This window comes from Nymphaea colorata, chromosome 3, assembly GCF_008831285.2.
Source record: "Nymphaea colorata isolate Beijing-Zhang1983 chromosome 3, ASM883128v2, whole genome shotgun sequence".
NCBI classification, from domain to species: Eukaryota; Viridiplantae; Streptophyta; class Magnoliopsida; order Nymphaeales; family Nymphaeaceae; genus Nymphaea; species Nymphaea colorata.
Window position 1 is genome coordinate 7,160,258 of NC_045140.1, and position 72,089 is coordinate 7,232,346.

General features: G+C 36.2%; 3 protein-coding genes across 3 annotated transcripts in view; 2 read left to right on the forward strand and 1 right to left on the reverse strand.

The window, feature by feature from the left end:
• Positions 1 to 30,807: 30,807 nt before the first annotated feature.
• LOC116250295 (zinc finger CCCH domain-containing protein ZFN-like) lies at positions 30,808 to 38,308 on the forward strand. The gene is made up of 8 exons (XM_050076815.1): positions 30,808 to 31,405; positions 31,539 to 31,785; positions 31,875 to 32,032; positions 32,659 to 32,721; positions 33,610 to 33,729; positions 33,809 to 34,093; positions 35,532 to 35,861; positions 37,101 to 38,308. Exons 2-8 carry the CDS (start codon positions 31,665 to 31,667, stop codon positions 37,392 to 37,394), a joined length of 1,371 nt encoding a protein of 456 aa, XP_049932772.1. The 5' UTR covers positions 30,808 to 31,405; positions 31,539 to 31,664; the 3' UTR covers positions 37,395 to 38,308.
• A 9,851-nt stretch (positions 38,309 to 48,159) lies between these two features.
• Positions 48,160 to 49,092, reverse strand: LOC116251460 (spermidine synthase 1-like). Its single transcript, XM_031625749.2, has 3 exons — positions 48,675 to 49,092; positions 48,494 to 48,566; positions 48,160 to 48,281 (listed from the first exon to the last, which is right to left on the reverse strand). Exons 1-3 carry the CDS (start codon positions 48,783 to 48,785, stop codon positions 48,178 to 48,180), a joined length of 288 nt encoding a protein of 95 aa, XP_031481609.1. The 5' UTR covers positions 48,786 to 49,092; the 3' UTR covers positions 48,160 to 48,177.
• A 22,670-nt stretch (positions 49,093 to 71,762) lies between these two features.
• Positions 71,763 to 72,089, forward strand: part of LOC116250621 (GDT1-like protein 4) — a 6,548-nt gene continuing 6,221 nt past the window's right edge. The window contains exon 1 of the mRNA XM_031624389.2: positions 71,763 to 72,089. This exon is cut by the window's right edge and continues 23 nt beyond it. Coding sequence (XP_031480249.1) covers positions 72,005 to 72,089 — 85 coding nt within the window. The 5' untranslated portion in view covers positions 71,763 to 72,004.

Here is a 72,089-nt window from a genome sequence, read left to right on the forward strand (position 1 = left end):
TGGAGCCCAAAGAAGCTGGGAATCAAAAGCAAAATCTGTACTCCTTATTAATTGTGAAGGAACATCAAGGTTGTGCTCAAACGAAATTGAAAACTCGAGCAGTAAAATTTTATTCTTATCAAGATCTGGAGTAGATTCAATTTATTAAAATCTGGGATCAAAATTTTCGTTCATGGTCCAGGATTTTTAGTTGCAAACACCCAATTTCACGATTAGAAACACAAACAGAGTTGGCTTTCTCGACCTAAATGCCATATGAACACTCGAAAAATATTTCTGTGGCCGATTCAAGATCCATATCCAGGACTTGTCCATCATCATCTTAACCATTATTACTGACCCATTTTTCTCAAGATGATAACTGAAGCATAGGCATTCTGTTGGATCCGCATTCCAGATTCAACTCTAACATGCTGGGTCTGGATCTGCAGTGAAATTCGGTGAATGAACTCCACTTGAATAACTTATCTCCGTTTTGAGGGTGAAAACAATCCAGCTTAATTTCCTCACGGGTCTAAGCTTTTCAGGGAGGAAGTGTCACCAACTGGCTGGCTGGTGGCTGGTAGGCAAAAAATTTTATGTCGATGAAAACAATTCTTCTTTTCTACACTCCGAAGAATCCGTTGGGGGCTGTTTGGCAGTAGAGATACTCCGTGAGTGTCCCATGAATCTGTCTCAATTTATAACTTGCGTTTGTTTCAAACATGAGACATGTTATGGTAGCATGTCAATTCAATTGTACGCTTATATGGCTAGCGGACAACCTGGATCTTAGTGTGGACACACTTTCTTTTCCTATCCTTTTCTAGGCCACATATTTCAGCAAAAGGAGCCATTATTGGTGTAAGCTGCCCTCCAATTGTGGATCTGGTAAACTTTTTTTCACATTTTAATCAATTTATCAAGTGCAATGGGAAAGGCTCTATCCACTGCTTAATGGGCAGCAATCCTATTATTTTATGGATCTGCCCATATCTTTCGGGCCCCATAGGATCAAAGAGACAATTGGGTGCTGAGAAAAGAGGCCTCCGTCACCATATGTGGAGCCTATGTCCAATTTTGCCGCTATCCCACATGGTTGGCTGCTCGTAGACCTAACTGTTTCTTTCTTGGTCTCATTGCTAGTAATTAGGTTAATTCAATAAATGAAATAAATACTGTCATATGGGCAGGTAAATAGCTGTTTTGGATCGGAAAGTACAGAACTGGAGTGACTGATAGAGAACGAAGTAAGGCTGCCCGAACCGGAGCCTAATCGGATATATTTGTGTTCATCATTGTTGTTTAGGTTCTTTTTATAACTTCTACTTTATCTTAGTTATGGGGTGTTCCCGAGGGGACTAGCACAGCGATTAGGGTGGGGGCTGGTGGGCAGTCGGTTCCTGCTTCGAACTCTCACGACATCAGATTTTTGTGGTGCAAAAAGAGAACACTGACATGCAAGCTGAGGGTCACTATGCCAAGGCACTAAAGGCAGCCCTAAACCCTAAGCAATGGGAGGAAGGGGCAAGGGCTTCGGCCTTCACTAGGGCAGTGGGATCCCTCCCACTCACCTGAAAACCTAGTTATGCGGTGCCGTGTCTGGTTTTCCAATGCATATTAAATGTAGAGATACTTATTTGGTGCCAACAAGAAGTGTAGTTTCCGATTAGCTGAGGAGTTCAATTTGAAGTCCTTCTTGAGGCTAAGAAAGATCAAGAATGCGGTTCCCCAGGTGGAGCTTGACTCTGCCTTATAACCCCAGCTTGAAATTAAAAGAAAGAGAAAGAAAAACGAATTCTTATTTAGATCTGAGAAATCTAGCAACATTATATATGTATGGTGTTCTTAATTTAATATTTGCTTGTGAAAATTTCTTTTGAGATTTCTTTTGACAAATCTTAAGTAGATTATTGTATATACTGCACGATAACACATTGATTAACAATTAAATCTTCAACGTTCATTGTGGGATCTGGCCTGCAAGTCAGAAAGAGAGGGAGGACTTCTTCAAAAATTTTGCACGTGAAAGCTTACTCAGTTACTTGAGTGGAAGCAAGTTGGCTACTTCTTCAAATATGTATTGTGCAAAAGACAAAGTAAACTTTATAACATTCAAAGAATCCAAGCCAGTTGATCCATGTCATGACCCATGGGGACATGTCATTTTAGATCCAATGATGAGAAGGCAAAACGCGGCATTCGGCCTCCTGCAATCCAATAGACTTGATGAAGGTTAGGCACTGGATCCAACTCTCAACTTGTTATATTTGGTATCCGGATAACACACAGGTTTGGTTTAACTATGCAAGTTGATTCATGATCTCCATCAAATTCACTTTCACATTGGGGCAGAGTTAGGATTTTTTTGTTACAAAAGCTGAACTATAATTTCAAAATTTTAATGGAGGTCATATATAATTTTTTAAAATTTTTATGTCCATTAAACTAAAATTTTTAAATTTACAAGCAAAGTTTTATTTTTCTAAATTTCAGAAGGGGCCTGGCCTTGATATCCGATATTTTATCGCTGCTACCAGATCCGACGAATCGGTTATTACCTCACTGGACTTGATATCCGATACGGGTTTGTTGACTTGGAATATTTACATGTAACTGGAACAGGATGGCTGTTAAAACAACATTCTCTTGCGATTTGGTAAGGAAGGCCCTACTTCCGGCAATTAAAATCCAATTGCTGATCATGCTCAATAAATCTAGCATAATTCAGATTCAGATATGTCCCACCAACTTGGCTACATTGAAACCACTAAAAGTTTTGGGCACTCCAGTTGCATCTAACTATCATATTGGTCTGCACGTTCTCCCAAAATTTAGGATCAAGTATATCCAATGTGGACCTCCAATATATATATATATATTTGTGTGTGTGTAGTAGTAGTAGTAGTGAGTGAATGATGACTTTTCCTATCTAGAGTCACCCAATAATCTAAACAAAGTCGTTCATATGATAAAAAAAAATGGATGGTTGAAAGAAAAAATTGAGAAAAAAAATACTAGATGATGAACATACCCATCACATTTTTCTCTTTGTTTTTTTTGTTAACCATCCATCATTATGGATTATATGATTAGATGACTCAGTAACTCTAAAAAACTAGAGTCACCATTCAATATATATATATATATTGGAATAGTGTAAATGGTTCAGACCCCGCTTACGCCAACCTTTATTGGGTGAATTTGATTAAATTCAGCACAAATCTGATCTAGTTTCTGACCTGGCTTGTATCGGATCTTAGGAAACAAAACTTGGATCAAGTGAGCTTAAGACAGGACGTTCACATGTAACAAGGTCAATGTTGATCAAATTTTAGACATGGATTTGCACTTAGAATAAGAAAATTTTCAAATTAATACCTGAATCCACTTCTCAATACTGGATTTGTCTAGGGATATCAACATATTGGGTTGGAATTTGATATACCTTTAACCGTGATTTTTAGGCTATTCACATATTTGGGTTTGAATTGGATTCTAATATGAACAAAGAAAAGTCATATATGAATCTAAATCTGAAATCTGATTTCACAATTTGAATCCGATCTGAGTCAGATTTTTACATGTATATCCAAATTTGAGTTCGAGTGAATGTCATTTCTTAGTTGAATATTAAATTGCATAGGCATTTTATCCAATTCTTTTGGAATGGTTCAATCGGATATTCGATCCAAATTGGATATGAGATCCCTAGCTGAAAAATTAGTAAAGCTGAGCCCACGCTCCCTAAGACTAGAGAAGGTATAGTCACAAATTAATGATAAACAACTATCATATAGGGGCAAAAATATAAAAATAATTCTTTTTATTGGAAGAGTGGCAAAGATGTTTGCACGTGAATACTCGACTCCAATGTTAGATTAATGGAAGCAACATATAAAATAATAATATTTTATATGGATATGGTAACAAATGATAAAAGCGGAAGGTTTAGCTTGAATTATGCGTTTATCCGTTATTACCACGACCATATGAGTAAACCACGACAAGAATTGTCATTCAATTATATATATATATATATATAAAGCTACTTTTAAGGTGCAGCAACAGCTTATGGTGATTTTAACGATAGTTTTGTGATACTTTTAGCCATAAATTTTAACTTTTTTGCCGTCTATCAATGTATATATAATTGTCTTTCTTTTGGGTAATGAATAATGTTGAATATTAAATAGGAAGCGAGACAAAAAGTGTTACCTGCGTTGTAATAATTGTTGATTGTAAGATTTTTCGAACTGAACCTCAGATTCAGATTCGGACTCAAACGTACAAATTCTGAACCGAATTTGAAGTTTTATGTCATCAGAGAATTAGGATATCCCAAAAGCCACTGGACTTACTCAGAACATCCCATATCGTATTTGAATCCGATGACTAACTGGATTCGAATTCCTTTCCTTGTCGAATCGAGTTAAACGGATTTGGATTCGAGACGGATAGCTTCCTTGTTAACTGGCATCCCTAACCACATTATTGTGCCCTTTCTTAAAAAAGGTTCATGTCATTTGGAAAATATTTGGTATATTATTCAGAAAATACTTGCATGTCGGTGCCCAGTGTAACTCTCTTGTGACATTCGAAGAAAAAACTGTCTGAATATAGATCTAACATGAAGCCTTCACAATGCCTGTAAGGGATGAACAGACTATATACTTGAAGGATGATCTGGGGAGAAATCCAAATTAAAACGTGAAAAATTATTTTCATTCTTAAGTGGAACCCAAAACATAACTAAACTACGCCGGATGTGTTTCAAATCAGTTCAAGTCCAAATGGATCATGGTTCTTCTAAGGACACAAAGTGCCCCTTTCTAGGAATGAACTATGAACCTAAAAAAGTGAAGGTTTGCAGATCTTCTCATTGTGAACGCTAGACTCGTTAGGATGTGGCACATTCAATGGTAAGGTCTGAAAGCACATTCCCTTTTGCAATTTTTCAAAGCTTTTTGTGCAGTTTTTGTTATTTGTTCTTCGAGTTACTCAATTATGTGCCAGAAGATTAACATGTTTCTCATAAATTCGATATCCTTAAGGTTGCGTTTGATAGCCATGGATCTTAGATCCGAAGCTGCATAAAAAAGTGTGCCAGAAGATTAATACGTTAAAAACCTGGCATAGGTCAGATTTTTTTTCTTTCGGGGGGTGGGGAGTTGGGGTTGACCTTAAATTCATGGAAATCAGAATGGATCTCAGAGTTATGATCTGAGATCCACGGTGAAACAAACATAACCTAAAAGGGAGAGGGAGGGAGGGAGGGAGAGAGTCGAATGGGGAATGTGGATGATCTGCTCTCAAGTATGATGAATTTCAAATCGGGTTGGATCTGAAGTTATTACATGCCGTTGTAGTTGATCCAGACCTGCTTCTTAATTTTCCGATCTTGCTGCGGAGACACGGTGAAATGGGAAACGGGAATGGTCGGATCTCAAATATGATGAATTTTTGGACGGATCGGATCTGAAGTTTTTGTATGCCCTCCTACATGTATCAGATCTGCTTCTTTTCCAACCTTAGATTACGGTTATTGGATCTTCATCATTGATTGCATTGAAATTGTTTCATGGTATGTGCATTCACCCGCACCAAGTTTTTCCACAGAATTTTTCTAGCACATATTGCTTAATGGATAAATTTATCCCATGTTTATTCTAAAGAGGTGTTTGATTGCAGCAGATCTAAAGTCTGAGAATTTGTAATCTAAGGTTGGGTGTCAATATATAAGAGATTCAAAGACAACTTAAAGGACATAGGCCAATTAAGTGGTTTAGTTCTCATGCTGTGTGTTACAAAAATAAATAACCACGGTTTAACTAAATATTGTAAATATTGGTGTATGTTTGATACACCATATCATTCGATATAAGGTAGTTTAAAAATGAAGAATACAATAGTTATTATTACGATCATTGTTACTATTATTATATTCAAGTATCAGATGATGCTGATATGGTCCGAATAATCCTATCAAATCACTTGTATTTCTGCATATTAGATTTCCAATTTTCCATCTGAACTGGACTTTCTGTAAAGGTCAGGACTCATTATGGAAAAGTCAGGATCCAAATTTTGTTTAAACTTTAAACATCGAGACATGGAATAAAATAGTGCTTAGCTACTTGCTATATTTGACTTTGTTGTTGGGTTGGTCGTTGAGCTGATTTATGCCTGCACGATTTTGACTTGGTTATTATCTTGCTTCGTCTTATTGCTTTTGTAACTTGGTCGTGCATTTTAGTTTGCATTTATAAACTCACTTTTCATCTGTTGTGTTGCATCTTACGTAAGTCAAATCTCACGGTTGCTACATTGTGTCTGTGTCTGCATGTGTGGCTCAATGGTCTTTTTTTTTTTTTTTAATAGGAGTTGGAAGTTTTATAATCGGCATTTTCTTTTGTTTGTCATTTTATCTGTGGGTTCCTCCACTAATAATCTGAAATCTTGGTATCGCTTTCATCAGATTCTAATGATACTGGTACAGTGATACTTTTGCAAATCTTTTTGTTGGGTCGGTCCCAAGAACAGCCCGAGAGGAAGAAGTAAGTTCATACCACATAGTCCTCGTGTTGCACCCCTTTTTTTGTCTTGCTCCGCTTTGCCCTTTCCCTCAACCTGCCCATCTTTTGCCTCTTCTGTGCACTAAACAGCAACCGTCCGGCTGCCGTCTCATGGTACTCCTCGGTTTGGCAACCACGTTATATCTGAAAACATCATTCCTACCGTGTTGATCTCTGGTTTCCATTTGAAAATAATATACTATTTGGTTTGATTTGGTTGTGCAATATCATCTTGATTTCAATTTGAGGAATTGATTGGGTGACCTTTTCTAAAAGTAGATGATGAGGATAACAAAATGAATGTGTCACATGGTAAGGATCATTAAAAGAATTTTAGCAAATTTTTTTGCAGAAAGGATATATTTTGAAGTGTAATCTGGTGATTTCTATAGATGTTTAACATACTAAAATTTTCTCAAATCTCCATAATCTGTTAATAGATTGGGAGACTGCTGTTTGTGTTGTGGCTGATAGCTACTTTTTTACTGTTCTTTACTGGCTGGTAGCTATTGGTTCACGTTTTCTCAGCATACTTGTAAGTGCACTGCACCTTGTTTAGCTTGAAATGGAGAGCAATTGTGCAACTACTAGCTTTATTTGATTTTAATACATTCATTGATCTTGCTGGCGTGTGCTTTAGCCTTTTGTGGTTATTTCTCATATTCTTTTAGTGGGATGTCCTGATGTTTCTACTTTATGGCAGATTCATTTTGTTTGAAGAGCATAACATTGTGGTCAAGGTTGCTTTGATCAAAGACAAGAGAACGGTCCAACAAAAAGGAATGTAATATATTTTCTATCTAGCTGCAGACATGATTTTGTGCTTTTTCATCTTTCAAGTTTGAATGAATTGAAGAAAGCCATAACCTCATGGTCAACCCCAGTTAGGATTGGAAACCATTTCCAGTATTTGTTCGGTTTTATTGGCAAAATTCTTGTCTATGTTCTTCATGTCCATTTGAAAGGGAAGATCTGCAAGACATTAGCTAATATTTGCTTATGTGTTGTAGATGGAACACCACTAGTCTCATTTCATATTCTCTTCTAACTGTGGCATGTTGCCAATGATCAAGCATTTCTATTAGTTGGAGGATTCATGGCATAACTGTATTTTCATGTATATTCCAGTAACAAACTTTGTCTACATGTGGGTAAATTTTGTTTGTTCAATAATAATCCATATATTGAAGTCGTAAATTATGAGATCATCTCTGTTTTGACATCATTCCTTGTTTTGAGATCATCCTTTGTTGCATTTCTTTTCTTAAGGTTTTTTGGGAGCCTCACCATTCTTATTAAAGAAGCCATGGAATGGTTCTTTTGTAAGTATCTAATATTTAAAGCTGCTTAGCAGATAACATCAAATATTATATTTTTCTTATTACTCGTAATATTGACTTTAACCAGATCAATGAACTTTCTCGGCTATCTATTCCACCACTCGATTGTCATGTACCTTTCATTTGTCATCACTTATCATTGTCATATGCTAATTAAATAGATCAAACTTGGGGTGGGTTGTATTTTCAGTTTCTTGCTTAAGATATCATGTTTACTATTCATCTATGTATCTACTATGAAATTTTTAATTTCTCGAACAATGTAGATTAACATAACACACAATGTATAATAACATATCATATCTTTCTTTGAATATTAAAATTGATCATCTCAATTCTTAATGTTTTTTTGGAATTCAGGATGTTTTTAATTATATTGACATAGTCAGTTATGTCTTATAATTCTACTAATAAAGAATATTGTTCAACTCTTATTATAGAGGAAATTGAATCATATTCATCTATTGAAAAAGAAGTTGTCTTCAAGAAAAAAAAAAAAAACCTTCAAAGGTATGGACTAACTTTACATTGGTTACGTATAAGGGAATGGAGTATATCAAATGTAAACATTGTGGAGAATGACTGAAAGAATGTAGTACTAATGAGACTAGTTATTTAAATCAACATCTAAATTCATGTTTTAAAAGACAAATTAAAAAAAAAAAAAGCTTTGTCACTTGTAGTTGATGACTTTGTTGCAACTTCTCTATTACTATCGATAATTGTTTGAAGAATGATAGTGCAATAACTACACTAAAAAGAAACTTACGAATAAGAAACCTTATTCTATTGAGAGGGAAACACTTGTATATTTGATGTGGTGCACATATTCTAAATCTCATGGTTCAAGCTGGTATGCAGTATATGCATGATACAATTTTAAAAATTTGTGAAAATGTTAAATATGTAAATGATCACCAAAAGGATTACATACTTTTAAGGATTTTAGAAGAACAATGGGCTTGAATGGTACAAAAAATTAACTTGGTAATGTTGCTACTCAATGGAACTTTACATTTGTCATGTTAAGAGATATATTGTTTGACAAAGATGTCTTTCAACATTTGGCTTATGTTGATCCTAATTATATAAAATTTTCGTTTTGATAATGAGTAGTCTTATGCATTTTCTTTGTACCGGCTTTTGAAGTTATTCTATAATGCAACAAATATCTTCTTTTCTACTAGACATGTAACAACTAATGTAGTTTTTGAATAAATACAAAAGGTACACAAACATTTGCATAGGCATTGTATGACAACTAATGATTATATAAGGGCATTGACATGTAAAATATGAGAAAAATTTGACAAATATTGGAAATACTACAATGTCTTCTCAGCAATTGTATTTGTTTTAGATATAGGTCCAAATTGTGCTATTTGAAATATGTGCTTGAGAGTTTGAATGAACTTGGTGCAATGGTATAATAAAATAAGAGAATTAAAGAGCAACCTTCATAAATTGTATGCTGGGTACAAAAGTGTGCACGATACAAATGATAAAGAAAATGAAAATGTGAACAACGTCATAGTATAACCGAAGAAGATAGAGATTTGTCGAGAGATGTCTTCTTCAAATATTACTTGAGTTCTATATCTCCTTAAGTACATCACATAGATCTGAAAACATATTTAACTGATCCAATAAAATGAGTTCGACCTAATGAAGACCTCAATATATTGTCTTGGTGGAAGACAAATGAAAGTAAATATAGAGTCTCATCCTCAAGATATATTAATGATGCTAATATCTACAATTGCTTATGAGTCTACATTCACTACAACTAGAAAAATCATTAATGACCATCGATGTTCAACAACTATTGAAATGTTAAAATAGTAGTTTGCATACATAGCTGGATCTGTGATGAAGACAATTCATGCAAAATGTAAGATGTTCATTGTTCAATGCTATATTTTAATCATTTCATTTGTGTTTCAGGATATACTTACATTGTAGTATGCATGTGATGATATTGTTGTAGTTTTGAAAACATGGAATAATCTTCTAGTGATGAATGATGGTATGATGCATGATTCATGTTTCAGTGTGGTAAACCTTTTGCATTTTGTGTGTTTTAGTTTACTATTTCATATTCATTATTTGTATGTAATTTATAGGCTAGCCATTGCAAGTATTTTATAGGTCAAATGGAGAAATAGAGTTATATAAAAGCCTTGGTGAATTCAAAGTTTGAAGGTGTTTTGTTAAATTATGATCTAATTATATTGCTGGTTGACGAATAGTAGGTCATTGACACGCTATTGTTAGACTTAAATATACTTTCAATTTATGCATATAAAACCATATGTGTTAATTGATGTAAGACTCATGAAATGCATGTGGGCAACAATTTGGATGTTATTTTCACTTTGGAGATGTTGATTAAAAGTTTGTCTGTTTCTTCTTTCCTTTTCTTTTTTAATAGTTTTTACATATTTTTTATGCAACATAATTGAAAAAGAAGTGCATCTTTTTTAATTCATTTTATACCAAGGACAACTTATTACGCCACAATTTGGATGTTATGTACATTGCGAAGAATGCGTTGTGACAATCTTATTAGTACCTTATTGAATTTTGAAGGAAAATTAAAAGACCATCTAAATGCTCATTTAGATTTGCAAATGATGAACATAAGATATGCACTTCAGCCACTACCATGCAATGAAGTTGGAAGGATAATTCTACCGGCTGCTTGTTCTTCTTTGAGCAAGAAAAAGAAAAATGGTATTTAGCAAAGTTTTAAAAAGTTTAAAAGTTCCAAAAGGATATTAACAAACATATCGCGTTATGTGTAGGTGAAATAACGTAAGATATCAAGATTAAAAGGCATCATTGTCACATGTCAATGCACCAGTTTCTTCTCTTAGCTTTAAGAAAATCTTTACCCATAAAGCTAAATACAGTGTTGATTAAATTATGTGGTCTTTTTAAAACTTATGCTCCAAGGTTGTGAAGGAGGACAAACTCAATCAGCTGAAAGGACACATTGCACTTGTATTACGTCATTTGGAAAGAACTTTTCTACCTTCATTTTTTGATGTAATGATTCAACTAATTATTCACCTAGCATATGAAATTAAGTTAGGTGGATCAATGCAATACTGGTGGATATACCCTATCGAAAGGCATATTATAAACATCTTGTTTACATATACAATGTTTCACTTTAGTGATTTGAGTAATTAAAGAAATGTTTTATCCAGGTACTTGATGAGGCTTAAGGTAGATGTACGCAACAAAAGTCAACCAAAATGTTCTATAGATGAAGGAAATTTAGCTGAAGATTGTAGGACATTTTGTTTTAGATATTTGTGTCGCATTAAGACACATTTCAATAGATCCGTGAGAAATGTTGATGAGTTTGATGTGACACTATTTTTATCACTCTAAATTTTTCAAAAAAAGATTGTATTTCATTTTCACTCAAACAAAAATCTCAATTATTTATTTGGATTTAATTCTAGGGCCTTAAGCCTCACCCTAGACCGAAAACAAACTTTCATATCTTTGCCTAAGTTCAAGCCACGACTATTTGATCCAAAACAAATCTCTAGACCCATGTCCGAGTCCAAACACAAGATTCAAATCCAAAATCCAACTGGAGAATCCGAATTAGATCCAAAATCCAACTATTGGATCTGAATTAGATACAAAATCCAAGTTGACATTCAAATCAAGAATTTGAAACTCAAATTCCAAAGCAGAGATCAAAAACGACAAAATTTGATGCTCTTAAGTGTCGCGCGCACTTGCAGACCTTCCCTTTGCTTTATGTTTTGTTCTGTGTCGAAACATATTTTTGAAGCTTAAATCACTCACTAGAATGCATCAACGACCAATCAAACCCAATCCGAATTTAAAACGAGCCCAAAGTCACTCAAAACGGTTGGCCCTATTTGTAACAAAAAATCATTTTTATACACATTTAAAAAATTGGTTTTATGTTGCTTTTTTTATTATTAATGCCCCCTCATTTATTTATTTATTCTATTCTATTCTATTATTATTTAAAAAAATAGATTATGCATCGTGCAACCTCGCGTCGCACGACGACTGCGCGATCGCGGCATCGTGCATGCATCAAGCGCGACCATGCGATCACTGCTAGCTGACACGCTAGGTGTTTGTGCCCGGTGCATTGCTGGCTCACTGAACAGGAGCCTGCATGTGCGTAGGCCCCCATTTTCATGTTAAAACCGCCCCTTGGGTGATAGTTTGGGCGTTGATGGGTGGGCATTGGCATTGCCCAGCCTCCAAAGGGGTGTTTGTAGGGCTAATGGCCAATCCCACTTAGTCAAAGCCTATTTAAAAAAAATTAAAATATTTCAAAAATGTTCAAAATTCGCATGAACATCTTGTTAAATTCAAAAAGTTTCAAATTTTGAATTTTGACTCCAAGACTCCCTATAAATACTCTTATAACCTTTCCTTTTCGGCATGATCTAACCATGGAGGAACCTCTAATGCTTCATCACTTGAAATTTTTTATTTTTCCTTAGCTATTTCTTTCCATTTCTTTCTTCTTCTCCAACATTGGAAGCAAGATCCTCCAAATTCCAACTCTTCAAGAGAGCATGAGAAGATATTAGAGGTACGTAGTCCTCATTTTATTTTCATTTTTCGTTTTCCCTTTCTACCTCCCCATGGCCATGCAAGGAAGCCCTAATGATGTCCTATTTGGAGTCGAGAGCTACATCTTGAGTACACTGGGAGTATGAGCAAGATGAACCAAGTTTCATTTCGTTATTTATTTTCAAAAATATGCTTGTTATATTGTTCTACTCATCGTTTATACTTGAGATGATGTTTATGCATGATATATTAATTTTCCTTAATCAATGAGCAAATGCAAGGCAAGAATGAGTGCTTGGGTTGGGGTCTTTTCATTATTATGTTGATTTTGGAGGTTGGGATTTGTCTAATCTGGGAAACCATTCACGAATATGTATATGTTAAAATGCATTTTCATGTCATTCTCACGTTTAGTTTCTTTCTTAATCACCCTATTAGAAATCCTAATGAGTGCTTTATCACGTTGCTTGATTTTCTTTTATACTCAATGGTGGAAGAAATATATCCTCTTGTAACAAACAATCGTGTTTTTTATGTTTACATAAAAAACACGATTGTTTGTTACAAAAAATATTTAAAATCAAATTTTCCAAAAGATTTTCAAAAGCAAATACTCTCTCTAATGAGGCCTTAGAGACTTAGCCTAGGCTGCTGTATGAATCCAAATTCCTCTCCGGCCTACATAGAAAAATTAATGTTGGAAATTTAAAAGTCACTTCTTGATTTTAACTCTCATGAAGACATATACGTATAAGAAAAATTAATGTTGGATATTTCGAAGTCACTTCTTGATTTTAACTCTTATGAAGACATATGTATACATGTTATATGCATATACAGCATGACTATATCTCTTTGTCATTCCCTTTTATGATTTATCACATTCTTTTACAAATTCTTATATATGTACATATGAATATATATACTTTTCCTCTCTCTCCCTCTTTCTAAAATCTTTTTCTCCATCTCCATTTGATCTAAACTTCATCTTCGCAAACTTTCATATATATATATATATATCTTTTAAATCCATTGTTTTTGTGATTTTCAAAATTTTTTTATCTTTCTCTTTCTCTATATTCTTCTTGCATTCAAGTCTTTCTTTTTTTTTTCATTCTTTTGAATATCTTTCTCTCAAGATCTTTTTGTTTGCCGACTTTATCAAAACCAAAACTCAAGTAATGACCCAATATTGGAATCATGCTTGATGGTCTACTACTTCATTCCATTTTCAAAAACTTTTCTTTTTTCATAAAAAATGTTTATGGTAATTATTTAAATAAAAATAGGAAGCTTAAATGTATGTGATGGTAGGAATGCTTTTAGTTGAATGTTGTAGTAGAAATGAATGATTAGCTTTTAATCATGTGGGGCTAATGCATTTATACATTCTCTTTCACTTAAAATCACAAATGATCAAAAGCACATCTCTAAAAGAACTTAAGCAAGATGAAATGAAGCTCGAGCTAGGTAGCAACCGAATTAGAGTAAAATGTCAAACCTACTTAAAGTTTTAATGGAATAGCAAAGCTCTAGTTAGGTAGCAACCGAATTAGAGTAAAACGTCAAGCCTACTTAAAGTCTTAAGGGAATACCAAAGTGATTTCTAAAAGTGATCTTCAAATGTTTCTAGACAATATTTGTAAAGATTTTTCAATTCAAGATTTTCTCAAATCAAAATGTTTTACACTCTCAAATGACTCTTCAAAAACTTTATAAAAAATTTGAAATATCAAGGTTTCAATATTTTCTCAAACACTACACTACATTTAGAATGAAAAAGATGTTTAAAAAAAAATGAAATGCATAAAAAATAAGCACAACCCTTGAATTGGTTACCCCCAATAAAAGCACCGAGAATGGTCGATCCTCGTACCGACATGCAAGTTCTTTCTCTCTCATTTCAAAACACAACCTCATTTTTTTGAAGCACTCCAAAAACCAAAAAATTTTTTAAGGATGCGAACAACTATCAAACAGCTCTACTATCTCACAAAATGACTGATCTTGGACAGTTAAGACTTCAACAATTGCATACTTATTTGCTATTTAACCATGCTTTTGTGGCACCATAAGTTCAATAATTTTTTTGTTGTTATGTTATTAGTTTTTATAATTTTATTTTATTAATTTAACTTATTATATTAATTTAACTTTATTAAATATTAATACAGGAGACATTTAGAACTAGTCAAAGGACAAAGTTATAAAAGAGTTCGTGATATTGAACGGTCCTACAAAACCAAGTTGATGATTGGTTTCAAGATCATGTAAGATAAGTTGTTTACAATTATATTTACTAGATTTAATGTCATTTTTTGTGATTATGACATAATCATACTTGGTATTGCCTTTGCACTATTTAGAACATGTATCGTTAGGCTGCCTAAGTTCATTTCTTATGGATGAGAACCATAACAAAACTTATCTGTGTTAGTGTGCCCCAACGTCATCCTTTCGAAAGTTTTGGTCACATCACATAAGCTGAAATAACAACACAAGTGATTGAATTTTTTCAGAAATGATCCCAGCTAAGATATTCTAATGATACCCAAATTGTCTTTTCAGGTCTGTACACATTTATGGTTTTGTCCACAAGCTAGTAACCCCTCTTATTTGAACAGATCATAGTGCATAATGAGCAAATATTCTTTCTAAATAGAAGCATCTTTGAGAGTATTGTTCTTGACCATGGATCACAAATTCCATGTACACTAAAAAGAAACAAGTTATGATGAAGATTAACTTTGCGAAGGCTTGGATATGGGTGGAATGAAACTTTTTGTTGATTAATGATAATGATGGATTTTTTATGACAAATGGGTCACTAGAATCATAAAATGTCTCTCCACCTTTAGTTTTGAGGTCCTTCTCAATGGTGAATTGAGCAGAAGATTTTCCAACCAGAGAGGCCTACAAACTCACTGATATGCCTATGATTTAGGCGGGCTCATTCCTTTCTGCTGATGGTACTCAAAATTCTTTTAATACCAAAAGGACTCGGTTGATTTTCTGCCTATAGTTCTGAACTTTAAACTAAGGACTGAGGATGGTTGTGAGCAAAGAAAAGTTCTGCTTATTGCATGTTCCAACAGTAGACAAGAATGGATGAGAAGCTTATTGCATTTTCCAACAGTAGACAAGAATGGATGAGAATAATTAGTTGTTGGATTTTGGGGAAGGACCATGAATGTAATAGGTTTATCATGTTTTTTTTTTGTCAAGTTGTCAAAATTTTGTGGCTTTTGTGCATTTACGAGTGCCAGATATGACAGCAAAATCTGTTTCTGGCTCAGTGGAGCTCATCTACTTATCTACTGTAATGAGCAAGATGGAGGGTGGTTGGCCTTTTGCATTTGCAACTTCTTTTCTATTGTCCTCTTTCAAAGCGGATGAATGTTCTGATCATTCAGAGTCATCTCTCAATGAACAAGAGGCAAATTTTCTGAAGTCATCAGGTATGTCGTTGCACTATTAGAACATGTATTGTTAGGCTGCTTGATTTCTTTACTTGTGGAGGAGAACCATATAATGTTGATCTCCATGTGTGAGTGCGGACACACACATTTCATTTTGTTCATTGTTTGTTAAGTTGTTCCGATTCTGAGTAACTGTTCAATCAGATTTCTCCTAGGCCCATAAGTTTGGAAATGAATCATGTAGAAAAAAAATCGTTCAACTATCTATCAGCAGCACCCAGAGAATAGATGCTTAGAAAACCGCAGATAAGATAATGCAACAGAAATCTATTAGATGCAATGCAAAAAAATCATGCTAGCACATTATTAGAAGACAAGGGAGAGGAGAGATCTGATCAGCTAGTTGGATTTGTTGGGGCACAAGGAATTGGAATAATGACACAACTTTCAGCGTTCACATATTGATTACTAATAGGAGAGGCCGGAATGGTAAGACTCAAGGAAGGTCATTACATATATAGAGTGGTAGGGTGGGAGGCCGCACGGTGTGGGAATATGGAGGAAACCATCTTTTGCAGGTGTTTGAAGGTAATCAAATGATTAAGAAGCTGCAACAGTCAGACAAGAAAGATTTAGGTACAAACAAATGACAGGAGACTGGGGCGAGAATTGGAAAGTATCCTCCAAGGCAAGTCTTTACAATCTAATTTCCATATGACGCTCAGCAGGTGGAGAAGCAGCCTTCAAATCGATAGAAGGGCACCAGCTGTTGAAGGCTCTTTGTGCTTAATGCTGCTAGTAAAGCTAACATCATCAGGGAATCGCACGCGCCACAAAAGGGGATTGGAATTCTTTTGGTGTAATTTTGTAAATGTGTATAGATGTATGCCTTCAAATATCAAACAAAGAAAGATTTGTAAAAGAAAGAAAAGTTTGTCCCCATTATATCATTGTTTTCATCGTATATACACTTTATACGTTTCAAAATTTTATTTTAATAACATTAATTTTTATGTTGCTAGGAAAAAACTCCCTTTTAATGTATTTACTGTCACTTTCTATGCAATATGAACTAAAGATCTTCATTCATGTCTTCAGTAAGGATTTAGTGGTGTTAGCAAATGCGACATACATCTACGCACATTTAACCATGTTTAGCAGGAATTTGTAATGCCACTAAGAATCTTTTGTGGCGCGAGACATTAGCCATAAATAGTTAACAATGACATTTTATAACCGCCATTTATCAATGTCTTTCAATGGCGTTTTCAGTGTGCCACAGTAGTCTACCATCAATGGCACTGCCCTCATGTAAAAAGTTCTACTATGACATAAATCAAGCATTACTGAAAACTCTTGAGTGGCACAAATAAAGTGCTATAGACCACATCCATGCATGGCTTTCCATTACCATGCCACAAAATGGTAATAGTGTCATGACATTCATTTGTGTTTTTGGTGGCATTTGTAATTATGCCCCATAACAGATGTTTAGTAGGACTTTTTGAATGCCATTGAAAGTCTATCCTGTGGAATGTAGTTTTACATATTTGATCATAACACCAGTTGTTGGTGCCCCTATTTATACGTGATCCTCACAACTATAGGTCCAAGTTATAAAAGTCATTTTAATATCCTCTCATGGGCACAATACCATACCAGATGTCCAATTCATGTTGTTATGTGACACATATAAGTGGGGACCTGCTCTCAATTTTCTGTATTAGAGCTAAAAGCATGCAATTGGTCGTCCGATCTTGACACGCGATATGGTCAATGTCCTTGTTTTATGTGGAAAAAGATATCCGCGTTTGTGTTTTCTGCAATCTGTCAAATCACTTCGTTAAATGCGCTGCTCCCAACTAACTCCTGGAAGAGGAAGTGGTACTTGTAGGATTAAAAATACAGGGAATGGCCGCATTGCTGCTAGTGCTCACGATGGTGATAGTGGATTTTCGTCCAGAAAAATTGTACGAATAACACGCAACTTTTAGTGGTATATTACAACAGGATGTCTAACTTTTCTCCTTCTTTCGATTAGTTTGATTGTCTGATTTGCACAGAAAAGAAGAAAGAAAGTAAGACTGAAGTGTGTCATTTCGAGCACTTTTTGTAGATTCAGAATCACCTTGGGAAGGGATCGTATATCCTCACTGTCAATTTGTTGATCTTAACCGCCTTCGACGCAGATGTGCGGCCCACAAAATTAGGTGCATTATTAATGCTCATTAATATTGCGGCCATTTTCTGAAAAATGCGCGACTTTTCTTATACTAATTCATTTGCTTGAAATATGGTTTGCTTACTATTCAGCAAGGTGGATGAATCAATTCAAAACCCTAAAAGAAGGCGCTATGTAATTCACAATGTGGGAGATGAAGACGGCAAGCAAACTAAGCTCCAGTATCTTGTGATTTCGTTTGATTGAATAGATGAGTCAACCTGAGCTAAAGCTCATCTGGAACTCGAGCTCAACTGGCTAGGCTCGAGCTGACTGTTTTACAAAAGGTATATTGTTTGTGATGCCAGTAACCAATCGGTTTAGAATAGTAGCGAAGCCATAAAAACTCGTTGGAGGGGCACTTGTTTAAAAATACTCAAATTTGGAGGAGCACTTATAGATATATAAGAATAAATATTTAAGATTCTCATTCAAAACCTAGTCGAGGTATATGATGCAACTGTTGGGTTGGGAGTTGGTAGACAGTAACTTATTCAGTGTCCATGGCATCAACCCCTGCATTACGAAAGGACATGTCACCAATGCACAAGTTGGAACACACTATTAATGACATCTTTAGTAATCAAAAATAGGTTTGGTACCGTTGGGGATTGGCTAACCAAGTGTCGCGATTGTCTTCCAATAGATCATAGGAACAAATACTCTTTTTCTTCTTTCATCATTTTTAAAAATGAGAATCTATATATTAATCTTATAAGTTCGACCGTGATGAAAGTATATTCGTGAAATAACACCTCTCCAGGGCCCAACGAGCTAGCCTACTTAAAGTTTAAGTTACTTGATAATACCTCCATTTTTCTTTGACTTAGGTATTTTTAATTTTATTGTCGTTTTCACGTTTTAATCGGATGATGATGATGACGACGACAGTGATAATAGTGAAGCTGCTGATTTCATGACATGATTGCTTGACGACGGAAGCATGACGAATGAGCACAGTGCATGCCTTGCAATAATTGCAATGGGACCATTACCAAGGAGCCAGGTGTTCGGACGTAAAAAAACGACGACTTCTTAACGTTACATTGCCTTCCAAATAAGTTCAGAAGTAAGGGTAATGTAAGCTAAGGTGAAAGAGTTATGAACAGTAAATATCTTTCGGATTAAAATATCATAAAGCTTAAAGTCCTTTTGTCGGTTTTATTCAGGATAAAATTACTGTTGTAAATAACAGCTAGCTTGAGGTGGAAAATTGATTCGGTAAATTGTCTGGTATACAGTGTAAAATATTAAACAATGTCTAAGGTTATATTTTTATATTCACCGAATGGCCGGTAGCTTGGCGAGCCGTTCAGTACTTTTCGACTTTTATGGTAATGGTACCACAAGCTGGCACGAATAGTTACTGAATTTTATTACATAACACAGCTACTTGGAGTTGTCTCAATTACTGGGATTTATGTATGATGGTTGTAATGTTTCTCAAAGAAAGTGATTTCTTTATGATACAAGAGATCGTAATTTAGCATTTCATTTCCAATTTCCTGGCATTCGTCAAGTGAACATGTATGCCTGTCTCACATATAAAAACCCCTCTCTCTCTCTCCCCCCCCCAACACCCCCAACTATAGGGATCTAGAGAGAGAAAGAGAGAAATCTTACACCACACAAAAACCTGACTTCTTAAATTCTTGTTAAAAAATATCTTCAACAAAATATAAACATGATAATATTTTTATAGTACTAATTTAACATAAAACATGTTCTAATTCAAGTTGTGTTTAGAAAAAAAAATTGATTTGTATATTATTAGAATTTTAATATAAGAGCTGTTCATTTTTTATTGTTACAGAAACATTATTAAACTAAAAAATGAGTTTGTCCTTGTCGCAGGCCTGCAATGCTTGGTCCGGCGAAGCAAGTGGTTGGTATGAAACACTTGTGCAGTGAGATTCAATCGAATGCTAAGTCAATTAAAAAGCAATGCACTTGAAAGGTGTACGGTGGTCCAAAAACAAAAAGTTTCAGTGCAACATAATTGACAGTCCTTTTGGGGATGGAGTTTCCATTCATAGTGATAGGCACATATGTTGCGCACGTAGGTTTAGGGTTAATTCCCCTAGGTTGTGTCCAAACCATGTATGGTAGCACAGGGACAAGCGGATGAATGCTCAGTACCCATTAAGGAGATGATCAGCTGCCTTAGTTAATGACATTTAGGCAACTGGCTTGGATTGGAAACTTCCTCTTAAGAAAGTTTCTCCCTTACCTAGATTTTGTATGAAAATAAATGAAGGTTCTGGGAGGAAAGACGTACTCTTAGAGGGCCTCACTGCTATGGCTTGGTGAATCTTGTATGATGGTTTGTTGAGTGCCTAGCATTCTTAAGCTAGTTTATCATCTGAAAGAATTAAGCATGTTTCCACTACCTTAAGGGAAAGAAGGACTGGCAAAAGGCTTGTGGCAACCTTTGGCATCGCATAGGCTGAAAATGCCTTGAAATCTTGGCCTGTGACAATTGAAGTGTATGTTTTTTTGTCCTTGAGTAGTGGCTTGGGATCCACAAATTGAAGCCTGATGGGTTTACTATATATATATATATATATATAGAGAGAGAGAGAGAGAGAGAAAGAGAAACTAGTTGGTCTGAGGAATCCCGATGCCTTTCACAGCATGCATTTTGATGCATGCACACATAAAAGGATTCCACACAACGAAAGGCATGGGGTGACCTTGAGGAAAGGGGATCCCTCCACCTTCTCTATCTATCTCCATGAAACAAAAAACAAGCAAACCGTATAAAAACCAAAAAAACAAAATTGAAAGAAAAATAAACAAAATAAATTATCTATATATATATATATATATATATATATATATATATATATATATATATATATATATATAGAGAGAGAGAGAGAGAGAGAGAGAGAGAGAGAGAGAGAGAGAGAGAGAGTCAGTTGCTGGGCCTAAACTCTACCCAATATGGGAAGGGAAGGGAGATAAGTATCTGCCTAGACCAAGGGCGGAGGGAGGGGGAGGGCCACCTAGGCCATGGCCCCCACCCAACAATTGAAAAAACAAATTATATTGAAAAAATTAAAAAATTTTAGTTGCGCCATGTTTTGTTTGGATTTGAATTCAGTTTGACCCTGCCCGGATCTAGCGGTTGGACTGTTCACCCTGCTCCTAAAAAAAATCCTGGCTCCGCTCCTGGTAAACCAAACCCATAGAATCAACAGCAGCAGCTATGTTTTCGAAGACCATGTTGTTACATTCTTCCCACATCCGCCAGTAGAAATTGACAAGTGAAGTCCACTTGGTGAACTGCCAAGGGGCAAGAAACTCAAGGAAAGGGATGAAAAGAAGGAGCAGACAATACAAAGGTGGGTCTGAGAGAAGATGAGGTAGGGAAGGCTATGCACTGAAAAGCATGTTACCAAAAAATGGACAGATGGTAAAACGGTGATGGCGAGACTTGGTGGCAGAGAAACACTAATTTGCTAAATGAAGGCCCAAATGTTGAAGGTAGTCAAAAACGTTAAGGTGACCGGCGACAAAAAGCCAAGAAAAGACTGTAGCTCGAGGCGAAGAACCACAAAACCAGAGAGCCATCTGAGGAAGCCAGGAAGGAGCGGGTTGAAGGCAGCAAAGTAACAGTAAGCGACGGTAAAGAATGCGGCCAAGGGCTAACGGTGGGTGTAAGTGGGCAACGTTGGAAAAGGAGGATGGAGGATGCTATGTAGGACCACAATGGAATACTGATATAAGAGACATCTGATGGACCGATGGCCAAAGAAATCTCTCTCTCTCTCTCTCTCTCTATATATATATATATATATATAGCAGATCGCTAGAAAACATCACAAAAAATGCAATGGGATTGACCAAGCAATTGTCATTGTCAATATACCTTTTGTATTTGTTCAAAATTTTATATAAAAATATGAATTTTTCAAAATTTACGAGGGGTGGGGTGGTTCCTACCTAGACAGTTATGCCACGAATTAACATGGGGTAAAACATGTATAATATGGTCAAGATGAACTTTTAAAACTTTAGTTAGGGTTCAGAAAAATATGTTTGTTGAAAATTTTATTTGGATAATATGATTTTTTCAAAACTTAGGAAGGGGCCTGTACCACCTTGGTGTCTTTCCTAGACACATATGCCACAAATTAAGGCATGTCTGATTGCACATGCAGCAAGTTTTCTACCTGATGAGATTTAGATTTTGGTGAAATATAAGAGAAATTTGGACTTTAAATTTTGTGAGAAAATTAATAAATTCTTGATTTCTTTTCTTATAAAAATTATTAAGCATGGATGTGTCTTTTTCAAAGATAGAAGAACTAGGCTTGAAGCCACAAACTCGCTCTGTTGATCTTCGTCCAATTTCTTGTATTTATTATTGCCTTCCCCAACATTATATAATATTTTACAAATGGAAGCTTAATTTTGGGGTGTGTTTGATAGCCTTAAATCTGAAGTCCATCCTTGACTTGAAATCTATAGTTTGTGGAACACATTATTTAATCAAACAATAAATTCAAGCATTGTGCATTTCAAATCCACGTTGACTAGCAAAAATCTCAGGGAACGAACGAGAATTTGAAATCATCATTGATCATATGTCACCTTGGATCTCATATCCAAGGTAGATGAACGTAACCTCAATGGCAAGAACAATCGTTTTCTAAGACATTATAGTGAGATTGAAATATTATAATCACAAAATTTTTGAAAATTGAATATGCATGTCTCATTGCACTTTAAATTGCCGTATTTCTTATTTTTGGTTCTCAACCTAAAAGTGGTAGTTAGTTAGACCAGACAAATGTGATGACGATGCATGCATGATTTGGCTCTTTCACATGCAAGTTTTGTAGCCATATATTATTTACCATGTGACAACTTATTTAACACTGTTTTGGAAGGGCAGGATAAAACGGGCAGTGGCCTATGGTTCTGTCTTGTAGCTCATTTCAGCGGTTCATTGTGGACTGCAATTTATGGTCATTGCCGGATCCTTCCAAGAGATTTACCTGGTCCAACCGCATCGCCATAGGGAGGGACTGGTTCAATGCAGGCTCGATTAGAGTTATACGTACCAATCAGACTTCGCATGCATGATAACTGGAGAGCTGTGTAGGAGAAGACATTTGCAGTGCTGTCCAGAATTTTTTTCATGATGGGCAAGTTTGTTAGGATGATTAAAAGAGCATAGATTGTTCTGATGAAGTCAGAAGTGTGCAGGACTATAGGTTGCAATGTGGTCTGTAAGATCATTATACAAGTGAGGCGAAACAAAATGAAAGGCATTTTTGTAGGACTATAGGGGGGCTAATCAATTGACATTCCAAGTTGATTGTATGCTTCAAAACAATGTCATCATGTTGCACAAAGTCATAAATGCGCTAAAGGACTACAACAAGGTGGCATGCTGTTTAAAATTAAACTTGCAAAGGCGTACAATAATGTTACTTGGTGTTTCTTGGGAAATTTCCTCATGTATACGGGCTCCAATAAACGTTGGGTTAATTGTGTGATGCTCTGTGCAGGGGCGAAGCCAAGGTTGGGCCCTAGCTCCACCTCAATTTTTTTTAAAAAAAAATTACATGTAAATTTTAGAAAATTTTACTTGTTTTATATAAAAATTTTGAAAAATGATATTTCGGCCCCTCTCATGAAAAATTTTTGGTTCTGCCTCTGGCTTTGTGCCAATATAACATTCTTCTCTATTATAATCAATGGCATTCTGGGCAAGTATTATGAAATGAAATGAGGGCTAATGCAGGGGGATCCTATTTCCCCCTACTTGTTGTTTTTTGTGGTCATAGAGGTTATCTATCTCACAACATTGGAGGAAAGTTAGAGGACAGACAATTTTGGCCCCTCAGTTTCATCATTAGGACAATGTCCTACCCTCCTTAGTTTTTCTGACTCCTCCTTGTTGTTTAGCAAGATTGAAGACATACCACTTCAATGTATTAAGTAGCTGCTGCTTTCAGACCTGACATAGAAATCTATGCTCAAAATGAATAATGTTAAGTTCGCCATCATTCCCACTAAAGATGAGAGATCTCATGAGCACATTCTCCAACAAGTTGTGAGATAGAATATTATGGAGTTTCTAATCACCTGTTTGGGGTCTACCTCTTTTTTTGGGCTGTTTGAAAGATGAGGGTGTTCTAATCTAGTGCTTTGAGTGGACAAAAAAATTAGTGTCATGGAAGATTGGTATGGTTCCATGTGTGGGCTGTTTCTGTTTAATCAACCATATGATTTGTAGCATTATCAGATTTTGGCAAGTTTAATTTCTTGATGGCAAAATCCTTATGGGGTTTCAAGGTAACAACTCATACAAAAATCTTTTATATTGGAAAATCATATGTTGGCCTAAATTGGAAAGTGGAGCGGAGTTAAAACAAGATTTTACTCTTGCTGTCATGATAATTTGGCATTGGAAATTTGTGAAGGTGATTTGCATTGGACACCCTTTGTAAGGAAAAGATACTTGTGGTAATAGCTTGTGGACTTTGGGGAGGATGAAACGAAAATCTTGGTTTTTTTAAGGAAATTCTCAAGGCATGGAAACTCATTGAACAACATGTATCTTGGGTGATTGAAGAGGGAATAATAAGCTTCTTAAATGATGTGTGGGGTAGGTTATATCTGAGAACTTTTCTGTCGAGAGAAAAGCAAAGTTTATTTATGAGATGCGTATTTTGGTCTGTTAAAGAAGTTATTGAGTTTGATTTCATCCTCCAGCCTGAATTCAAAATTGTTTTGCAGCGAGCTGGTGTGGATAGGCCAACCATTAGTGAATAGTTGGATCATCTTCTTGTTCAAGGCAAAGACTATGTCTTTTTAGTCTTTGTGATGTATGGTAGTTAATTCATTGTAAATTTGAGGGAAACACATGGTGTAAATGGGCTTGGTATGGAAAGGCTTATGAGAGAAGCCACTGGTTCATCATTATTGCCTATTGGGAGAGACTTCCCACAGTTGATTGACTGCAGAAGGGAGGTGTTTCTTTAGCTAACTGATGTTGTTTCTGATGCTGTCAGGAGGAATAATGTGAACATCTATTCTTAACTGGCAACATTTCTTTAAGGTTTTGGTGCATAATTATGTGTTTCTTTCATGTTAAGAAGACTCCTTATATCGACATGATTATTGAGCTCAAGTGATGGTTCATCCACAACTTCAGGAAAGGGTGGCTCATGATATGTTGAAGGGTTTGCATCCATACTATGATTTGGAGTATTTGGTAAATGAGAAACAAAAGCCTATATGGTAGACAAAGTTGTCACAATCCATATCAATTGGCATGAGAAGTATTGGAAAGGTGTGTTGAAGCCTTTTCAGTGATGCTTTGAGATTCAACAAGAGATAAGGAAGTTTTCCTTTCGTGGTTAAGCCAGAGTAAAAGCTAGAGGGAAATTTCTTGCTCTGAATAATTTTTCCTATCAATGGGCCACAAGTGATTTGGGTCTCTCTTTCTAGGTCCTCTTTGTTTCTTTTATGTTGTCACACTCTATTATTTTGACTCCATTCCATTTTGGCTATTCTTTTGTTGTCATTTTTTCTAATTGTATTCTTTCATAAAGATTGCCTAATAAAATCAAGGGGTGAACTCCCGCTAGGGTTGTTGTGGAGTTAGGTGAATGTGAAGAATATTGTTGTAGGAAAATAAATGTGGCATTAGATGACCACTTGTCTTATATTTGGAAAGGAGAAACATGTGACTCATAACCAACGAATAGAACCTTGTCATCTGACCAGTCGGGGAAACATAGTAGTAAGTTTTCTTAAATAGTAAAAAAAATTTGATCATCAAAATGTACAAAAGTTGTCCATGACTTATTTAATGGAAAGGTTAGTGCCTTAGTGTAAAATCCAATGTACTACATTAGTCACTCTCTCCCTCTCTCTCACACATTGTGTGTGTGTGTGTATATGTGTATATATATTAAACAAACTGAATTTCCATTGCAGATGTGTGCCTCAAGAAAAAGAGTGGGCAAAATTGAGAAGGCAGGATTTAGATATAGCTTACACATAATTAGTTAATGGTCCAAACCTTATAGTACAAAAAAAGGTTCTGATGTTAAAGGGTCATCATTTTAGTGTTCTATACTACATGAAAGTAGTTATAAAAGTATGACCATGTTTCTTACTCTCAGGGGTCATTTGGCAAGGGGAACCGAAAATATTGTTCTATATATCTGCCTCAAAGAATGGGCAAATTCATAAAACATTATGTTAGAATACTATATCATGAATTTGCCCCAGTATTTGGGGCATGTATATATAATAATATGTTACTGTTCTTGTTGCCAAATGATCAATAAAATGTCATGTAAGTAATTTTGATAATTGATTTTTTTCATATTGGTGGTTCAAAGCTAAAAGAAAATGAATTAACCTTGGATAACTAAAATGCTCTTTTTGCTTTTCCTACCAAGTGTCTCATAAGGACTAGATCAATGTTCAAGATTACTCATGGTGAATCTAACACTTATGGGTTTAGTGTATATATTGTGTGTGTATGTGTCTATATATATATATATCGAGAAAAATGTGTAAATTAATACTAGATTACCAAAATAATCATTACCTTTCCATCACCTTTTTCTCCTTATTTCTCTTAATTGTCCATCATGTTAGATTGGACAAACCCTGTTTGGATGGCTAGGTGACTCTAAAAAGCTAGAGTCGCCATCCAATTATATTTATTTATATATATAGTCTGCGTATGTGTGTGTAGGTATACATTTGTTTGAATGTAGACCTTTAGGTAAGGCAACTTGGCTGAGCTTTTGTTGGCCCCATTTTCTTTTTGTTGATTGTCATGGCATCAAAGTGTTGAAAATGGGTTGATCCATTTAATAGGATGTTGATTCAACAAAAAAAAAAAAGAACAATATAAAATAGTATTGTACAACATATAGAAGTAAACATTAAATGCTAGAGTTTGAAGTCATGGTAGGTGAACCACATAGTTCTATAAAAAACTTTACCTCGTCTTTTGAATAATTTTTACCATGACTCCTGTTACTTTATTTTCTTTAAATATTAAACAAACAAAAAGTTCTTCAAACTGTATTTTTTTTCTTTTCCTATAAAAGAAATGCAACAAAACTTATTTTATAGATGGTAACATGTGGAAACTTAAAAAGCAAAAAAAAGAGAGATAAGTTCTCCATCAACACGCCATACTAGAAATTAGTAGTATGAATGCTTTAATTTTGCAGCATTTACCATTTGTATGTGTTGGTAAACAAGCATTGGGTGAACAACAAAACATTTACAAGGCTGAAACCTTCCCCTTCCTTTGCCTCTACGATTGGGGCTCTGACAGAAAAACATGGGACCTTCAGCTCAATGTTGGTGCTTCACATGATTTGCAACTGGAGAGTGGCTTTGATATGAATTGAACTGATGATGCGTTGTTAGCACACCTGCCATATATATATATATATTTCATTTTATGAATTCTATGGCTGATCTGCAGGAGTTGAGATTATCACTGCATATATTCCAATATCTCTAGTCAAAACATGTCTTACACCTAAGAGTTCAAAATCACCTTTTCTCATACTGTAAATTGGCTGATACTGTACATTTCATGTTACAAGCATGTCTTAATGCCAAAAAAATTAGTATTAATTTATACAATTAAAAAAAAAACATGTCTCATTGGGCTTGAATGTGTTATACATCATTTTCATGCCACCAACCTTACCAACTATGCTATGCCTCTTAGCGGTTGTTTGGCTAATGTGATGGTAACATACCATTCCATGAACCTACCCCAAAACTTGGGGTAGATTTAAGAAATTAAAACTAATGTTCCATGAACATGCCTCAAAACTTGGGTCAGGTTCATGGAATGTTACATTACACTTACATTAGCATACCCTTTGGATCTCCTTAAGAGTTTATTTTCGAGCTTTTATTCAATTTATTTGAAGCAAAAAAAAGAAACTCCAACATCTTCAAAAATGTGCCAAGAGCTCTCTTTCAGGCAGCAGCAATAAGCTACTTCAGATTCTGTAAGTTCATATAGCCTAGTTTCATTATAATCTCACAAGTTACAAAATTTTACTATGCTATACATGTGAAAGAATTGAAGAAATCTAATGAACAATTTACCCTAAATTCTTGCTTAGAATATTAAAATGAAACTATTACTTGCCTCAAACAGGATTCATCCAAGGTTTCCTCTCCCAAAATCAATCAACCACGGTCTACATTTTCAACTTGGTCCGTAATTTGGAAAAGTAAACCATCATTAGCTTAATTTAAAACATGAAAATAACATTGATTGCATTGGAAGAAATTCTATTAATTACTTGGTCAATAGTCTTTCACTTCGAGAGGTTACAAAGAAGAATTTTGTTTTGTTTTGCAATAAAAATTTTACAATTTTTGGTTAATTTAAGTGTGGTTTAAATTAAGTAACATTAACAAATGATTGCTTAAGTTCAAAAGAATGTGACAATTGGTTGGGTTAGTGGTTGGTTGGCAGCCAATGGTTGGTTGCTCTTTGGGAAAGCAAACACATGCCAAGGCCTTGAGGGTGATGTGAATGGCCTTGGGAGGTTTAAATCAGATAAAAAAAAGTGTTAAAAAAATGAAATTTTTTAAAATAAGTTAAAGTTTGACTATTTTTTGAAAACAAGAAACATTTCAAAATTAAGGGCAAAAAATGGCTCTTAAGGATCATTTGGAAATGGGATCAATAGCATACTATTTCATGTACTTATCTCAAAGATTGATACAGATTTATTGAACACTACAACATAGCACTTCGTGAATCTGCCCAAATCTTCACGACACATAAATTTGAATATATGTCATTGTTTTTATTACCAAACAATCTCTCCGGTTTCCTTGGTGCAAGAGTTACTGTAATATACTCAGTGTTGCAAACGATTGGATCAACAACAACTAAAACACAATCACAATTAGATTTCACACAATGGAAAACAACAAAATCTTCGCTATATGACCAAGTGTCCATGAAGCAGAGCTTTCACTATGCTCCTAATTTGCTAATACTATTTGTTTTGGCTTAAAAAAAAAGAGAAAAAAATGAAAAGAAAAGAGAAACCTGTTTTCCCCAGAAGTTGGTGGAAACTATGCAAGAAATTTGTTACATAAAACATTCCAACATTTGGTTTTTCAGTAATCAGTTGAAAGGGATAGTTGGTCCCCATTTTCCTTTAAAACAGCAATAGCATCTCTTCATTGTGTAGCTCAAGCAACCAACTTCTCTTTTTTATATATATATATTTCAAATTGCTGATGGCTAAAAATAAAAAAAACTGGTCACTAAGTAACAAATGCTATAGGCACATTAATAATGGTTTATAACTTTATAGTATAGTGACAGTTTAAGGTAGTTTTACAAATGGTTTTTGCTTTTTAGTGCTTTTAGGAACAATATTGTGTGTCATTTAGCAACATCTGACACACTAGATTTCTTACATATATGTGTATATATATTAGTAAATACCTGACCTTTAGCTCTTAGAACCATAACAAATCATCACAGTCGCTGATTTTTTCAATATAGATAATTATGGACCATTGAAAGGAAAAGCAAGTAACAAAAAGTTGTTAATTCATACTAGATTATTATAATACCCATTCATCTTATAATTCTATATTAAAAAGAACAAAGATGAAGATGATTCCCTACGGATTTGGCACTTAAGAGCCTGGTATCTCTCTTTCTATATATATATTATCAACTAGTCATTTTGAGATCGGTTTTCGTGACTCTTTTTTTCACCCTCTCTTGTTTTTCACTCTTATTCTTTCTCGTTTTTTTCTTCTTATAACCAGCATATCAATCCTGGAACTGATGAACTTCTGAAGAGACAAAATTTGACGATTAGTCCCATTTGATATTACTTTTCCTCAATATTATTATTATATATACGTTGTCAGTGAGTTTTGCCATCCTTTTGCTGATTCTTACAATTTCAACAGTAAGCATGGCATGATCTTAACGGAAACTTGAAACATTTTTCGTCTAAATTCAGATTTTGTAGAAAATCTAAACATAGACTACCTTGGCTACATTGACTGATAAACTTTGATTTTTAACAATTACATTTTCATGATTCCTTCAAAATCTTATGCTTTTCAACGTGCGCCCAACGTACAGTCAAAAGTTTTGAAAAAATGCCAAGAAAAAACAACGCAGATGCTTGACTTCTCCAAACCGCGCGCTCGTCAAAGTTGGTGAAGCTTGTGAGAGTGAGATGCACATACGAAAACATTTCAGGAAAGAGCTCTCCTTGGGATGAAACCAGATATGAACTTTCCACGCTTCCTACTCGATTTTCCCATTAGGTTTTGCCCCAAACTTTAGGAAAACAGTTTCCAAAGAAAATCAAGGGATCTCGTGATGGCTCTCTGTTAGAAGCAGACAAAGAACACTCCAGCGCTCAGACATGGGAAAAAAAGTTCACGGGAGAGCAAGATGCAGAGAAAGCCAAGGAAGTGGGAAAAAGGAAAAGTTTAGAAAAAGGAAAACCATTTAAAAAGGAAAAGGCAAAAAGAGGGGAAGGGGGGAGACTGACACCCAGTATCGTATCATCCACGTGGCGAGACGTAGGCCGTCGGTTTTCTTAAAGAGAAAATTTGAGGAAAAAAGAAGGTGCCCAATTGGGTAGAGAGAGAAAATGTGGTAGAGAGGGTTGCCGAGAATATGGGTCGCTGAGTAAAGGACAGAGGAAGGAGAGAAAATGGAGTTAAAAGAGAAAACGGGGATTCGAGAAGGGATGGGGAGTACAGGGGATCGAAAGAACCAGTAGGTTTAGAGAGAGGAGAGAGAATGGGGGATTCAGGGAAAATGGGCATGGGCCGAGGAGGGAAGAACTGGTGAGCATTTTAGAGGGAGAAATGCGATTTAGAGGGAGAAATGCTATTTAGAGGAAGAAGGGTTTAGAGAGAGAAAGGGTGACGGTGGACGACCATACCGCTGCATGCGTGGTTTCGGCGCCTTAAATGCAGCATAAAACCAGGGAAACCAAAAGGAAGGAAGAGAGAGAGAGAGAGAGAGAGAGATCGATCTTCAAAATCTGCCCCCCACGAATCCCACGCCACCGCTGCGATCGACCGACCGATCGCCGAGTACTCTCCGCTCCATTCTCTCTCTACCTCTCTCTCTCTATCTAAAAGCCACAGAAGGCAAGTATAGAGAGAGAGAGAGAGAGAGAGCGGTTTCCGCGGGGGACTGCCGAATCGACGACCCCAGAAGGTGACAAACTCCCTCCCTCCCTCTGGTGGGCCGGCCAAAAGCAAACGGTTGGTTAGCGTTGAATTGAGGGGCGCTATGCCTCTGCCCTCCTCCGCCTCCTCCTCCCTTTGTTCTCTCCGTCCCTAACACCCTCTCTCTCTCTCTCTCTCTCTCTCTCTCTCCCGTGCTCATCTCTCTCAGCCCCTTACGTGATCAGACCCCCTGGCGATAGAGACCATCTCTGTCCCACCCTTCCTTCATTGTTTCGGGATGCGATCCTCGGCGAATTGCCTGTCGGTGGGTGGCGGTCCGTGAGCTTCTCGCGCCATGGAGTACAATGCGGCGATTCAGATGTCCAGGCCCGGCTACCCCTCTCCCGTGGCCATCGCCGACAGCTCACAGTTCCCACGAACGAGGCCTCAGGACGATCGCGCCGGCGGCATCGAAAGTAATTCCGGACTTGCTCTGTCCTCTTGGTTGCCTCCTTGGTTGGGGTTTCCTTTTTTTGATGGCGGTGGTTGCTTTCCTCGTTGGCAGGTGCAATGTGGCAGATGAGTCTGAGATCGAGCGAGATCGCGGAGGCGGGGCCATACCCCGAGCGCCCCGGCGAGCAGGATTGCGCCTACTACATGCGGACCGGGCTATGTAGGTTCGGGATGACCTGCCGGTTCAATCATCCTCCCAATCGAAAGTTGGTAATGACCTGATTTCTGCCGGAATTCTTTGATCTCGTCTTCTGCTTCACGAAATAGGGGTCTCCGGTTGCCAATCGGCTTCTTCAGCCAAGGGATTAGGATTTGTCCTTGTCGGGAACTGTTGGCAGGAATTGCAATTTCGCATTTTGGTTCAGATGGATGAACTTTGCTGCATTTGTTGGCCTTTTCATTTGATGGTGGAAGGTTCCTCCTTGGTTGCAATCACTAGTGCACAATCCGCGGTAGGCCGTTAACCCGGAAAAGCGGGGTTCTCTTCTTTTGTGAGTAAACCTGTGCGGTCGTACTCACTGGATAGCTTGGGATTAATTGCGGTTTTTTTTTTCGACTACCGCCTCTAAAATAGGAGTAGCTACGAGTTACGTAGTGCCAGTCGGTGAAGTGAATGTCTCCCAATCAGCGAAGGAAGCAAGAAAGCGGTCTTATTTGGAGCGAAACCATATGAATGATGAATGTGGTGCCACGCTGATCTCTTGTTTCATGAGAGATTTGTTGTTAATAAGCTGTCATTTAGAATCGTCAGCTAGATGGTTGCCTTATCGTGTTCCGTTCCTAGATGAGATGTTTGTTTCGTCTTTTAAGTAAATAGTAATTGTGTTATCTTGCAGGCTGTTGCCGCTGCAAGAATGAAAGGAGGGTACCCTGAGAGGATTGGACAGCCAGAATGCCAGGTATCTTCCAACTTGTGATATGATAGCACAACTGCATGCTCGGAGTTTCTGGATGAAATTGGTGCTTGTAGTTTCCTCTTTGGGTTGCTGAGTTTATTGTAATTCCTCTGAACTACCAATCCTGCATGGGTTTCTGAGTTAACAGTCGCTGAATTGTTATGAATATTTGGTATATTTCTTGTTGTAATCTGTAAAGATCTGGAGACCTTCACCTGATGGTTGCAGTGGATAGTGTGCTGATTGGTGCATTTATGTTGGCATTATGTCTTATTTATTTCACTTACTTGTATGCACCTTATTTTTGTTAATGCAATGACTTATAAGAGTTTAGAGTGGAATCATGTTTGAAATATTTTGATAGCTTCTGATATAGAGAGAAAATCTGGATAAGTTGTTATCCAATAATGATGGAGGCGTTATGCAAGGTGTGGCTGATAGTCAGACCCGACTGCAGCCATTAACAATGACCAAGCAATCTTGGCTACCGCATTATGTCTCCGTCTCTTTTAGGGTGAAAAGTGAAACTTTATCATGGTCCTCGACCCATGAAGCTTCTGGTCTTGTAAATCATGAAAAAGGTGTAAGCTTCTGTAGCTCTGCTACCATGTGTTGCTTTGATGTTATAATGTCCATGTTCATTTGCTTGCAGGTTTTCTTTTGTGACTTCCGTCTGATTACTTTTTAATACGTTTCTGTGGGTACCTTTTAGTAAATTTCTTCAAAAAGTTCGATTACCTTGAATGCATAAGTAAATGAATTCAAATATACAGTTTTGTTATGGATTCCTTAGCATACATGTTCATGCTTTCTCTGTTACTCTTGAGGAAGTTAGGCTCTCTTTTCAAATTGAATTTCAAGGTACCTAGGTTTCTTTTAATTGTTTTTCAGTATTACTTGAAGACGGGGACATGCAAATTTGGAGCAACATGCAAGTTCCATCACCCTCGGGATAAAGCTGGGGTTGCTGGAAGAGTATTACTAAATGTTTTGGGTTATCCACTCCGACCGGTATGTTGTGTCAAGTTGAGATTGTGTGCTTATCCTTTACTGGAACTATGCAAGGCTCAGTTCGTTTTCTTTACTGTAGAACGAGAAGGAGTGTGCTTACTACCTAAGAACTGGACAGTGTAAGTATGGCGGCACTTGTAAATTCCACCATCCACAACCAATCTCATTGCGTGGATCAGCTATTTATTCTCCCATACATTCTCCAACAACTCCTGGTCAGCAGTCTTATCCCAGTGGACTGACAAACTGGCCATTGTCGCGGGCGCCTTTTGTTGCAAGTCCCCGTTGGCAAGGTCCTGCAAGTTATGCACAACTTATTCTTCCTCAAGGAGTTGTTCCAGTTCCTGGCTGGAACACATATACTGTAAGCTTTATTCTTTATAATAGTAGTAAATAGTAATATTATTATTATTGTTATATTGTGTCATTATATTATTATTCTATTGTTGTTGGTGTCAATGTTTGTTGTTCTGTCTTGTCTTACGGTCATAATGGAGATCTAGCTTGAGGATTACCTCCATCTGCTTTGAAATTCAGGTTGCATGTTGCTTATCTGGCAAATCCACCATTCAATCTCCTGTAAGTGGAGCAGATGCATTCCAAGTTTCCAACCATGGCGTTTTCTTGCCTTTTGAATCTGGTCTAACCAATCCATCCTATCATCCTATTGACTTGAATGTCTATCTCAACAAATAAAAACTGCTCTGGAACTGGATATTTCTGGGGTACTATTGTTTTAAGAGTTTCTTTTTCTTTACTTCAAAATCAACTTCCTCATTATGAAAGGCTGGGTTTGTCACTGGAGAGGAATGCTGGAACTTCAGTGGGTAGATGACTCCAGCTGTTTGTTATTCAGTTTCTGACTATCTGTTGTCATCGCTCTTGGCTATACATTTGCCATTGGCTAAGCACTCTGAATTGGCTGTTTGCGTCTGTGCATTGCTTTCTTTAATGACATAAAATGTGTTCTCATATCATAGTCACCTATACTGGTGATATAATTACATCTTTATCATCAAGATAGCTCCATAAACATTACTATGAAAGTTTAGTATCATTGTCAATATATTAATGAATATTCAGAATGTTTTCCTTTCTTGGAAAAAATAACTTGCTTGCAAAGCAAATATTCTCCATCTTTGTTTCTTCTATTTCTAAAATGTTTGTCAACATCTTTTTAAGAAACAATAGAAGACTTATAATTCCATATTTCTTTGTCACTCTATTTATATAAGTTTGTTGTATTACAAAATTTTCATGAGTTTTTCCTAGTAAAGAAAGGTCTTCCAAAAAAATGGAACTTCTCAAGAACAAGTGACTGTTTTATATATGGGGAAGTTTGTCCGGCTGATATTTTCTTGCATAAATGCTTTTTCTCAGCTTATTATGCAGACTCCTCTTGTTCCTTAGATCTATTATGGGGTTATAACTTAGAACTGTCCATGGTTATCATTTTTGCAACAGGACGGGTAAAGTTAATTTGAGGATTCTACATTTCTTTTTGCTTAATTTGTCGCCTAACACACTTATCTGGATCTTTATTGAACGCTTAATTCATTTTGTGTATGAGGTGTGCAAAGAATGATAATTGAACTTTGACACCTTACTGTCTACATTACATTTTTAGGGAAAACACTTACTCCAATCTAAGTTTGTTTTTTCTAACCAGGAATTGAAGTTGATGTAGGTTTGGTCCATGACACTATTTTTTGACATTCTTCATATGGTCATTTACAGTTTCGAGATCTCTTTCAGCTGGTTTCACTATAAAACTATTCTATTTCATCTTTTTATTCTTGTAGGGCCAGTTGAGTTCAATGTCATCTTCAGATGGTCAACAACAAAATTTAGGGACTGGTCAATATTATGGGACTTCTCGTCAGAATGACACAACCAATGCAGGAGGTCAAGGAACCTTTTCTCCTTATCGTTCTAGCTCCGTCCCAATGGGGCTCTTTGCATTGCAGAGGGAGAACATATTTCCTGAAAGACCTGACCAACCTGAATGTCAATTTTATATGAAGACTGGAGACTGCAAGTTCGGTGCTGTATGTCGTTTTCATCATCCCAGGGAGAGGTTGATACCTGCTCCCAACTGTGTCTTGAGTCCAATGGGGCTTCCCTTACGTCCGGTAAGTTGTATATGTGCTTCAAGTATATTGTTGCACGAGAATCTTCTGTTTGAATATGTCAATGGATTCAGTTTACGGGCAGAACACATCATGGTTATGCTTTCCTGTTCCTTCATTTTTTCTTTTTTCACTTGTCCTTTTCTCTGCTGTTTGCTTATCTCTTGAATGAGTTTATTTTACCACTGAATAGTGGAGTTTGTTTAAAATTTAAAATCTTTGGCTCATCATTCATGCCATATCGGATATCCAGTCTTCTTCTGGTGAGGTCCGTGTATATTTCTTTAATTGGAACCTTTTGTGCTGTCCAAATTAGAGTCAGGTTTCATTTTTGTAAACCTTTTAAACAATACTGGTGTCCTTATGATGGTGATCTCAAGGTCCGATTTATCAATTTGATTTATGTTGGAGGACACGCCTGGAAGGGTGCTGACCTGTGTCGTCATGGCTGGACATGGGTGGGCGTGGAACACGGCAAAAATCATATCTTTCTATTTTATTGGTTTAGTTTGGTATTTTTGCTTAATAATTTACATTTTGGGGATATAAACAATGAATGTGTTTGTTTGCTTAAAATGTTGTTTTATGCTATATATATATATACCCAACCTTTATCAAAATGCTCCATGCTGATGTCCACTCTCGCTTCTACACCCATGTGACTTAGATTGTTTGATTAAGTTTGTGGACATATTTTGGGCTCCATAGAGGTAGAAGATGATAATGATATAGTTGAAATTCTATGCTAAGGCACAGTCCTTGCCAGTACCCTATGGAATCACCATTAAGTTTATAACCTATTGGCTGCTAGAAAGGGGAAATGACCTGGAGTGCATCTGAAACTGTTCTGTGGATTAGAATATATATATGTAGAGAGAGAGAGAGAGAGAAATTGGTTGGTATGAGACCCTTAGGTGCAAGCCCGGTAAGAAATCACCTTGGCCCTGTTCTTTTTAAGATGAATATTTGAGAAAAAATCGAGTAGAAAAGGGAGATACTGTATTTTAGTCATATAGCATTAATTAACAACTTTTTCTCATTGATCTTCCCTCAAATCCATCTTGGAAAATGCAATGGCCAAGATAATTTCTTACTGGTCTTCTTGCAAGGGTCTTGTACCTACCAATTTCTCTCTCTCTCTCTCTTTCTCTTTCGATATATATATATATATATATATAAAATTTTTGTGTTTGATCTTACTGTTAACTATGTTGATTAACAAATTGTCTTTTTCTTTTCCAGGGGGAACCCTTATGTACATTCTATTCTCATTATGGCATCTGTAAATTTGGCCCCACTTGCAAATTTGACCATCCCATGAGTGCTGTTGCTTTCAGTCTGCCGACATCATCTTCTGATGTTCCAGTTGTTCGTCGGTTATTAGGAACATCATCGGGGACTCCAGTGTTGCCGTTGACATCAGAAGTTTCTGGAGAAGTCAGTTCTGGAAAATCTAGGCGGCTTCCACTGTCGGACACAAGGCAGATGTCCTCTGGGGATGAGAGCATTGAAAATGAGGGGACACACACTGCTTGAAGCATTTGGTTTCCTTGATCACCTGATGACAAAGTTCTTCCACAAATGGTTCAACCTTTTCAGTGAGCGATTCATTTTTTCCTTGGCCGAACTTCAGATAATCCTGAGGTTCACAACTGCACCCTGTAGACTTTCTCATGTTACTTCATTGATCTGTTCTGGGTTACTCCAAACTTATGGAGTACAATGTTTTCTTGATTCAAGATGCTTGGGAATTTTCCTTTCTAAGTCTACCTCTGTACTTCCATTTCCACCTCTCGCATGGTTGGTCTAGCATTTCCATGGTAAACTTCATTCCATTATTGAGTTTCTATCTTTTTGGCTCTCCTGAAAATCAAACCTCATAGGAAACTTCTTTTCATCCTCTCTATCCACTCTCCACCAACCAACAAACACCTCTCTCTCTCTCTGTCTCTCTCTCTCTCTCTCCATCTATCTATATATATTCTTGTCTGTAATTTATATTACTTGTAGATAGCTGCTCCATCCTCAAATTCTATTGTTAAGTTGTTCCCATCAGATTGGAGGGTCCAGCTCATTTCTTCAGTTATATTGGAGCTCTACCACATGATCTTTATATTTTGTCTTCTCTATAAGAAACTTTGCTGTTGCAATTAACCCCCAGTAAGAATACAATAATTTGCTCTGAACATGGAAATGGGCCTACGAGAAGAATTAGTCTGATGGTGTATGCGAAGGTTTTGAAGACAAAATTTTCTTTGGCCGGCCCTCACCAAAATGGAAGAGTGGGAGAGTCGGTTTAAAGGCTGATAAAGACACTAAGTGCAGTTATACCATTGGTCAATGATTTATATTGTGGAAGTTCGGTGTACCAGGTATCATGATGACTGTCTGAAGAACTGTTGTTTGAATTTGCTGTCACAGAAATAATGATAAAAAATTGTTCTATTCCAGCATTCTGAAATCCTTTTACTTCACCTTATTTGCTGTGTGTGTGTGTGTGTGTGTGTCTGTGTGTGTGTGTGTGTGTGTGTCTGTGAGAGAGAGAGAGAGAGAGAGAGAGAGAGAGAAAGAGGATGAAGATGGTACTATTAGTTCAGAAAATTGTTGGATGAGAGCTTATATATTCTAGCTTGTGCATATTCTTTTCAAGGTCCGACTCCTCCAGGTAATTAATTTAAATGTCTGTCATATCATTTTCTCCTGCTCACACTCACAGTACTTACCATTTTAAATCGGGCATATGTATCTTCTGAAGGTTTTTTGTATTGTATGGTGCATGGTCGCTCAGTCTGTTATACAGCAAAGCATAGGACTTGTGGTGTCATTTTTGTCAAAATTTACACACATGCGGACATTCTCTCCGCACGTTTTGTGTGTGGCCCCAATGGGTCACTCTGTTGGGGAGATTATTTGGGCATCCAGGGGTCTTTAGATGCCATTGTTGGATTCCCCTTAGGATCAAACAAGCAGCAGGAATGGAAGTGCATATTGGGATCTGCCCACTTCCTTGGCAACTTGGCCTTTCACTATGGCGTGGGCCCAGAGAGGACTCTGACTTTGGGTGGGATCCTCGAGGAATGAAAATTGTGGGCGCATGGAACTTTGCTTAAAGGTGACATTTCCATTATGTTCTGTGATCATGCCTGGTTTTTTATTTATTAATTTTGATGGTCAGGGGTCGATAATTATGTTAGCTCTTGAAGGACAGTACACAATGTTGCAATGCATCGAAGGGGTTAGGTGTTTGAGAGGTTCATACCAGCAACTATTTTGCTCTGCAAATTGGCAAAATCCCGATCTACTCCTTTTTCAGGTCCACACTCTTCTTTGGAATAGTATGTGCATGGTTGAGTTGCCTTCAAGTCACTGCGCAACTTTATTGGAAGAATACGTCGATCCTTTATACTTGCAATTGGTGATTTGACTATTTAAATTTTTAACTATCATCCCATTTGCATCCATCACAACACTTCACTTGTAAACAGGAGAGCTCAAAGTTAAGCTTTTAATCTACTTCTCATCTACGTCTCTTTATCTAGTGGCACTTTTTCCGGTCTATGCTCTCCAGTAGATGGCTGTTGTTGATTGCCTCCGTGGGAGAGGTCTGAGAGTGTCAGTTTTCCAGGTCGTCGTCAGTGTGCCCAAAAGTTCTGGACTTTTCCATGCTAAGGGGGGACAAATGAACCAGTTTTCCCAGTCACATACTGCCATTTTTTCTTGGACTTCTTCTGCAATCAATTCCCATTATATGTGATTGTTGGATTGCTAGACAAACACGCTTATCTTTGGTTGAGAGGTTCTGATTTCAAGTTCATCTGTAGAACTGAAATATTGAAAATGATCCATCAGGCATTTAACTTCTTGGCTGAGTTCTGTCTTCACCACCTTTGGTCAAAAGGATTCTGCCCACAAATCCAAGTTGAGATCTATCAATCCATACACTCAAGTCAGTTTTGGTTCAGGATGGTACACGCAGTCTCTAACCTCCAGCGAATAAGAAACTGGGAATTTGATTAATGTAAAGTCCTTCTGGCCCAAGGCGGTGAATGACAATGGATTCAATCAAGGGATGGAAAATGAAGTTGGACACCTGATGGATCATTTTTAGTACTTCAAACTCTATAGATGACTTAAAATCAAAACCATTCTCAATCAAAGACGAGTGTATTTTTTACATCACTTTGAGAGTAATGTGACCATTTGTATAATTAATCATTTAATTCTATGAGCTAATCAAGAAATCTTTCTCCTCTTTCTTAGTTCTTGTGATTGCCAAACTGGGAGAGGTTTAGGCTGTTCGCCAAAAGGTGGGACTTGTGCGTTGGTTCTCCATAGAATGCCAAGGGATCATATTTGAATGAGATGTATCCTTTATCATATCCTATTTACTGGAAGTTTACATATTCAGATTCAAATTCAAATGATCAAAATAGTACCATATCCGAATCTACATTTTAAATTCAGAATATGAATAGGACTTTTATTTTCACATCCGAACTAAGGTTTAGATACTCCACTGAATCCGAGCCAGATTACAATAGGTTAAGAACTGACTTTGAAAATGTTGGATGTTGGATATTGGAAGTCCCATAAGTTGGTCCGAGTTCTAGTCAGATTCCAGGCCTCCACTCTTGGAATTAACTGCAAAGAGTCAAAGACCCACCTGATCCAAGGAAGATCAATCAAGCCAAGTACTCAGAAACCCAAAGCTTACTCTGTCCGAGGTCTAGCTAGGTTTGAACTGCAATTCTCAAACCCTTCTTCAACTACAATTCACAGCAGTTTGCCAATACTAAAGGAAACGAAGGCATGGGCTTGGCATAGTTCTTTTATATTGGCCACAGAACTTTGTGATGTTACTTTGTTCATGGGTCAATATCAGGGCATGAAGACAAATGGATCCAGGCTTTCCCTTTTGTCAGTTCAGAGAACTTCATACGGAATTGTTGCAGATCAGATGAGGTTACGGTCGAAACGAGCCTGCGGGAATAAGATGAGGTTACGGATTTCTTGATTGTGATGAACACCAACCAGGGAACGAAAGTAGATCAGATTGGGATTGGATATACTTTGTTATCATGTCCAGACCAAACCTGACCTCAGCTTATTCGTCATGCCAAAATTTGGATTTATCAGGATGTAGAATATTGCAATACCAAATCTGAATATCCCAATGGCTAGCAGCCTTCAAGTACCAGACGACTCAATGAGCTTGTTCTGCCCCTCCCACGCATGCCCAAGTGAAAACACACACAGGCGCAGCACAAAGGAACATGTTAACCAAAGAGAATGAATCTCGAACCCAACACCATATAATCTGGTAAGCATTTGAACCCTATTCATCCACTGAACAAGCATATAAATATATACAGTTCTTAGGTCATTCAGGTCGAATCAGATACCCAAACAAAACATTGTCCTATACTGGCTACGGTATGGATGAGAAGAGAGAGAACCAGAATTTTGCCATTTCTGATAGCTCTAGCAATTAAGTGCTTGGCATACACATAGACATGTATGTTTCTCGCCATCCAGATGCTCTGGCTTCTTATTTAAAGTTTAACCAATATATATATATATGGTGACTCCAACTTTCAGGAGTCACCCAGCCATCTAACATAAACCGTCCAATCCATTATATGAACGGTTAAGAGAAAAACAAAGACGAAAAGGTGATTGATATTTTCATCATCCAATATCAGTTCCCACTTTTTTTTCATTGTTCTCTAAACCATCCATCTATTGTTAGATGGACAGCCCTGGTTAGATGGCTGGGCGACTTTGGATAACTAAAATCATTTATTCACCCACTGATAAATAAATATATATGACAAAATATTTGAAAACTGTCGCTAAAAGTACCTTGCAACAGAAGCACTAGCCATGGTTTATAATATAACGATGATTTATTGTAGTTTTTAGCAACGGCTTATGGAGTATTTAGCTACAATTTCTAAATATCTAGCCATACAGTAATGTTTGGCAGCCGACAGATTTCAATTTATATATACAATTTGAAGCTGCAATCTAGTTTGAAGGTTTGGGACCATTTCTTGGTGGAATGGAGAAGTGACAATACTGCTGCTGGGAGATCACACACGAGTCCTCAATGGCCATTTGGTTGAAAGTTGAAACGGTCAATGAGTTGAAAAACTCTGAGCTTAAGAGGCTGGCACGAGTTTGACTCATGGAGTAAATGGTCGAGTTCAAGCCGAAAGTTGAACTCCGTTAATTTTAAGAGTCGAGCTCGAGGTCTGTTGCCACTTGCCAGTAAGCTCATTGAATGAATTAAATATAAACTGCTTCAGACATTTACTACAAAGAATGCCTTTAGTAGATGACTTGAATTATGAACACAATGAGTTCTCTGGTGCAAATCTCATCAACATTTTTCTGTAGCGTGCATCATACAACAGAAAAGGAAATAAAAAATTTAAAGAAAATAACAAAAATGGTTTGGCATGAAATTAGCTGAACCAAGTCTAAACTTTGTTTTAAGCTCATTCAAGCCGCCTCACAATCCACCCAAGTTCGAGCTGACCTCGAACCAAGCCCATCAAGTGTTAAGCCAAGTTCATCTCAGCGAGTGCTTGGTTCATCAATCATGAGGAAATCATTGGGGGCGTTCGATCACCGGAACCAAAAAAACGCATTGTTATCAACCGTCCCTATTGGGTACTAACTTTTCCTTATTTAATGCGATTAATTGTCTAAACAGTCTCATATCCAATCCCAAACTTCATGGTTGTGGGGTTGCAAATCAGGCAACAAATGAGTTGGATACATCAAAAAGGTCATTTTTTTGTTGTTCAGTATCACAATTTAACTCAGTTTATTTTGATTCTTTTTTTTAATAATTTGCAACTGTAAGTGAATCGCAAATGCAAAGTTTTGGATCCACATAATCTAGTTGCATAGGAAATTAAATGTGGTTGAAGTTGGTATTACAAGAAAAAAGTAAAATCCAAAATCATATCCTAACTACTTAAGTCCTCATTAAGGCATTATTTATATGTATATGAGAGTTTGTTGGCAAATAAGGGGGCAGGTGCCCCCGACTTACATGTTCCCCTAACCCTGATTAACTAAATCAGACCAATAACGTAAGAAGCCACATAATAGGTTCCCACTGTACAGTGTTGTGATATTTAGGGGCAATTTGACAATGACGACAAGAACAAGCTATTCTATGAATCTGTCCCAGTTCGTGGAACAATATGTTATAATGTTTTATGAATATGCTCCAATATTTAGGGCATATTTATGAAACAGTAACAAATTATTGTTGTTATCAAATACTCCCTCAAGTCTCTTAGGTTGCCTTTGGTTTCTCACACATCTCAGATAGGAGGAGATCTGAAATCCACCCAAACATAGATCTAAAAACATGGACTTGAGTCCACAGCATAGTGTAAAAATCATGGACTTGATTCCAATTTTTGGGGGGTGGGGTCTAAAAACCGCAGATCTCAGATCTGCCGTAATCAAACACAATCTTAAGAACATAATTGCTCCCAACAACTTGCTTTAAGTCATACCCAAATTGGTGCTTAGGTGGGAGGAGATACCTGGAAGAGGCCGAAGCCCTTTCCTTTTTTTTTCTTGCCTGTGAGTCCAAGACTAATTTGGAACCTAAGTGGAGAGCAGTACACCCGTCAATTAGAGTGTCGCACATCTACCATTTGTAGTCCAAAAGAATAACATCCATGAGCATCGAACTGACGACCAGACTTTTACTGGCCTACCAGTCCAATCAACAATTTTGTGCCCCTTGAGGCCCATATTGGTGCTTAGGTATTTTAGACATGAGTTATCGTACTATATTTTTCTACTTATCCATTATTTGACTTAGAGGTTTCAATTTGGTGATTCATGATGTGCTTCCTTATTTCTTTTTTTTTTTTGAAAGAAAAATGATACATAACTTATCATTTTCATTTAAAATTGTGGAATGAAGTTGGCTTTAGGTCAAATTATCAACTAAAGCCATAAATTATATTTACTAACAAGAAGGCAGACCATTAAGTTACTTTGTAGTTGCATAATTAAAATATAGGGGAGTATCAAGTATCAAAGAATCAATACAGAACAATCCAGCAAAAGCAAGCATTAGAGTCAAGACAACAATTTGAGCTACTCAAACTAGATGTGGATAAGTCAAACTAAATTTAGGTGAGCCAGATGAGTGTTGAGTGAGTCTTTTGAGTTTTGGATAAAACCAAGTTCCTTTATCAAGCAGGCTTGCCACCACCATTGGCAGCACTAATTATCTAAATGTCAAATTTATTTCAATCCGTGTAATTAAATTTCTTATTTTCTAGGCAATAAGCAACCAGTGCTTGAGATCAAAAACCATCTAACATTTGTTCTATATTTTAGCGATCGTTTCGTCATGTTTTTTTGAACATTATTGGTTATAATTTGCGCATTGTAACCATATGCGAACGTTACGATTTGTTGTGATAGATTTGCATGATACAAATGCGTAATGCACTTTGTACTTGATTTTATAGCTATGTGAGAGCTTCAAGTAGTGGAAATTCAATTGCCAACTTAAGTGAAAGAAAAAAAAAATCATACATATACATCTGGTTGTGTCTCTAAACATTTGGGATTTTTTCCATCTTTTTCTGACAACCATCAATCCGTAAAAAATCACAGTCTAACATGGTTCATAGTGAGCCTAAAACTAAGGGATCTGGCACCTACCTACATCTCTCTCTCTCTCTCTCTCTCTCTCTATATATATATATATATATATATATATATATATATATATATATATATATATATATATATATATATATATATATATATATATATATATATATATATATATATATATATATATATATATATATATAACTTATCTATCCAAGCCTGAACTGAGAATCATATATATATATATATATATATATATAGATATAGTCTTTGCAACACGTGTACGCATAATTTCCCAGTACCCATGTTGGGACGTGGGTACGGCAACAGGGTACGTGGTACGGCTGGGTATGGCTGCACTTTAAAACATTTAAATTCTATTTTCAAATTTTCTTTAATTTTGATATTTACCTTCTTTTGTATTTCTCCTTCACTAATATTCTATATTTTCCTCTCATTTTTCTTTACTTTTGAGAATTTTGTGGATTGTTATATATAATATACATATTTACAAATACACTCTGCCATTACCGCATACCCAAATTTTTCCTTACCTATGTGACATAGTATATAGTGGATAAGGATGTGCATCTGTTAAAGGCTTGCTTGTATATTTCAGTTCTTCTCTATTACAAACCAAAACTGTCGTGAGTCATCATCTCTGTTTGTGTAGCTCAATCATTTGTTTTATGTAAGATTTTCCCAAAATAGGTAGTAAGAGTTCTTTGTTCACAAATTATTACTTATGGAAGAACAACATGAATGTTCTCTTGTTTCTGAAGGCTATGCATCTTACAGTATTTGCTACTCAAAAGCCCAAAACTAATTAAAATGTCTATAGTCATATTCAACATAAGACTCGCACAATGACAATGTAATCAAGCTTGAAAATTTGTATGTCTCAAAGACTGGCAACAACACATTGTATTTGTTTAGACGGATGACATAACTTAAGTGAAAAAAAAAAAGAAAATTCTATAACCGATCACTTTAATGAGTTTCAAAGGCTTATTAATTAAGTGTTTGTTATAAATATTAAATTTGTGTATGAAGTTGTAGAGCTATGGATGCTTGCCACTCTATCAAATTCATGGGAGACATTTAAATTCTTACTTACCAACCAACTCCAAATGGTGTTGTCCCTATTTAAATGAAAAGATAAGAACAAAGTCTCAACATTGTTCTCCACAATTAGATGTGTTTGTTATTGAGAATAAGGTAGAAGCAAATTCAATAGTGAGAAATGTAGTGACAAAAGCTGAAGCAAATCGAGGTCAAGATACAAGAATGCCATCATTGTAGTAAGAAAGGGCATATCAAAAAGTATTTATTTCGATCGAATAGGAAAAATAAAAGTAATGAAACACAAGAAAAGAAGAATTAAGATAATGATGATCATGACGTCGTGGCTGCACATAATGACCTAGTTGTTGTTCATGATGAAGATGTCATGAACTTGTTATGTCATGATATGAGTTGGTTGATTGATAGCAGTACCTCTTTCGTGTTAATGCAACTAAAGAGTTCATTGTTATTTATACTTTTGGTGATTATAGATTGTTGAGAATATGTAATGATGGTTTGTCACAAGTTATTGGTATGTAAAATTGCAAACCAACATTGGAGCAACGTTCAAGGATGTCAGACATGTGCCAGACATACATTGGAATTTGGTTTAAGCTAGAAGCTTGATTATGATGGCTTATGTAGTACCTTCAGTAATGATAGTGAAAGCCCCCTCATTTGCTATCTCTCAAGGTAAAAAGTATAATAACTTATATGTTATGCATGTCACAATTTCTAAAGATGTATTGCATGTAACAGAAGGAGAAACCTACTAAGTTGTGTGACAAGAGGTTAGGAAGTGAACAAGGTCTTGATTGTTTGATTAAAAAGTAATAGTTCTTAAGGTGAAGAAAGAAAAACTATAAAGATATATTACTTGGAGAAAGAAAAATTATAAAGATATATTACTTGGTTGGGAAAGAAATGAGTGCATTATTTAACAATCACATATCTTCAAGAAAGAAGAAATTGTTAGAGCTTCTTCACTCAGAGGTTTGTGGTCCACTGAAGGTTGGCACACATGTTAGTACACTTTATTTTGTCACTTTCATTTATGATTATTCAAAACAGGTGTAGGTCTATACTTATAAGATGAAAGACCAAATGCTTGCTACATTCAAGCAATTTCATGTTCTTGCTGAAAGAGTGGTAGAAAGAAAGTTGAAGTATGTACACAGTGATAATGGAGGTAAGCATTTGAGTCCATTTGATGAATACTGTAGGATGCATAGTGTAAGACATCAAAAGGCTCATCCTAAAACTTCTCAATTAAATGGTGTAGTTGAGAGGATGACATATAACTCTTACTGAGAGAGTTGGAAGTTTATTGTCTAAAGGCATAGTTGCCTAATTCTTTGTGAGATGAAGCTTTACATATTGTTATACATGTAGTTAATTTGTCTCCTCTTGTTTCTTTGAATAGTGCTGTTACAAATAGAATTTAGTTTGCTAATAAGGTGTCATATGATCATCTACATGTTTTGGATGCAAAAAAATTGTATATGTTCCAAAAGATGAAAGTTAAAAATTGAAAGCAAAGACTTGGTTTTTTGGGGGTGATATTTGAAAAGTTGATAGACTAGAACCAATCTCTAGATTTGACTTTCACTTTTGAATACCAAATAATTCTATTAGGAGTCAATACACAAAGATTTAGGGTCATGGTGAGTTTGGGTACAGATTTTAGAATCCTATTGAGAAGAAGCTTGTTAGAAGTGGAAATGTAGCTTTCGTTGAGAATTAGACTATTGAAGATATTCATAAAGTAGTTGATAAAACATTTTAGTATTAAGGCAAGGTAATTGATGTGGATCATGTTTCTTTATCTTCTTTCCACAAGTTTTGTTGAAAATTACACACATGAGAATGTTAAAATTTGCAACAAAATGTTGGCCAGTTAGATATGTCTAATGTTGATGACAGTAGATAGTTTGAAGTTTGTTCTTCAAATGCAGAGTCACATTGTAAATCCACTAAAGAGAGAATACAATCGATAAGGTATTCTACAAGTGAATATGTTTTGTTGACAGATGGTAGAGAACTTGAGAGCTATAAAGAAGTTATGCAAGATGTGTAGAAAAAAGAGTGGATTGAAGTCATGAAAATGAGATGCAATCTTTATATGACAAGTATATCTTGGAGCTTGTACTATTACCTAAATGTAAAATGACTTTAGGTAGTGTTTGATGGCTAAGAATTTTAGAATTGGAAATATATTTCTGGAAATATATTTCCTGGAATAAAGGAATGAGAAAAATCTTTCCGATTCCCATTTTGATGTGTGTGTGATGACTGAGAAATATATTTCTAGAAATATATTTCTGTGTTTGATGATAAAGAAATATATTTCCAAAATTATATTTCTGTGTTTGATAATAAGGAAACATATTTCCAGATTTACATAAGCTTATGGACAAGTCAGGACAGGATTTCATTACTTTCTTGGGGGCATACTGATGTATTGGACCTGCTAGGTCAGTTGATTTTGGATCAGGCTGACAGAAAAGCCAAGCCAGTCACAGCTAGGATAAGATACAATATCCTGGTCATGGCTTAAAAACTGCCATATTATTAAACTTTATTAATTTATGAACTAAGACAGTTGATCGAGTAACAGTTGAGTACCAATTGGATCCGAAGAATCAACAATGATTACATCATAAGTTCCACTTGGTGCATCCCTTAAAAATTCTGTTGCTGCAGAAAATAAATAAAAACTAGTCAGTATAAATAGATTTCCTGCATAACATATCGCATTTAATAAGCAAAAAACCCAACTAGTAATTTCAAAAACACAAATTTCAGACACCGTAAAAAATGATGCTTTAAAGAACAGTAAATTTGCTCATCTTGAACTTACAAGACTTGCATAACCAACATTCATAAAAAAAAGAAGGATCTATGCATACCATCACCAACATGTAGATGAACACGAGGATCCTCAAACCCTATGTACAAATCTGGGAAAAATTGCTTGGATACCTATAAAAGAAGAAGATTTCTTTGCATTATGTTGGGCTTCCAGAAAATACAAGCATCTTTCAAACTGTTACTATTGATATAGGCACTTCCATGTAAGAGATGACTTACATTAATGACCATTTCATCGATTTCACATATATCAATGCGTTCAACAGACGGATGCCTAGAGATTTCCCTAAGAACACCACCATCACCACCTCCAACAACCAAAAGCTGCATATAAAATCAATTATTAAGCATATATAACCGGAAAATCCTTAACATTATTTACCCAGTTTTCAGAAGGGAAAATCTCCACAAACAAGTTGAACTAGCATGAAAATTTTATATAAGCTGGTGAATTCACATATAGATGGAGATCTCTTTTATCTACTGAAGGAACTCTGGGATCGCACATTTATTAGTGTTTACAGCCAAGATCTTGCCGATGTATGGAAAGATGACCATTATTTATATGTTGCAATCTCTACCTGAACATTACATGCAACAATCGCCTGCATATACACACGCACATATGTGCGGAGACACAGATGCACACAAACACACACAGGTACACAAGTATAACCAAAATGGGAAACTTATGGAGGTGCAACTCCAAGTTTCCAACATAGCTTTCCAAGTTTTACATTCATGCATCTACACATTGGAATATCTTCCAGAATTATGTATTTGTCTAAGGATAATGGCTTCAATGCCAGAAGGCTCAATGGTGTTGCCCATGGCATCAAAGAGACAAAGCCAGAAGGTTCAATGGTGTTGTCTAAGGATAAAAATTAACTGACTCAAAAGAATAGATAGAAAACAAATGAAGAATGCATCATGTGAAGTATGCAAAATCAACTAAAAGTGCCCAAACGCTACCCGGAAAAGTAGAGCAAATTAAGAGCTATTACATCACAAGAACATAGATCATAACAAAGTCAACAAAAAAGCATTCTCAACTCCATAGTTCATACCTGGCCATGATACAAAAATGGCCCAAACGCCACCAAAAACATAGAGACCACCACCGTCCCCATAAGAATCAGCCTCCTCAAGAACCCTCCAAAGCGCCATTTACCCAACCAACAGTAATGCCTCAACAAATACACAAAATAAACATGGCCCACAACCATGAAGAGATGCTTGAAACAGATTAACACAGCAAAAAAGAATTCCCCCAGTAAATCCCAATTACCGTCCTCGAGGAACGACAGGGAAATCATCAGAATCCCCAAGAGGAACCCATTATACCGGAAATGCACATGGTCCACAATCAATAGAGCAGGCGACCACAACACGGCGACTAGGATCAAGGCACATCTCGTCGAGGGGAAGACATTCAGGGCGATCCGTGAAATGCCCAAGAAGAGGATGAGATCGGCGATGATGACGGTAAGTCTTTGGAAGTACACGACGGAAGAGGCGGAATAGTTGAGGCCAAGGTAAGATGAAAAACCGTTGTGTCAACAGTAAGAAGAAGACCAAGAATGTTGAAACCCTCACCTTGTTAAGGAGCTTCACGAGGGAATCCTTACAGTGGGGTCGCGGCAGTAGGAAGAAGGCTATAACAGTGAGGAACTTGAGGCAGCAGGACCTGCGGCTGCGTGAGGATGAAGAGGGCTGCAGCTGCAAGAGGCGAGTGGTGTGAGGAGCTGCGGCTGCATGAGGGAAGAGCGAGGGAAGAGGCAGGAATTCTCGACCGTGCCCTAACCGTCCAAAAAAAAGTTTCGAAAATATATTTCCACCCCTCCAGGTGGAAATATGTTTTCGGAAACATTATTCCGGAATCGACCTGAACGGTCGAAAAAATAATTCCGCGTTTGATACACAGGAATTTTATTAAAATTTTGAATAATCTTTCCTGAGCTACAGTAGAATCCCTGCGTATCAAACACTACCTTAATGAATTGTTGGGTTTTTAGAGTAAAGCATTGTGAAAAACTCTTCATACCCAAAGTATAGAGCTAAGTTGTGAAAGACTCTACTCATAAGAAAAGACTTGACTTTGAAGAAATATTTTTATCCATTGTCAAAATGTCTTTCACTAAAGTTGTCTTGAGTTTGACGGCAATCCACGTTTAAAAGTTGAGTAGATGGATGTAAAGACAATATTTTTCCATGATGAAATTAAAAAATATATATATGTGATGCAACCTGAAGTGTTTGAAAAGAAAAGAAAAAGGATTGCATTTGTAGGCGGTGGAAGAAATGCTTGTTAAGAAATTTTCAAATGATGATTTTGTTATCTTATTGCATTATGTTGACAACATGCTCATTGTTAGTAAGAATACTTTAAGAAATGTTAACTTGAAGAAAGAGTTTGACAAAGCATTTGCCTTGAAAGACTTGGGACATGAAAATCAGATTTTGGGCATGAAGTAAATTTGTGATAAAAAAGCAAATAAGTTATTGTTATCACAAAAGTACATTGAAAAGGTATTTTCAAGATTCAACATAGACAAGATTAAAGTAGTGAGTACCTCACTTGGAGCACAGATTGAACTGAGTATGAAACAAAGTCCTTTTATAGATGAAGGAAAAGAGGACATGGAGAAGATTCTATATGCTTTAGCAATTGGTAGGTTGATTTATGCTATGGTGTGTACTAGGCCAGATATTATTCATGCAGCTAGGTTTGTCAGTCATTTTCTCTCAAATCCTGGTAAAGAGCAATGGAATGGTAAATAGATTTTAACATATCTTCTAGACACTAGCAGTTTGTATATTTGTTTTGGTGAGCATAAACCTATTTTGGTAGGTTATACCTGATGTGGCAAGTGATGTTGATAAAAATTCATATCTAGTTATTTAAACACTTTAGCAAGTGGTGCAGTACCATTGTACTTTAGACTTCAAAAGTGTGGGATACTTCCTACTACAAAGGCAACATTTATTGCAATGACAAAGGTTAGTAAAGAGTAGTTGTGGATGAAGAAATTTATGCATGAACTTAGTCTCATTCAAGAAAAGTATGTTTTATCTTGTAAATGTTAGAATATGATTCATCTTGGCAAAAATTCCACTTTTTATGCAAGATTGAAGCACATTGATGAAAAGTATCATAGGATACCTCATGTTTTAGACACAAAACAACTTGAACATGAGAATATTCACATGGGTGATAATGGCGCTGACATGATGACCAAAGAGTTACCCCATTCAAATCTTCAAGTGTGTTACTTCGTCGATGGTTTAGCAAGATCATTTGCACAATCACTGAAGGGGAGATGTGTTGGGTTTGGTCCCTTCTATGTGACATATTCAAAACCAAGTCAAAAAGAAAAGAAAAATAAAGAATCAACCATACTTGTTTTGAGAGCTTGAAAAAAGTAATCTCAAGAAATGTTGTGAGATGTTTCTAAAAAGTTTCGAAAAATGGCTTCATAAGTAAATGAGAGCCCATTTTTTTATGCATTCTCATCTTTGAGGGCTTTCTTCTTCTTTCTGGGAGCTCTTCTTTAAAGAAAAAGAAAGAAAGAGGGAAGAGCTTTTGTTCTCTACTCATTTGAGGCCATTAGAGATATTAAAAGAGAGAAAAAGTGAGAGATTGAGAAGGGGAAGCATCCATTGTTGCTTAGGATTTTTCTTTCATTCTTTTCTTTTGTTTGGTGAATATTAGGGCTATAAAATGATGACTTATGTTGTGGTAGGTCACCAATATCGATTAGGTGATATTTTTTTACTTCATCTTCTTTATTTGCGTTGTTGTTTCTTTATTTTAGTGGTTTGTGGGATTTTGAGTGTAGGCACTGTGTATTGTCTATTTGTAGCCATTTCCACATTACATAGCATCATATTACATACTATATTATTGTTGGTTTTCTCTCAACTCCATGGTTTTTACCTCTTATTTTGAGAGGTTTTTTTCACATTAAAATTGTGTCTCCCTTATCCTTCTTGAGTTTATTATTTCATTCTTGTTACTTTCTTGTGCATCAAAATGTATATATGTGTGTGTGTGTGTGTGTGTAGAGTGAGATCTAGTGGATGATCAAGGTTTTATTTTTGTAGCTTGGGTGGAAGAAATATATTGTCTTATTTGTGTATAGGATAGAAGTGCTTATTTATAGGTTATTGTAAGCCATCATTTGATTTGTGCCATTTTTTCCCATGTTTGTTTGTCATTATAACAATTACAAAATTTATTAGTGGCTTGCTTATTTGTTCTTCTTGACATGCACTAGGAGGTCTTGCTCTCTTAGTGATAGAATCCATTTAATTTAATCACTTTTAATATCCCTCCATCAAATCAATGGCCTTGGGAGGTGTTGGGTTTGATTCTAAGTGTCACAAACTGGCTATTGGAGAGGGGCTTGGTCATTATGTCAACTAACTGGTTTGCCAATGATACATGGTGAACTTCGAGTTGAACCTTGCAAAAATAGTCTCAAACAAAATGAATGTCAATTTCAATATGTTTGCCTTTTTATGTAAAACTGAAGTGGTGGAAGGGGATGTGGCACTAGGATTGTCACATAGTAGTTGTGCTGGTATTCTAAGAGAAATATCTAATTCTTTCAAAAAGTGATGTAGGGAGATGACTTTAGGGCGGTAGGACTTGTTATACTACTATACACAAGCATGCCACTGTTGGTTACTTCTGAGCAAACCATGAAACAAGAGAGTCACCAAAGAAAATAATAAGCCCACCAGTAGATTTTCTATAATCAAAGTTCCCCTCCCAATAGACATTTGAAAATGCTATGATAGAGAATTGTGGTGAAGTCCAAAAAAGTAATCCATGATCCAAGGTGTGCTTTACATACTGCAAAATGTGGTATTATACATGAATTGACATACTTTATTGATAGCATAGACCAGGTTTGGCCAAGTCAGTGTCATATATTGTAATGCCCAACAACTTGACTATACTTTGTAGGGTTAGACAGTGGCATGCCTTCATATTTAGATAGCTTGATGTCAAATGCAAGAGAAGTAGATATAGGCTTAGCATTCATCATGTCAACTTTATGCAATCAATTTTCAATGCATCTACATTGAGTAAGATGAAGTCCTTCAGCTTTGTGGTATCCCTAGGAAAAACTGTAGCCAACCAAGATCCTTAATAAAAAATTCATCACCAAGCTGGAGAATGATATTGCATATATGAGATAAAGAACTCTCTGAAATAATGATGGAAGTGACGTAAATGAGTACAAAGATAATTTATCTATTTCCAAACTTCATAAACAATGACATATCATTTTTAGATGCCATGAAGTTAAGCTGAACCAAGAAAATACTTAGATGTTGGTACCAAGCTCATGGATTTTGATTTAAATCACATAGGGCCTTCATCAACTTGTACACATGACTAAGGAAGCGAGCATGAATGAACCCTTGAGGCTGTGACACATAAGGGTTTTTTGATATATGTTCATTGATACATGCATTATGGATGTCCAACTTTCAGATCTCCCATTTCTTTGAGAAAGCTATAGTCAAAATGAGATGAGCAGTAGCAGCTCTACTACATGACTAAAGGTATCAACATAATTCATGCCTTCTGTTTAAGTGAACCCCATTTTGTCCTTCATCACCCCATTTTGTCCAATTTAACTTTAATTTTCTAAGAACAGTCATGATAATCTTGAGAATTGTCTTACCCAATACCAATCAGGGTTATTTTCATATGCACAAATCTGCAAGAACTCTCAGTACAAGTTTACCAGCTTACATTTGGTTAGAAATGATCTATGAATAAGCTAGTTCTTTAGTTTTTTTTGCCATTTCTCATCATCAGAACACTTGCAAACCAGATCAAAGCTATGATAGTTCTCCCTACTGTCACCAGAGTATTTCTAGCTCCATTTCCAGTTTTCAAACTCAAATTTTAGTGTTAGAACAACCATTTCTAAGAAACAACATTTCCCTATTTTTGCATGTCAGATCACCATTTTTGCTTGATTCATGCAAGTCAGCCTGAATTGAGCTAGCTCAGTGTTGGATTTGACTATTCTTAATTTTATTTTAGTCAATTCTATTTCAGATCGAGCACAATTGAGGTTTTTCATTCACTCTTGGTGTGTCCATGTCTGCACATTATCACTAGTAACTTTTGAACTAATTTTTAAGAAGGTTGGGTGTCAGTTTTCAATCCGTGTACATCGATGGATTCAACATCACTTGAAGAGCGTATTTATGCATTCATTTCCCACAGGCAATGAAACATCTAGCTTCTTATTGTCGAAGTGGATTATAAATTACAATTTTAGCCTTAAAAGTTTATGTGAGTATTGCTAAGACATTATTGAAATTGAGAAGTGATAATGCCCATAAAAATATTTGACTTAATCTTATTCGTACTTTGAAACAAATGGAGAAATCGTTGTCCGATGGTCATGAAACTCGTAGCCAAATTGAGAGATTGTAACAGTCCAAGGCCTAGTGAGACTTAGGCATTCTGGTCATTGGTTAGTGGCAAACATGTGATTTCTAACCATGATTAGGGGTAGACTAGTAATTAAATAATTTGAGGTTAAATTATGCTAATCTTGATTAAGCTTAGTTAATGTCAGTTTAGGAGTTTAAATAGCCAATTAATGAAGGATTGGAACTCTTAAGCGATGATTAAGCACTAAGCTCACCAAAATCAAAATTAATCACTTAAATCTAATTAACTGCACTAATATCCTAATACTATTTAAATAATTTTTGTAGCCCCTTTAACAAAATATATTAAAATATTATATTAAATAATATTTTACCATAAAAAGGGCTGCCACACCATTTTCAGCAGCAATTTGAGGAGAAGAGAGAGAGAGAGAGAGAGAGAGAGAGAGAGAGAGAAGAAGAGAGAAAGAGAGACAAAGAGGGGAGAAGAGAAAAAAAAGAAAGGTGAGAGAAAATATTTTTTCAAGGTGAACCATTGCTGAATCTCTCTAAACGTGCACGGTAATCATTTGGAGCAAAAAAATTTGTAGAAATCCAATGTATAGTGGGAATTATGACATCTTCTTTTATTAAACATAAAATTTTAAATTTTTGATCGTAGGAATACTGATTTGTTTTCTTAGGCTGCGCTCTATATCTAATCTCTACAATTCGTAAGGATTGAAATCGTGAGAAACGGACCGGTAGATGAGATTATTTTGAATTTTCATTTGAAACTTTGAAGCACCTCGGATTCTTTGGGCTCCTAAAAAGAATTTTTTTATTTTTCCTTCAAAACTTGAAGCATTTCAGTCGTCGGTTTTGAATTAAGTCTTGATTCACATAGAATACCAGCAATGTAAAAGTTGATCTCCACTAAACTAGCTGTACAGACAACATCTGTAAGGCCCTAGGGCTGAATTTTCAATGAAGAAAAGATGAAAGAAATAAAAAATGCAACTAGATTATAGGTGGAGATGGTTATACCAAATGTATAGCCGTTAAGAGATCATAGGTTAATCAAAGGCAGCATTTTTTATTCCAGCATTGTGGATCAATTCTGGAATGGAAATGCTGGAATCAAAATTCGGTCGACCGTGCTTTGCTCCCTCGTGCCCGACCTTTTACCAACCCTCACCCACGATGCCCTAACATGCCTTTTTCCTCCATCCTTGCTTTTAGCTATCTTCTCTCTGTCTCCTTCATCCCTGCCAGCAGTGGAGTGCAGCTGATCAGGGGTCTTCAACTCTTCAACAGCAGGTTACTTCAGGTATGTGAAGATCTTTCCTGCCCTTGCTCTCTCTCTCTCACTCGCTCTGTCAAGGGATTGATGGGGATGGTGTTTTCTCCACACACAGAGGCCAGCTCCACCCAATACAACGTATGGAAGACGGAGGAAGCGACCAAAGAGGCCAGCTCCACCCAATGCGACGTATGGAAGACTGAGGAAGAAGAAGAAGGGACGAGAGTCGAAGAGGGATGAAGGTCGAAGAAGAGGGGAGAAGAAGGGATGGGCGAGCAGGCAAGATCGATGAAGTTTGTTAAAAAATTCAAAATAAAAAAACCTTAAAGATTGGACCAAAGTAGTCCAGTGCACATTTGACCGCACCCGACTCACAGTCAAACGCGAGTCGGGTGTGAGTCAAAAAATGACGATTTTAACCAGGTGCGGCTGACCGCACCCAACTCTTGTTTGACTAATTTGGGTGTGCACAGGAGGCGCACCAGAACCCACACCGGCATCGCATCGACGCGGGTGCGAGGCGAAAAATGGCGCACCCTGGTATCATAGGTGGTCGGTCTTGATGTTTGTTGTTCTTCTTCACTTGTTTTCTAAATCGAGTAATCCTAAGCAAGAATCCAAACTTGGATTCAAGATTAGCAAAGTTAGAATAAGAATAGCTTAGTTATTGGAATTTAGAGTGGAAAAGAGAGCTTCTCACCACAAAAATCCTAAGTAAGGGTTCACTTAAGCACCCTAACTTAGCAAAATCAATGGAGAGAATAGAGGAAAATGAAAAAGAAAATGAGAGAAAGGGAAAAGGAAGCTTGGACAATTCTTCTTCTCCTCCTTGGCTTCTCCTTCTTGGCTCCTTAGCTGCAGCAACTTGATACCACTTCAAAATTTTTGTCCTCCTCCTTGGTGGCCAAGGGGACAATCAAGGAGGTGGGTTCAACTACCTTCTTAACTCACCTTGAGAACTTGCTTCAGACCTTGGGGACTTGTAAAATGGGTTAAATATGGTTTAATGACTTTAATTGACCATTCCTAGCCCATTTACACGAGCTAGGTGGGCTGGGCTAGGTTTTGTCAACATTGGTTCATAGTTGACCAACTTTGACCAAAATGTCAGATGAAAATGCCCTTGCATAGGGTTTTTCCTTATTTTGTGCTATTTGTTTTTTTCTTTGTTTGAAATTGAGCTTGTTAGGTTAAAACCTAGTTACAAAGCTTCAAATTTTATTGAATTATGATAATTCAATTTAAATTTGAATAAAATTTAAAAATTCTATCAAATTTGGTTCGACAAGGGTATTTTCATCCATAATTTGATTAAGATGGATTTCAACTGAATCAAACTTTGGTTTGAAATATTGAATTTTAATTTGGTATTTGATTTATATATTTGACAAATTCAAATGTACATGTGCCTTTTATAAACCAATTTAGGCTCTGTAATCTCAATTTGATCATAGAAGGGTAAAATTGTTCAGTTTAGTCAATTTCGACCAATTGACCAAAGTCAAAGCTCATTTGAGAGTAGTTTGACTTTGTTCGAGGTAATTTGATAAATTTGAGCTAAGAAGACTCTTAACTGAGCTGAATTGTACTTCGACAGAGTCTAGTTAAAGTGGGTTCAATTCAGTCAAAGTCTATTTTCATCCACTGATTGGGTTGCGGGATAGACTTTGTAGCTCAAGTTGACCGAACCTAGCTGAAATTGGCACCACATTTGGGTGCACCCAGGTCAAACCTACTTGGATTAAGTAGGTTAGGTAAGTTTGACGAGCCTAGTTATTGCTTTTTGGAAATTGACTCCTCTTTAAAGAGAACCTGGTTAAAGAAGAGAGAAAGACATAAATGTCTCTCTTTTCCTAGGTTTCTCATTCTTTTCTCATTGAAAATGACTTTTTTTTAATTTAATTGAGAGAAAATATATATTTTTTTAAATGGGGGGTGCGACCCCTGGGGGGCTCTTGACCACATGGGCTTGGTGGGTCCCACACGTGGGTCCCACGTAGCATTCTAGACTGAATTAGATCCAATTCTTGGATTTAAGTCAAAACTTGAATATTGCAATTGGATTTGGATTTCAAATGACATTTGCAATTAGTTTGGACTCGTAATCCTGCATTGGGATTTGTGTTGCGGGTTAAATTGAATCTAATTTTTTTTAGATTCGAAATTAGCTTTGAAATTACCATTTTTGACAATTCTTTTGTAAAATTTTCACATTGCTTCAATTTTGATGTGAAAAAATTTGGGGTGTTAACAGATGTTCCTCTTTGTTGTTAAGCAAATTGAAGAATTTGCTTAATAGCAAAGATTTACACACCAAATTTTTGCAAATTGAAATTGAAAAATCCATTTTTCAAATGTTGTTGAACCATCCTCACTCGAGGGAAAATGCTAGGCATAGACCTGAAATAAGAAGATTTTCCTCCATCTCACTGGAGACTTTGTAGAGGAATTAATGTTGGTTGAAAAATTTTGCAATTGTGAAAGTTTTTGTGTTTGATGCTTGGAGAACTTAGCCCTTGACGCCTTCTAGACTATCAGCAAGTGCTTTTTCTTTCCTTTTTACTTAGTTTTTCACTTACTGGCTTGAGCTTTTGAATTTTGTTTTTCTTTTTCAGCTACCCTTCACCCCTGGGGGAAATTCCTCATCACCCCAAAAGCTAATATGGAGTTCCACCGCTTTGGTGGTTTTGTGTAGTTTGTTTTGTGCAATATGAAGTCTATCGGGCTTTTATTCTAAACCCTTGCAGCGAGATTTGGGCCGGTAACACCCAGACCAGTTGGCCTTAGGATACCAAGTGTAAAACACTCATCAGACTTACTTGAATTTATAAGGCTTTAGGAGACTTAATATAAACAAAATGTTCATGAATTGCTTTTTAGCTTCACGGCATAAGCATTAGCTTCACGGCATAAGCATAAGTCATATGCTCACCCGCGCCTACAGAGCTTTGAACCAGAGGAACAACTACACTCACCCCGAGCTCATCACGCAACTCATTTTGCTTGATAGCTTTTTCTTGCATCTTGCCAAGGTCTTTTAGGTCACAAGGGCTTTTTCTTATGGCGTTTCATGTTAGACCTTTACAAGTGCCAATTGTCGGGACCAACATTAATTGCTATACATTAATCCCTCCATTTCATTGGGAATGTCTTGCATATTTCAAGCCAATGCCCTTGCTGTTTTTCTCAAGACATGGGCTGAGTTTGAAAATTTTGATGCATTTTTGAAACTTTCTCTAAAGGATACTATGTCCCTTGGTTTGAAAATTGTCAACAATGTGCTTATCAAAGCACAATTGTTTTGAAATTTTTGAATTACAAATTTGAGTACAGAATTTTTTGAGATGCAAAGCATTAATTGGATCAGGGATTTCGACCCCATCGGCGTCAATCAGCCGATAAAAATTGTGAGGTAGAACCTCTTTGATGACATATGGGCCTTCCCAGTTCGGTGCCCATTTTCCTTTGGGTTTACTCTTGAGTGGAACTATAGATCTTAGTACAAGATCATTTACCTGGAATTTTCTTTCAATGACCCATTTAGCATAATGTCGGGTGGCTCTCTTACAATAGACTTCAGCATGCTCTGCCGCTTGTAGCCTTTTCTCGTCTAAGAGGTCTAATTGAAAAAGTCTCTTTTTTTTATACTTGTTAATTGGGAGTTCAATGAGAACAGCAAATTTCATTGCTGGTTTTTGGACATGTAATGGAAGGACAATTTCCGTTCCATATACTAATTCTGCTGGTGTAGCATTGGTGGGCATTTAAATTGTGGTTTGATATGCCCAAAGTGCATTGTGCTTTTTCTCGTGCCAATCTCGGCATGTTTCAACAGTCCTTTCTAAGACACGAATCAAAATCTTGTTGGTTGCTTCTGTCAGACCATTACCTTAAGGGTAATACGGGGCGAAAAAGCGATGTTGTATTTTGTGTTTGTGACAGAGATTGAGCACGTTCTCATTTTTAACATGAGTACCGTTGTCAGAAACGATATCGTGCAGGATGTCAAATCTACACAAAAGGTTTTTATGAATGAAGGACACTACATGTCATCCTTCAACTGTTTTTAAGGTGATTGTTTCGACCCATTTGGTGAAATAATCTGTAGTTACAAGAAAATACTTGTGTCCATTTGAGGCAAGTGGATTGATTGGACAGACCATGTCGAAGGCCCACATAGAGAACGGCCAGGGTGAGCTGACCGAATGAAGGTATGCTGCTGGAGCATGAAGTGGTAGTGCATGCAACTGACATTTGATGCATTTCTTGACAAATTGGTGACAATCTCTCTGCATTGTTGGTCAATAGTACCCTGCTCTGACTATCTGCTTGACGAGGGTTTGATACCGTACATGAATCCCGTAGATTCCTTCATGGGCTTCTGAATGACTTCTAATGTCTCATTTGTATCGAAACATCTAGCATATTCTATGCTGAATCCTCTTCTGTATAGGACGTCCACTAAAATGAAATATCTTGAAGACATGTGTCTCAGAGCTCTTTGCTCTTTTCGAGACGTTTCAGGTGGAAGTGTTCCCGTTCAAAAAAAAATTTTGATGTTCTGATACCATGGTGTTTCTATGTTTTCTGCTTGTAACACCTATTCTGGTATGATAAAGGATGGTTGTTTGAGTCTTCTGACTTCAAAAGATCTGATAGATTCTCCAGGTTTGAAGCTGATGGTAGAGTCTAAACTGGCCAAACCGTCTACAATCGGGTTAAATTCTCTTTTGACATGCAAGAGCTGATACTCTTCGAATTGTTTTAAGAGAAAAGTTGCTAACTCTTGATATGAGATCAATTTCTGAACTTTGACTTGCCAATCCCCATTGACTTGACTAACAACTAACAGAAAATCTCCAAAATACGAACTCTTTGCACTTTAAATTTGAGAAGCGTTTTGATTCCTTGGATTAAGGCATCGTATTCTGCCATATTATGTGTGTAGGAGTCAATTTGAAGGAGTACGGAATAATTTCCTTTTTTGGTGTAATGAAAAGTATCCCAATGTCTTCCCCTACTGTGCTTTTAGATCCAACAAATTGCATTTCCCAAATCGGCTCTTGTTCGGTCGTTAGGATTTGTTCATCTGAAAAATCATCGTTTGTTTTAATTTCTTAAGATAGAGGAAAATCTGCCAATTGATCTGCTATAGCTTGACCCTTGATTGATTTCTGTGACACATATTCCAAATCATATTGCATCAACAAAACCTGCCACTTTGCTACCATTCCATTTAGAAATGGCTGCTCAATGATATATTTAAGTGGATTGAGTTTGGATAAAATTTTAACATCACAAGACAAAAGATAGTGCCTCAATTTTTGACACATCCATACCAAGGCTAAACAACTTTTTTTCATGTGAGAGTATTTTTTTTTCATACTGTATAAATGTCTTGTTGATGTAATAAATGACATGTTCTATTTGATATCCTTCTTCGTAATCCACCACAGGCTGAATTGTTAACTGTGATGTAAAGAAGTAGAGGTTTCTCCAGAATTGAGGGTTTTAAAATTGGTGTGAAAAGAAGATACTTCTTGATCTTTCAAAATGAGGTTTGACATTTATGTCCTCATTCAAACTTGACTCCTTTCCGCATTAAATGGTTGAAGGGTTCACATCTCATGACAAGATGAAATATAAACATTCTAATTGACTGAATTTTGCCTTGCAAGCTGCGTAGCTCCTTAAGATTTGTTGGCAGTAACATCTCAACGATCGCATTTGCTTTAGAGGGATCCATTTCGATTCTCTTTTTGTTAACCATAAATCCTAAAAAGTTACCAGATTCCACACCAAATACACATTTTTGTAGATTCAACCTAAACTTATATTGCAGGAGTCTATCAAAAACTTGTGAGAGAATACTGATATGATTCTCCCTCGTTTTTTTACTTAATTAGTAGATCATCCACATATGCATCCATGATTTGAAGCATTTGATCATGAAAGATAGCTGGCATAACCCTTTGATATGTTGCCCCAGCGTTCTTCAGACCAAACGGCATTACGGTATAGCAAAAGGTGCCCCATGGGGTTGTAAATGATGTTTTGGCTTGATCTTAAGCTGCCAACTTAATTTGGTTATAGCCAGAATATCCATCTATAAAGGAGAACATAGCGTGGCCCACTGTACTGTCTACCAATAAGTCGATGTTTGGAAGTGGAAAGTCATCATTTGGTGTGGCTTTATTCAAATCTCTGAAATCGATGCAGAATCGAATTTTGCCATTTTTCTTTGGAACTACCACAATGTTTGCTAACCATTTAGGATAGTCGATTGTTCGGATGAACCCTGCCTTTAGTAGGTCTTCTAAGCCATCCTTAACTTGGCCATGAAGACGAGAATCTTGTTTCCTCAATTTTTGTTTGATTGACTTGCATTTTGGTTTTAGTGGTAGTCGATGCTCGACTAATTTTGTATCAAGTCCTGGCATGTCCTCATAAGTCCATGCAAAGGCTTCTTGATGCACTTTGAGGAAGTCTATCAACTATTTTCTTTCTTCTGCTGAAAGACTTCTTCCAATTTGCAAAATCTTTGGATTCTTTTTCGTGTCAATGTTAATTTCCTCAATCGGATCATTAATCAAAGGTGACGGTTGATCTTGCTTTCTTATTTGGAGGAACTCTGGGTCTACCTCGGTGAGTTCTGGATTTACCTCCTTAAAGGCTTTTGATGTTTGATCCTTAGATGTCATCCTAAAGATTATAAAGAGGTTAAATGGGAAAATGCTTTATGAGACCATCTGGACAAGAGAAAGTATTATACGTTGATATGAATTGGCCCAATAGAGACTCGAGAAGAGCTTTGACATTGGGTTTAGACATGGTTTGGAGACAAGGTAAAACATCACATCTCATGCATCCAAACAAGCAATTGATGAAAAATTGATAATGCAATCCCTATGACTCTTGCCTATACGCATTGTCTTGAAAATTGATCTTGGAATCTATGGAGAATAAATGGGTAAATCGTTCTTGATTTATCCAAAATTTAAGGTATGCCTATATATCAAATTTATGGTATTGGCATAGACTCCTCCAAGGGTTTTCTAGATTTGGGTTCTTCAATTATCCTTGTTCACCCATCGATATACCGAGACTATTGTTCGTTTCGGTACTAATCGGGGGACTTCTCAGTCCAATTGGGTGGTCCAGTTGTAAGGCTATATTTTGGACTAATGTCTCAGACATAGCCCGGCAACGTGATGACCGGGATAAGATATAGGTAAGGATTTGTTTCAAAACTCATGAGAAGATGTGAAATAGATGACTCTATTACATACATTCCTAAGAGATCAATTTGAAAAGTTAAGAGCATACATGGGCTGCATACAATCCCTAAATTGAGGAGAGGTAGGATAAATTGAAATGAAAGAGGTTCATGGAATCTCCTCAATGTACACTACATGATGCCGGTATGCATGTTTATGAAATTTTTTTTGTGTAATTTATATCCGACATTGTGAAATAACTTCTATATGATCCAAATAGGTCCTTAGACGGACGATGACGGGTCCCACCGGGCATGCCATCTGTTCGCACCCCTCCCCTTTCTTAAAAGGAGTCGAAATGCGAATCAACAAATTTCTTTTAAAATTGAGGTTTTGAGAAAAAATTTTAAGAGAAAGGGGATCCATCTGTCGGTACGAGGTCCAACTATTCCTACCGCCTTTAGGTAATTAGACCAAAGACTAAGGATAATTTGGATCATGTACGAGTTATTGATGTAAGTTCTATATGCTTGTGCATTAAGGTTTTAGATTCAAAAACTAAAGTGATTTGCTAGATTCAAAACCCAAAGTTTATAAGTGATTTTAACTTGTTTTTAAAATGGATTCATTTGATTTGAAGATTGGAGGGTTTTTAAATTGATTTAAAAACCTTTGTTTTGGTGTCATTTGAAATCCATAGTTCTTAGAAATTTTGAAATTGAGTTCTTTGTTGTGAACTCAATTTGATTCATGAGTTGAAATGATTATCATCTTGTGATCAAAATTGATTTTGAACTCTTTTTTTGCCAAATCGTGTGATTTGGTCTAAAATATTTAAAAACTTGTGTAGAGTTCATTCTTTTGATGGGACATAGGTCCAAATTGTTAGAAAATGTATTATTTTCTAAACATATTTTGCCCAAAATTATGAATGAATTGCTTACGTTTTCTTTGGAAATTAAGTGAAGTTTACAAATTCTTGTTGCAATATGACTTGGTCACTTTTTACAACTCAAAGTTGAATCACTTAACTTCTTGAGAATGTGCACATGGTGCTATTGATTTTAAGTGAAAGTGAATGCATGAAATAAGAAGAGAAACTATATGAAACATTCATTCTTCTTTCTCTCATAATCTCTTAAGATTTATTCATTGCAATCACACGTCATACAATCTATGCATGAAGATTGATTTTAATTAAAATGCAAGACTTTCTTTAAATGTGCTTATTATATTGTTAAGCACACGAGTTAGAGAAGTAGTCCATAAGCTTGAGTCATGGATGAGAAACTCAAAACAATTAAGAATTAGATAAATGAGGATGAAATCAAACTTTAAAATGTAGAAGAAATGTGGATATCATCATTTTTCCTCAAAATTGTCATAAAAATCATATTTTATTCTGATTTAAATGGATTAAAATTAAAATATTGATTCTACGAATGTTTGACTCTTGAAAAATGATGATATTCAGTTTTACTCCATATGAACTAAGCATTAATTTGGAAAAAATCATGTGTCGCATGTTCTCGTTCATGTCATGGAGTTCTAAGAACCTTTTTTTCGCTCTAAAATCAAACAAAATTTCATATTCTTATCCTAGAAGATCCGTTCATTTCTTGGACTATTAAACACTTTTCATTTGTTTTTTAAAGGATACAAAGATTAGAATTTTTGAAGCATTTTTGACACTCAATTAATCAAATGTAAGTCTGAAAATTGGTGAATGCAATTAGAAATTTCTAACTAGACTTTTAGAGAGCTGATTAGGTAGGGCTAGAACCTTTTTATTGTCCTTCAAAATATAGTCACTTTGTAACTGAAAATTGACATCTCAAATATATAAAATTTGACATTCTTAAGCTAATTCCCATAAAGCGTGGTCTAATTTCAACAACTTGCATACATTTTACGTATGGATTGCTGAAATTAAGTAAAAATGAAATGAAAATGATTTCACGGCCTTGCACTATGAAAATCAACAAAATGATCACCCTTCTTAAAAACCAGTTTGGAAACTTATTCCAACCTGATTTTAAAAGAAAAAAATGTTTTTTAACAAGAGATTGCACTAGTATATATATAACAATATATATACATACGTATCTTACTTTTCAAAATAGAATTTAATCAAGGGACCACATAACTTACGAATCATGATGATTCATGGCTGAGTTCTTTTACGTAAAAAGATTGAAAACTTGTTTCTAATCTCCTCTACCACCCTTGATCAATTAAATTGAAAGACATGAATCCAAATGACTTCAAATAAGAAGGAAAACAAAACAATGCTCAAGCTGATTCATCCATAATTTTGTCATGCAATGGTGGATTACATTCACAAGAATGTATCCATCCCTAATAGACATTTTCATCACATATGTTGCAGCAAAATCACTCTCTCATCATGGGATTCTCTCATGGTGAGAATAGAGGAAAATGAAAAATAAAATGAGAGAAAGGGAAAATGAAGCTTGGATGAATTCTTCTTCTCCTCCTTGGCTTCTCCTTCTTGGGTCCTTAGCTACAACAACTTGATACCACTTCAAAATTTTCGTCCTCCTCCTTGGCGGCCAAGGGGAGGTTTATATAGAAGAGGAAGTGGATTCATCCACCTTCTTAACTAACCCTGAGAACTTGCTTCAAACCTTAGAGACTTATAAAATGAGTTAAATAGGGTTTAATGGCTCTAATTGACCATTCTTAGCCCATTTACACGAGTTAGGTGGGTTGGGCTAGGTTTGGTGAACATTGGTTCAAACCTAGCTGACCAACTTTGACCAAAATTTCGAACAAAAATGCCCTTGCACAGGGGTTTTTCTTATTTTGTGCTATTTATTTTTTTCTTTGTTTGAAATCGAGCTTGTTAGGTTAAAACCTAGTTAATATGCTCCAAATGTCATTGAATTATGATAATTCAATTTAAATTTAAATAAAATTTGAAAATTCTATCAAATTTGGTTCGAAAAGGGTGTTTTCGTTCATAACTTGAATAAAGTTGGATTTCAACTTAATCAAACTTTGGTCTGAAATATTGAATTTTAATTTATTATTTGATTTATATATTTGACAAATTCAAATGTATATGTACATTTCATAAACCAATTTAGGCTCTGTAATCTCAATTTGATCATAGAAAGGTAAAATTGTTCAGATTGGTCAATTTCGACCAATTGACCAAAGTCAAAGCTCATTTGCAAGTAGTTTGACTTTATTTGAGGTAATTTTCATAAATTTGAGCTAAGAAAGCTCTTAATTGAACTGAATTGTACATCGACAGAGTCTAGTCAAAGTGGGTTTGATTTGGTCAAAGTCTATTTTCGCCCACTGATTGGGTCGCAGAATAGACCTACCCTTTGACTGTGCTGAGCTCAAGTTGGCCGAACCTAACTGAAATTGGCACTACATTTGGGTGCATCCGGGTCAAACCTACTTGGATTAAGTAGGTTAGATGAGTTTGACGAGCCTAGTTATTGCTTTTTAGAAATTGACTCATCTTTAAAGATGACCTGGTTAAAGAAGAGATAGAGACATAAATGTCTCTCTTTTCCTAGGTTTCTCATTCATTTCTCATTGAAAATGACTTTTTTCTCATTTAATTGAGAGAAAATATATTTTTTTTAATTGGGGGGCATGACCCTAAGGGGCCTTGACCACACGAGCTTGGTGCGGCCCACACGTGGGTCTCACGTAGCATTCTAGACTGAATTAGATCCAATTCTTGGATTTAAGTCAAAATTTGAATTTTGCAGTTGGATTTAGATTTCAAATGACATTTGCAATTGGATTTGGATTTCAAATGACATTTGCAATTAGTTTGGACTCGTAAGCCTGCATTGGGATTTGTGTTGCTGGTTAAATTGAATCTAAATTGTTTTTTAGATTCGAAATGAGCTTTGAAATTGCAATTTTTCATAATTCTTTTGTAGAATTTTCACGTTGCTTCAATTTTGATGTGAAAAAATTTGGGGTGTTAACACATACCTCCCGAACCCTTTGTGCCACAACCCAAGTATTATCCTCGATGCTTGAGTGGACCTGCATCTGGTGATGACACTCGCTCATTATCTTTCTTATCCATCAAGGAACCTACTTTTTTCTCAAGGATATCCACCCAAAGATATCATTGATTGACGAATGAAAATAATTCAAAACACTGGAAGATGGAAATAGAACAATGACAAATACCTTATCGAAGCACGAATTGAAATTTGTGTTGTTGGACCAACGATGGAATTGATCTAAAAAAACTAATATACGCCTATTGCACTTTTGACAATTCAATTTATCAATATGGGAACCAGCTTGAAAAGTCAATAGGATCTAGAAGAAAAGATGTATAAATATAGTAAGAAAGAATGGGTGAATTATTAGAGAAAAGGAAAAAAGAAAAAACACTGAAGCTATGTCAACCTACAGTTTCAATTTGGGTTTTTCATGTATTTGCAATGTGCATGTAACTTCCAATACATTGTACATACACCCTTATGTAATGAAATATCTATAATTTTGTCATGATTTTTATTGTACTCAGTAGTTGTACTGATGCTATGATTATCTATCTTCTTTAGCTTCTAATTATGTAGTATATGATGCTCACTAATAAAGTGGCGAGAAGGATAAGAAAAGGAGAGAAAGGGGAAAACAAAAGGGAATGAGAGAAGAAGGAGGGTTTGAGGCTGAAATTGGGTAATCCAATTTTCTCTTCATACATTCTCAATTTTTATTAGATTTTTTTAATTAATCAGCATATCAGAATACATAACACGTAGATTTTGATAAAGATTTCCATTTTTGTTTGGCATGAGTAGAGATTTTAGGATCCATTATTGTTGTTATCCTCTTTGATTATAAAAAAACTTGAATACTTAGAAAACTTGATAGGTGATTTGATAAATTGATGTGGGTTATTGGAATGTTGCGTTAGCCTTTTAAGAATATTATTTGAGCTGAATTGCTTGAAGGGTGTAAAATAAGTTAATTATACGGGAAAACTATTATATTAGCTTGTTAGAATGAACCAATTTCTTATGCCTCATTAATGGGATACTAGTGTGTATGCTACACGTTTAGAAAGCATACAGTACCATCAATTTTTCCTTAATCATGGTGAATTATATTTGGTAGAATAGTATTTTATACAAAAATCTGGTTTAGCGTGAGGATGAAGTGAATAAAGGTATTATTTAGTCATAATTTAGTCTTTTGAAAATTTAGAAAGTTAATATGTTTCCTGTGGATTAGAAGAATTGAAAAGAAATACACTTGTAGTATAGATTTGTAGACTTGAGAGAGAGGTCCATACGTAAATTTGGCATTTAAGTTTACATTTTTCACATGTCTAGATGCATCCGAATGCATGGGTGCATGCAAAGATGTGCCCAGATGCCCTACCAAGTAGGAAAGCTCTTTCTTTTTCTATGGTGAGCAAATTCTTACTAAGTTGCATACATACTCTATTATGTTTGAACTTATAGGTCTATTGAGTGTGTGTGTATATATATATATACATACATACATACGCACATTCTTTCATGTGCATCATGATGTTTGGTAACTTCTCTTAGATTGTCAAATTGAATTATATTGATTCATAATTATATTGTAATATTATATATATGTGAACTCATTGCATGTTATTGACATAATTTTATTGTATAGAGTTGATAATGGTTTAAGATATAAAATAAAAATCTAGCGTTGAAAATGGAGGGCTAAAGAGTTGCGCGAAAATGAGAATTCAATGAGACTACCTTCATGATTCTTCATCACATTCTATAGTTTCTAGCTCAGGTGATGGCATGTGGCTGTGATTATTAAGTATTTCTTGCTCCTTTTAACACTCTTTCAAAATCTAAAAGTTAGAGGCAAGCAAATGAATCACTTCCTAACACTTCACTTGAGTTTAAAAATTGGAGGTGGATTCATATTAAACTTCCTAACACACTTATGGAGTTTAGAAAATATACGTGAATACATATTGAACTTTTTGACACTCCTTTAAAGTTTGAAAATTAGTAGTAAATATATATTAAACCTCTAAGCACTCCTTGGAGTCTAAAAATTAGAGGTGAAATTGTCACTACATTATTATCAAATAAATGAATATCTCAAGAATAGAAATTTCATTGTTGTGAATAAAATATATGAAGGAATGAATACAAGAAAACTAAGTACTAGTTAAGAAATGAATGAGGGCTAAGCTGAAAGTGAGATGGTTGTCGAACCTTGTTTATTTGTTGTTTTGTTGTATGACTTATGTCTACTTTACTATTGCACTGTATTTTTTGTATGTAAGACTATTTGTTCTATTATGGACTGCTCACTGGGTTTATGAACTCATGTCTCATGTGTTTCTCTATTTTAGTGGAACAAAATAGGATCTTGAGTTCGCAACGGAGCAATACATGTAGATCAACCATCAAAGTTTCACAATATATAGTAGTTAGATGCCAATTTTGCTCATTTTTGTTCCGTTCATACATTGCATTAAAGCTACCATAGATACAACACTTTTTTTTTGCTTCCCAAATTCACAAACCTAAAGACAGGTGGGACACATACATCACCGAAAATCAGCCATTAGATTCACCCATTCTGGCTTTTTGGAATCCAGTGAAGGAGGTACAATTAAAGTTAGGGTGGAGCCAGTGGCGGAGCCAGAAATTTTTGGCTGAGGGGCGCTCTAAGCTTAAATGTCAAATTTGAAGGGGCACTCATACATAAAAAAAACTAAAAATTAATGAACTTTGTATATGTAAATTTAGTGGGCTAGTGTGGGCAATTGCCCACACCAGCTTGGCTCCATGTTGGCATTGTCTGCCCACGATCGGGCATTAACAGGAGAAGACGGCACATTGGTAGCAGATGAAGGGGGATTTTCAATGATGGGGTAAAAAAGACATTGGGGAAGAAGGGAGGAGGGCATGCAGGTGGGGGATCCCTAGGATCTGCATGTTGCAGATTAGTGTTTTCTTGCAAAGTCGAGGTGTCAACCTCCATCCCTCAAGTGATACGCATAAGAGAGACCGAGAATATGGATTTGATTTGAATCAGATGTACCTTTTATCTTATTCAATTTATTGAAAGTTTACATATTTGAATTTTAAATTGGACTTAAATACAATTGAAAAAAAAGTCCACCCCATATCCGAATCTGATTTTTATATTCATAGTTCGAATTTGATCTGCATCATATCACCTTTTGTTTTTACATCTCAATTCAAATCTGACTTTTAAATATGTAAATGAATCAAAACCACATTATGATATTGTTAGAACCGATTTTCAAAATGTATGAACATTAGATATAAAATAGTTATTTGTTGCCAAATCTCAATCCAATTAGATGTTTACTTGAAACTGAATCCAAACTACAACCCAATATCACGTCATTTCTTCCATGTGAATTCCATCCAATTTCTCAATTGGATATAAATTTCCTTTTTCTATACCCGACTTTCTTAGAGCATTTTGATCAGATATCCAATCAGAATCAGATTTGCTCTTAATGTTTATGATAATTTATTTTCAATAAAAACAAAAGCAAAAAGTCATTTCTTTTCATATATATTTTACTGCTACATAAAAGCACAAAAAAAGTATAGACTTTCCAATCCAAAGCTGCCCACAAAGAGTATATTTTCTTTCCAGACAGCAAGAAAGTTGCTTTAACTTTGACGTCTCGACTAAACATTTTTCCACTGGATTTTCTCCTTGAAAAATTACACTACATTGAAGCAGTGTTATTAAAATCGGTTTCTGAACTGGATCGGAGGGTCTGCTGATTCGGTGAACCCGATTCAAATTGTCCGATTCTCCGATTCTGATGAGACCGTTGTTAAAGCTTGCCCTAGGACTACGCGGACCGATGCACAACCATGCATATCGGCTGACAGGCAACAATGCGTGTCGACGTATCGACTGATACGCGATATCAGTGATCAAACCGAAACGTCACCGATATGGATATTCACAACATTATTGGGTGTCTGATCTGCCGCTTCGTTTTTCGGCCATAATTTTGATAATACCGATTCGATCCGATGGGATTCCGATCCGTTACGTGGCTCAGCTGTGAAGAGATTATCGGGGCCATTTCGGATCTGGACACCGTTCAGAAGATTCAGAATCCAATGGTGGCGTGGGACCCACGAACCACCGACGTGGGTCAACCATGGAAAAGGCGAGGCCGTGAAGCGAAGCGCGTGAGGTCGATGGCTTTATTGTGATTTTCTTCAAAAACGTGCCGTACAGGACGAAAGAAATGGATCGATGTGCCGACCATCGCCCTGGTTCCCGCTTAAGACGCAGTATCGCTGAAGCCTATTTGAAATTTCCGCCCATAGATCTGTACATATTTTCCTTTTTGCCATCGTGCGTGGGTTTTCTCCTCTGCTTCCCAAATGAGTTCTTCCATTTCGTCGATCGGAGTCTCCTAACTCCCACTAGATCTGATGGGGTTTCCGTAGACATTCTTCCTTTACCTGCCCGAGAACTCCGGTTATTGTGTTGCAAGAAGGCATTGGATTCGGGTTTATGTTTTTTCATTGGATTGAGTTCTCGTAAAATTCCGTTTTTCAAGCGGAGATTTTGGTTTTGAAGGCAGCGTAGAGGTTGCGACCATGGGTGCGTCGAGGAACCCTAGAAGTAGGCGTTCCTTTTCCTTTGTTCTGCCCCTCCTTCTTCTGCTTCTGTCTGAGACCTCCA

Bases quoted from the DNA above. Each gene is read 5' to 3' on its own strand.
- LOC116250295 (XM_050076815.1), top strand. From the start codon at position 31,665: ATGGAGTACAATGCGGCGATTCAGATGTCCAGGCCCGGCTACCCCTCT. The intron at 31,786-31,874 runs GTAATTCCGGAC...CCTCGTTGGCAG, and splicing joins TCGCGCCGGCGGCATCGAAA to GTGCAATGTGGCAGATGAGT. The intron at 33,730-33,808 runs GTATGTTGTGTC...TCTTTACTGTAG, and splicing joins TGGGTTATCCACTCCGACCG to AACGAGAAGGAGTGTGCTTA.
- LOC116251460 (XM_031625749.2), bottom strand. From the start codon at position 48,785: ATGCAGCTTTTGGTTGTTGGAGGTGGTGATGGTGGTGTTCTTAGGGAA. The intron at 48,567-48,674 runs GTAAGTCATCTC...CTTCTTTTATAG, and splicing joins TCGATGAAATGGTCATTAAT to GTATCCAAGCAATTTTTCCC. The intron at 48,282-48,493 runs GTATGCATAGAT...TATTTTCTGCAG, and splicing joins TCATCTACATGTTGGTGATG to CAACAGAATTTTTAAGGGAT.